This window comes from Juglans microcarpa x Juglans regia, chromosome 6D (genome assembly GCF_004785595.1).
Source record: "Juglans microcarpa x Juglans regia isolate MS1-56 chromosome 6D, Jm3101_v1.0, whole genome shotgun sequence".
Lineage (NCBI taxonomy): Eukaryota > Viridiplantae > Streptophyta > Magnoliopsida > Fagales > Juglandaceae > Juglans > Juglans microcarpa x Juglans regia.
This window is the reverse complement of record NC_054604.1, coordinates 22,843,564-22,915,652: the sequence shown is the minus strand read 5'-3', so window position 1 is coordinate 22,915,652 and position 72,089 is coordinate 22,843,564. Positions and strand designations below refer to the sequence as shown.

The 72,089-nt window shown below is 35.4% G+C and overlaps 5 protein-coding genes, 1 long non-coding RNA gene and 1 pseudogene across 10 annotated transcripts; 3 read left to right on the top strand and 4 right to left on the bottom strand.

The window, feature by feature from the left end:
* Positions 1-21,639: 21,639 nt before the first annotated feature.
* On the bottom strand, positions 21,640-22,231 carry LOC121235677. Its single transcript, XR_005934588.1, has 3 exons — positions 22,143-22,231; positions 21,941-22,036; positions 21,640-21,834 (listed from the first exon to the last, which is right to left on the bottom strand). It is a non-coding gene; the product is annotated as an uncharacterized LOC121235677 (long non-coding RNA).
* An 18,592-nt stretch (positions 22,232-40,823) lies between these two features.
* Positions 40,824-46,199, top strand: LOC121233951 (SNF2 domain-containing protein CLASSY 4-like). The gene is made up of 4 exons (XM_041129728.1): positions 40,824-40,937; positions 41,043-42,813; positions 45,214-45,372; positions 46,031-46,199. Exons 2-4 carry the CDS (start codon positions 41,059-41,061, stop codon positions 46,079-46,081), a joined length of 1,965 nt encoding a protein of 654 aa, XP_040985662.1. The 5' UTR covers positions 40,824-40,937; positions 41,043-41,058; the 3' UTR covers positions 46,082-46,199.
* LOC121236280 lies at positions 43,416-43,548 on the top strand (annotated as a pseudogene).
* Positions 46,200-46,203: 4 nt separating the features above from the next.
* On the top strand, positions 46,204-47,916 carry LOC121235463 (SNF2 domain-containing protein CLASSY 3-like). Its single transcript, XM_041131813.1, has one exon. It carries the CDS (start codon positions 46,204-46,206, stop codon positions 47,914-47,916), a length of 1,713 nt encoding a protein of 570 aa, XP_040987747.1.
* A 1,637-nt stretch (positions 47,917-49,553) lies between these two features.
* On the bottom strand, positions 49,554-52,846 carry LOC121233952. Of its 2 annotated transcripts, none has more exons than XM_041129730.1 (3): positions 51,478-52,846; positions 50,656-50,914; positions 49,554-50,227 (listed from the first exon to the last, which is right to left on the bottom strand). In XM_041129730.1, exons 1-3 carry the CDS (start codon positions 52,608-52,610, stop codon positions 50,048-50,050), a joined length of 1,572 nt encoding a protein of 523 aa, XP_040985664.1. In that variant the 5' UTR covers positions 52,611-52,846; the 3' UTR covers positions 49,554-50,047. The 2 variants fall into 2 exon arrangements, with proteins under 2 accessions (XP_040985664.1, XP_040985665.1); XM_041129731.1 differs by having other exon boundaries at positions 50,656-50,908.
* Positions 52,847-58,761: 5,915 nt separating this feature from the next.
* LOC121233953 (casein kinase II subunit beta-1-like) lies at positions 58,762-64,694 on the bottom strand. Of its 4 annotated transcripts, none has more exons than XM_041129735.1 (5): positions 64,184-64,694; positions 60,270-60,473; positions 59,878-59,987; positions 59,616-59,778; positions 58,762-59,091 (listed from the first exon to the last, which is right to left on the bottom strand). In XM_041129735.1, exons 1-5 carry the CDS (start codon positions 64,401-64,403, stop codon positions 58,961-58,963), a joined length of 828 nt encoding a protein of 275 aa, XP_040985669.1. In that variant the 5' UTR covers positions 64,404-64,694; the 3' UTR covers positions 58,762-58,960. The 4 variants fall into 4 exon arrangements, with proteins under 4 accessions (XP_040985669.1, XP_040985667.1, XP_040985668.1 ...); XM_041129733.1 differs by having other exon boundaries at positions 60,270-60,488; positions 64,184-64,692; XM_041129734.1 differs by having other exon boundaries at positions 59,613-59,778; positions 64,184-64,692.
* A 1,634-nt stretch (positions 64,695-66,328) lies between these two features.
* Positions 66,329-70,356, bottom strand: LOC121235822 (coiled-coil domain-containing protein 97). Its single transcript, XM_041132246.1, has 3 exons — positions 70,035-70,356; positions 68,472-69,028; positions 66,329-66,737 (listed from the first exon to the last, which is right to left on the bottom strand). Exons 1-3 carry the CDS (start codon positions 70,189-70,191, stop codon positions 66,480-66,482), a joined length of 972 nt encoding a protein of 323 aa, XP_040988180.1. The 5' UTR covers positions 70,192-70,356; the 3' UTR covers positions 66,329-66,479.
* Positions 70,357-72,089: the final 1,733 nt, after the last annotated feature.

The window sequence follows — 72,089 nt, the reverse complement described above, 5'->3', positions numbered from 1 at the left end:
ATTTCAGAAGCAATTCCTTTCATTCCAAACAAATATTAACACATACAACCAAAATGGTATGTTTATTGTCTAATAGGTGGCATAGCGAAAACAGTTGGTCGCCTCTTTGACTCTTTCTAGAAAAGCAAGTACAACTTAAATAATGCATGGCTCCTATAATAGAGACAGGCCTTTGTCTTCAGGGTTTGGGCGGGGTTGGCTTTTCCTCCTCGAGCATCACTCCTGGTTCTAATTCAGCATCAATGTCTATGATTCCAAGAGTGAAACCATAGGTAGTTTAGGCAGCCATGGTAAAAACTGCAAATGAGAGCTAATCTACTGAAGATGCAATGAACAGTTCATGTAAACAATGAGGGGACGCATGTATGGATGCTTTGGCAAGGAATCACCTTCTAAGGTATAGACACATGGGTCCTTAAAACATGACAATGGGTTACTCTCTTACACATTGTTCTTTAAAGCATGAGTATTAATTAGGCAAGAAATCACCTGTCGCTCTAGTTGGTCAAATCTATTGGTCATATTGGTTTCACAGATACAACTACTAACACACAGAGGTTCATCAGCTAGATACTCATCACACAGACATATGTCACCTAATGGGCAAACAGGAGATGAGTTGCTCCACAGCTCAAGGTCAAGGAAATCCCTACTACATGATCGACATGGTGCAAGCCAACTCGCCTGTACCCCAACACAGGTCGACTTTCACATAGAGATAACATGTTGCACTATAATGCCCGTCCTTGTGATGAGACTTTTTATAAAATATTTTGATAAAGGACGACGAGAATTACCGTTCGATTTAAAATTTTTTGCTTTCTTCCCAGGGTGCAAGACTCTACGTTTATAAAATAAAAAGTGATTTTACAATAAAAAATATTTACAGCGGAAAACATTAATCTTACAATAAAGGGGTCTCTCGTACGATTAAAACCCATACCTAGACTTCCGTGCTCTTCCCCATGGCCGTGTCTGTCCCGATGCGTACTTCTCATTCCGTCCCTGTGAGGGGGAAGGGACATGCATAAAAACTAAAATGAGTCGAAGACTCGTAAGCATTACTTCATACGGTTAAAATATAACAGCATAGGTTTTCATTCATGCATTCATCATTCATACATACTATACTTACGTGTTTACGTACATACGTGCGTTCTTTTGAAAACGTCACTGGACGGGGTTTTTCCTTTGAAAATGGACTTTCTTTTCGTAAAACGTTTCCCCCGTCAGTGCCTTCATTTCTACAAGAATGCGATGCATTCTTGTATAAGTGCGTTCATTCGAAAACGTCACTGGACGGGATTTTCTTTTAGAAAAACGTTTCCCCCGTCAGTGCCTTCATTTCTTAAAAGTTCGTGCGTTGGTGTGTTATGTGCATACGTGCATACATCCATACATGCATTATTTCTTATCACTTTTATAGGCCAGTACACACTGTTACGCCCCGTGTGTTGGGGTTAGCGGTCTTCCTTTGGACCCGGACTCCACCCGTGGCCACTGGTTGGGAATCTTTTTTCAGTCAGGGGGCAGCACTGGGTGCACTACCAGTACTACTTACCCGGCGTTGCAATCTGCCCATTCATTGGTACCCTTTTCATTCATTCATGTGGCCGTTACGTATCTTCATACATTTCATGCCTTTCTTTGCTTTTCATTCTTTCATTCATATCAACTCTAAAGAGCTGGAGCTTTCATTCATTCATGTCAGCTCTAAAGAGCTGGAGCTTTCATTCAGTTCTTTCTTTCCTTTAACAGTCACTTCATGAGAAAACATTTCGTTTCATGAAAAAGTATTTCTTTTCATGAGAAAACATCGTTTGGGGCGTAAGCCCAAAAATTGTCTTTCATGTTTCGGTTCATTTCAGTCATATCTTTCATTTAACAGTTCGTTCGTGGAAAACGTCATTAAAACATACATGGGCTTAAACGTCAGCTTTCGTGGCATCCATAAGCATCACCTTGAACGTCATCTCTCATGGCATCCACGAGCATCACCTCATGGTGCACATGAAAGCGGCGGTTCGTAGGATCCATAAAAGCATCAGTTTCATACATTTTATGCATTTTCATCAGTTTATGGATTTTCTTAGAAAATACATATAATAGATACAACGTATAATCATCCATTCACATGCGTACAATTAATACTTTCGTTGCGTAAAAGGGGCTGCCAAGGAGGGCCGTACATACGTATACCTTTGAACACTTAGCATTTTCTTCAGTAAAACGTCTTTCATTTCATTTCATCATTCATCATGAGGAAAAGCATTTCGTTTTCTTTTCTTTATATTTTAGAAGACTTTATAAGAGTATGAACGTAACACTTACCTAGACTCCATGCTACTTGCATATCATGCAGTCCATTCGTGCACGTGTCAGCTGGCAACCTACATGCATACATAACCTTAACGTCATTCTCTATCTAGTACATAAGCAACTTAAACTATAAATAGAACTACGCTATACTTGGAACACTCTCCTTCTATCCCATGCACTTACGTGCCCTTTATTATGTTAAAACCTTCGGGGACCACTTACGATCACCACATCTTCTAACTCAACGTCTTGCCTTGAGTGCTCATCTACTAAAGCGAACCCATGATTCACCTTAGGATTAAGACACTAAGACCTTAGTCTTACTCTTCTTACTAACCACATTCAACCCATGATTCCGACCGATATGCATCTCAATCCTAACAATACACCCATCACTACCTCCATACATCCTAGCCCATACTAAATCCTCATTCCCATCCATACAAGCCACACGGCTCTAAGCCAACTCTGAGGCTTAAGCACTGTGTAACTTTGCTCATGACAGATTACCTATTACATATGGTGAATCCGTCCGGCACATGTATCTAACCAGATTACACATGTACTTTACTCCTTCATCACCTAATATTAACATATGACACGTTGTCATACTCCGATACTAACCTTCTCTTAATCCGGCTAGCATGACTCTTCATGCTATCCATCCCTTTTAACAGTTCATCCCAACACTTAACATGACAAGACTACATTCACCCTTACGCCTTATGTCACGTCATATAGCTTGAGACTACCCCCGAGTTATACCGTGACCTTGTCACGTCACCTGACATCCCGCTAAGTCATTCTTACATCGATTCCTTAACTTATCACGAGTACGGTTTCTCACGTACTCCTGCCACATCGTGATATCTCGTCACGATCCTACTACACCATTTCTACAATAACTCTTCATCCATCATAAGCTTGACTGTCAGGAACCACGTCACGAAGTGACGTGGTTGCCCAGTCATGCTTCCACTACGTACTCTTATACTTGTTCTGCTACTTCACGCATACTCCTAGCCATAAGTCTATCATGGTGACACTTGTCACCTCAGACTACAGGCTGCACCATAACTACTTCGGGACATTGTTCCACAATTCCCAACACTATTCACCACATTCTACGCCCATCAACTGCACAACCATCATTTTCTCTGCGACACGCCACACGGAGTGTCACTGCCTCGTGGAGTACATTTCACATTTACTCCCTTTTCACATGCTACAACCTATCATCAATATGGCATACCCGCCATACAATGCATCACTCCACCACATGGAGTACACTTCTCGTGTACTCCCTTCATACACACTACAACCCATCACCATTATGGCATACTTGTCATATGGTGCATCTCTCCACCACATAGAATACACTCCACGTATACTCTCTTCATACACGTTATGCCATACAGAGTACACTCCACATATACTCACTTTTAACACGCTACAACCTGTCATCAATATGGCATACCTGCCATACGATGCACCATTCTACCATATGGAGTACACTCCGCGTATACTCCCTTCACACACTACGCCACATCACCATTATGGCATACCCGCCATATGGTGCATCACTCTACCACATGGAGTACACTTCACGTATACTCCCTTCATACACACTACAACCTATCACCATCATGGCATACTTGCCATATGATGCATCTCTCTACCATAGAGAGTACACTCCACGTATACTCCATTTTCACACGCGACAACCTACCATCAATATGGCATACCTGCCGTACGATGCATCACTCCACCACATGGAGCACACTTCTCGTATACTCCATTTTCATACGCCACATCACCACTATGGCATACTCGCCATATGGTACATTACTCCACCATATAGAGTATACTCCGCGTGTACTCTCTTCACACACCTTATGCCACATAGAGTACACTCCACGTATACTCACTTTTCACACGCGACAACCTACCATCAATATGGCATACCCGCCATACGATGCATCACTCTACCACATGGAATACACTTCTCGTGTATTCCCTTCACACACGTTACGCCACATCACCATGATGACATACCTGCCATATGGTGCATCATTCTATCACATAAAGTACACTCCACGTATACTCCCTTCATACACCACGCCATACAGAGTACACTCTACGTGTACTCTTCCCATTCCACAATACGCCAGAAGAGTATATTTTACATATACTCTCTTTATCTCACACTACGCCACACACAAAGTACACTCAGCGTGTACTGTTCCCACTCCACATGCCACGACACCAAAACAACACATACTCCACAGCCACACTACACCATACAGTCCACAACACTGCACAACACAATTCCCAACTACGCTCCATACTTCACAGCGCACTACACAGATAAGCCCAACACTTCATTACATAGAATGCCCAACACTTCACAACACAACACATCATAAGACGCCCATCACTTCGCTACACAGCACATCTCCATACTACACAATCATTCCCCTAATACTAACAGCACAGTCCACAACCTAATCAACTAATCAATATGTAATATAAATAACGAGAGATAGAGGGTTATACCATCGACAGGATAACTCGTGCGTTGCTCGCTGATCATCACAGCCGATGACGTCGGAAAGGTCGTAAGTGGTGACTAACCCACGTACGTTGACTGTTTGGACATTTGGATAGCTAAGTGTGGTCTTGGAATGGCTCGTGAAGGCCTTGTGATGGTGGCAAGGAGCGTAACACGGCGAATCTAGCCATGTACAGTGGCGGTCAGCCACGCGCAGTGACTATCCATCACGTACAGTGGTTACCCACCACATAAAGTGGTGGTTTGGGACCTCGGGTTCAGCTAAGGGAGGTGCAGTGGAACTCGTGGTGTCGTCGAGGTGGCGCCATGGTGGCTCACAACGGCAGATCTAGCCGCACAATGGAGGAGAAGACGTGGGAGAGTGAGAGAGAGTGTGCGTGCATGGGTGACAGATCGAGGCCGTGGGTGGTTGGCTTGGCTTGGTGGTGGCCTGAGGAGGCTGAAGGTGGGGTTACACACCGTGGGTGGCAGTGCACGATGTAAAACCCGTGCGTGTGAGGGGGAGGAAGCCGTGTGGTGGAGGGAGGCTTCTGGTCGTGGGTCACGTGGAGGAGAAGCTATGGTGGCCAGGGGAGGCACTTGGTGGCCGTGGGTGCCGCGCACGGTGAAGCCGTGCGTAGGTCTCTTGTGCGTGTGTGCTACCAGGAAGGTGGCTGCATGGGAGGGGCTGAGTTTGCTGGAGGGTGATGACCGGTGGCAGAGGAAGCTGTTGTGGGAGTGGTGGCGCCGTTGGGTGGCGCACATCGGTGGAATGGGCATCATGCCCATTCGGGCTTTACACTTCCGAAAGGGAGAAAGGGAGAGTGTGAGAGAGAGGGGTTGGGCTGGTTGAGCTCGCCGGAGTGAGGCGGTGCCAGTGGTGCCGGCAGTGAGGTCTGGCGATGCATGGCGGCGCCGGGCTGAGCAGTGGAGGCTTCGGTGAGAGAGAGTGCGTACTATGTACGCCGAATGAGAGGAAGGAGAGAGAGGGCTGGGGAAAAGTGAAGGAAAGAGAGAGGGGATATGGGTATTTAATCTAGTCCCTTCGTCTGGGGATCCTCAAAACGATCTAACATTGAGATATTAAAACACTGATTTGAAAATGCGTAAACGCTAATTTAATTAAAAGCACTTAAAGGAATTAAGGTAGAATATTATTTAACTAACTTTAGTTTATAAAATAATATTCTTCATCATTACTAAATGATGAAGTCTTATTTAATATATTTAAAATGATGAAACCATTTAATTAATTAAAGCTTTCAACATAATTTAAATCTCATAATATTTTAAATAGTTGAAATCATTTTAATAATATTATTAAAATGATTTCTGACAATTATATTATTTTTGGAGCTTTTCAAGAATATTATAATTGTCGTATTTAAAATCAAGCTTAGTTCAATAACACTGAAAATACTCCTTATAAATATTTCCAGTACATTTAAAACACTGGGCGTGCCTTAGAAGTCACATAGTATCTTTTGAAACACGCCATCGTGGTTCGGCATACATGACGAGGCTCGCAGCGGTTAGATGGAAAGGGCAGACAGTTGACATAATCTCTGCCATCGGGATTTGCTTACGTCATAAAGACGGAACGTACGTCAGAAGAGAGAAACGTACGTAAGAAGGAAGGAGTAGGGTATTACATGCACTGGGGAATGTCTACGTGGCCAACCAACTCAAATATACTAACAAGTGATACGCTAGGGGATTCTACATCCCAACTACTATGTGAGGCCAACAAGATACCACCCCACCTTAATCATTCATAGGGAATCATTCTACCCCTTTGAAACTCATGGCAATGTCTCCCTGTAACATCCCACTCCCCAATAAAGTCATTTTTTTCAAATGAAATCGTTCTTATAATATCATAGATTTCAATTGAAATCGTATATTTTATAAAATATTGTGATACATGTTTCTTCACATAAAATCAAGATTTTTCATAAACCTTTTGATACATAACTCTTCACATAAAATCATGTATTTTAATGCATAACTCTTACATAAAATCATGACTTTGTATAAATATTTTGATGCATAATTATTTACATAAAATCATGGATTTTCATAATTTTATCATGACTTGGGTACATAAAAATGAACTTCCAATAAAAGTCTTATATGCATAATACTTTATAAAAGACATGTCGTTTACCATACATACATGTAAAGGTATGATCATGCTACTTACGTCGCAGCGTTAATCCAATATTTTTGGCATAAAATTAATCACGTGAACAAGAATGAGAGAGAAAATATGATGGATACTAGCGAACTAGAGGTACTCTGCTTGATTTTGGGTAAGTAGAAACTACATTGGGCCTTGAAGAGGAATAACATACATGTAAAGTGCATGGGGTTGAACGTTTATATAAAGAGTCAGTTTAAGAGTTTCAATGTTAAGATGATTTGTAGAATTGTAAGATAGTTCTATTAGGGCATGAATCCTAGTGGAAGTTAGAGACGTGCATGAATTAGAGTTTGAGAAGGCAGTCAATTAAAGAGTTTTAATGTGAATATGACTTGTAGAGTTATATTCCTGTTGGGATAAGATGCTGGCGAGTTCGACTTTAAGTTGGATTCATAATCATTCAATAAGAGAACTTAAATTTAAAAACATGATCAAATAGTTTATTCAATATAGGATTAGAACTGACTGAGGCTGGGTAAGGGACTTCAATCAGTGATGATTTTAAATTGAAATAAATTTAGTCGATCTTTAAATTCTAAAATGAGTCTAACTCGTTCAATAAATAATAAATAAGATTTAACCAAGTTATTGAATCTAATTAAAACTTCTAATCAATCTCAATAATTTTTTGCTCGTAAGTTTATCTAATATGGCCTATTAAATATAATTTAAACCTAATGAAAATTATCAACATTCTGACCTTAGAATTATTGAGCCAAGTTGTTACAAACTCCTCTCCTTGTAAAAATTTCGTTCTCGGAATTTGCTAGACCTCAAATAACATACATACTTATCCGCCACATGCTTTCCATGTCTCTTTATTCCTCAATCATTTAGTCGAACCTAATATTTACAACACTCTGATCATTCATATTTTGGTATGATGCCTTACTAATCCTTTAGGCGTACACATTCGAACGCTACGTGTTAACCATCATACACTATAAATTCAATTCAAGTCTAAACAAATATCAACCTTAACAATGGGATTGATAGATTCACCCAACATTTATTTTAACTCAAAATATAATAGAAAATAACGATCTCCACATAAATAAACTCTTCACATGAAATAATAATAATAAAATTCTGCATCTAAAATAATAGCTTCAATAAATCGTAATTTAAGACTCTCCAAAGTTCGGGTCCTAAATCTTACAACTCGTATGACAATAGAATCGCATTACCTATAGAACATAAAAGTACCACCAAGCATCATGAAATATCATGCATCATACATAAATCTATGTTATAACTTCAAACCCTCTAAATTCATTCTTAATTTCTTCAAATAAAACTCTACAAAATATAAGACTATTTTCTCATAAACAAAATGGAACATCAATCTTACAACCAAAGGTTCTTTTCTTATGCACTAAAACTCTTTCACGTAGTAGGTGCATTTTGACATGCATTTATCTAAAACTTATCATTCTTAATTTTCATTAATAATAGTAAAAGTTAAAAAAATTACCGTAGAGCAGGACATGCCTTGCGGAAACCTTGGCCTATTTTTTTTAAATTCCTTTTACATTGTAAAAAGTGCTTTTTTTTTTTTTTTTTTTTTTTTTTTGCAAAAAGTTGTATTCTCTTTTATTTTGAAAAGTCTACAGAATCTTTCAACTTGGCTCTGATATCAATTGTAACACCCCACTCCCCAATAAAGTCATTTTTAAATTTTTAAAGATTCAATGTGCTACTAAACTTGAACTTTAAAAAAAAAAAAAAAACTTCTAACGAAGTGCCAGGTACAAATGTTCTTTGTAATACTATCTTTATTAAATACTTAAAATTCAAAAGAGAGTCCGTGTAAGTACTTATTTAGATATAATAAAGTCTCATGTGCTTATCAAAATAACTTATTAAACTTTAAATCATAAAATTGAGCATAACATATAAACTATCTAGGCCTCTGCCTTGCCTCCCTGACCAAGTCCTGTCTCGCAGTTCCATCCTCATAAATATCTTCATCTGGGGTGGTTAAAAAAAATAAAAACATTCAAAAAATTGAGTCTAATACTCAATAAGCAACACGTCATACAGTAAACATAATAAACATAAGGTTTCTTAAAAAATATGCATACTCATAAATACATACATAAATAACATGAACTTATTTTTCATTTGTCATAGGTCGGTATCCACTGCTGACCCATATAAGTTAGGGTTAGAGAATCTAACATTCCACTCATGGTTACGAGTTGTGGAATTCATACATAAGGAAGACACATTGGGTGCACTACCAGTATGTACAACCTAGCAATGCAATTTACCCATAACATATGGTACCGTCTTCATATCATAATATAGATCGTTACGTATCTTGTCATATATACCTCATCATAATCATACTTGTCATAAATGAAATCGTGTCTTATCATATAATAGATTTCAAATGAACTGGCATATTTCATTAAATGTCATGATACATGTTTCTTAACATAAAATCATGATTTTTTATAAATCTTTTGATGCATAACTCTTCACATAAAATCATGTATTTTAATGCATAACTCTCACATAAAATCATGACTTTGTATAAATATTTTGATGCATAATTCTTTATGTAAAATCATGGATTTTCATAATTTTATCATGACATGGGTACATAAAATGGAACTTCCAATAGAAGGTGTACATGCATAATACTTTAAAAGACATGACTTTTACCGTATATATGTGTAATGGTATGATCATGTTACTTACTTCGTATTGTTAATCCAATATTTCCGGCATGAAATCGATCATGTGAACTAGAATGGACAGAAAATGCGAGGGATACTAGTGAACTAGAGGTGCTTTGCGTGATTTTGGGTAAGCAGAAACTATACTAGGCTTGAAGAGGAATGAGATACAGGTAAAGTACATGGGGCTGAGCGTTTATATAAGGAGTCGGTTTAAAAGTTTTAATGTTAAGATAATTTGTAGAATTGTAAAAGAGTTCTATTTGGGCATGAATCCTAGTGGAAGGTGGAGACATGAATGGCTTAGAGTTTGTGAAGTCAGTCAGTTAAAGAGTTTTAATGTGAAGATGATTTGTGGAGTTGTATCACTGTTTGAATAGGATGCTAATGAGTTCGAGCTCAAGTTGGACTCGGTCATGATCATTCAAGAAGAGAGTTTGAATTTAAAAACATGATCTAGTAGTTCATTCAATGTAGAATTAGAAGTGACTAAGACTGGGTAGGGGACTTCAATCAGTGATTATTTTAAATTGAAATAAATTTCTAATGGCCGATCTTTAAATTTTAAAATGAGTCTATCTCGTTCAATAAATAATAAATGAGATTTAACCTAGTTGTTAAGCCAAATACAACCTCAATAATTTATTGTTCGTGGGTTTTTGCAATATGGTCCATTAAATATAATTTAAACCCAATGAAAATTATCAATATTCTAGCCTTAGAATTATTGGGCCGGTTCATTACACTTCCATAAATAGTCCGGATAACTCTATCTCGTTCCGTCACTATAGACGCACGGTACACATTACTCACACAAAGATATAGATATTCACAATAGGGTCATGAATCAATGGAAAGAAATCAGCAAACACATTCAAAGCCTCAAAAAATGCGAAATAAACATAAGATAAATATAATGATCCAAAACAGATTTATTCGTGTTCATAAGGGGGAAGGTTACAGAAAATGCAAGTGCCTCTTACTTACAACATTCACCCTACATTTTTCAGTCCTGTCTTAGAAGCTAACCAGCCTCACAACGTCGTTTCCCGCTACTCAGTTGTGTTGCTCCTTCATTTCTCTATCTAAAGATTTCGACTCCATGAGGTCTTAGGAGTCTAAGATGTTAAAATTAAGATTTTTTTCCTATGTCCAAATCCCTTTTATAGCTTGGGACTGTAAGAACTTAGACTTTTTTCTGACATACTTCTGTCCAAGAATGCTTGAATAGGAGTCATTTGGCATCGATTGTTGCACTGCAGGATGATAGAGACAAACAACCAAGGCATGGTTTGCACTTCCCTATGGCCTACCAACTCCTTAGCCCTTCCTTGAGTAATGGTCTTCCACGTGGCATCGGACCATACCTTTGGGTTCAAATAATAAGACTCATCGAATCATAATCCCTCCAGCAGACCCACTCCGAATGTGACGCTTTAGGTGGAATTTGGGCTTTTGTGTGCGACACTACCACTTATTTTAACATCTTTCATGCTATTCCGGAAAGCTCTCATACCTGATTCGGTTTGCTCTGGACCATTGCCAGCCCTAGACCGGTAGCTCTTGTCTAATTAGCGCCATCAGCCTGTTCATCTCTTCGCACTCGCCTGCATGGCGGGTGATTTTTTTAGCTTGCCTACTGTAATACATTGTATTTTAGTGTATTTTTTTAGTGAATGATTATTTTAATTAATTTAAATATTGTTTTCTTGTTTTAAAATTTATCGGATTTCTCGTTGGATTTATTTTATAATTCTTAAGTTGAAAATTTACTTTGATGTGCTTTCTTGAAATTAACTAGTATTTGCATTTAAATTACTCTTTGCTTTAATGTATAATTTTATGGTTGCACTATAATTAGTATTATTTTATTTTCTAATTTTTTTTTCCCCACACACGTCACTACCATGCACGTCTTTCCCTTTTCAATCTTTAGGGTTTACTTATCACCTAGATAAAGATACACTTTCATCTTATAACTTGGAGAGTTGCCCTGTGCCGTCGCTGCAACCAGCCACAAGAACCACCCAGCCCTCCTAGTTCGATGCCAACCTCCTTCTCCATGTAAAAACCGATGCCCATCCTTCTACCGTAAGCGGCCATCACCTAGGCTCAAAACCTCACCGTGTGCCACCTCCTCCTTTCCACAACCCAGCCGTGGAGGGTGCACCCTTGTAGAAACCGTAATTCAAGTCACCGTGTGATAGCCCCACTGCCCAGCCGTTGGCAAACTGTGAACCCCACATTGCCCCGCCGCTGCCGCTGCATTACGACCCCACTTAGCGCCGTCCCTGCACCACCACCGTTGCACCCCTTCTCAGCCACTGTGGTACAACTCCCACTGCCCAGCCACCCTGCCTCATCCACGGTCAAACAAACACTGAAGAAATCTCTGTTTTAGTCCCTGAAAACAGAGTAAATTTCTTTTCTGCTTGCCGCTGTTCGACATAAAGCAGCCGAGCGACGCCGCCGCCAACCTCTTCCACGTCATCGCCACTGCACAGAGAGTATCGTTGGCCCTGCACTCCATCCAAGTTCGTCACTCTCCTCTCGGTAAGCTACCCCCGAACTCAACTCTCATTTCCGTCCCTCTCCGTCTCATCTCTCTCTCTCTCTCTCTCTCTCTCTCTCTCTCTCTCTCACAGTGTTATTTCAAGTCGCCGACCACCCAGTACCTCCCCAATCCGCTGTCGCGAGCTTCCCTCTGGTGAGCAAGGATTTTCCGCACATCTCCCTTCCCTCACGGTAAGCTTTCAAACTAGGATAGTTTTCACCCATAAAGCCTTATGTAGGAAGATGAATAAATTTTTTAGATTTTATTACAGTTTTGCCCCTTAGTATGATGTTTTCTGATATGTGGTTTCGTGGATTTAGTTTAATGGGTTTATGTTTTAATGGGCTTGGTTTAATTGGTTGTGATTTAATGATTGGGATTGGTTTTTATTATACATAAAGGAAAAATGATTATATTGTCAATTTGAACTATTTAGTTTTCAATTGAACTCATTTTTTAAGTTGGCCTTATTTTATAGGATTTTTAAGTAGCCATAGTATTCTATTAATCTATAACACATTTGGGTACTTTAGTATTTTAAAAACACCGGTATTCTTTTATCATAATATTTATTCGATTACTCTCTTCGGTATGGATTCGTTTAAGTGGATGTTGATGAAATTAGAAAGTGATGATATTTAGAGTCAAGAGAATTTTAAGTATTGAGGAATTAAAATAGGTACTTCAGGTGTAATATGAGATTTATTTGTTCACTGGAGATCTATTTAAGTTACATGAATTTTTATAGGTGACGAGTGACAATTGTTCAGTACTGTTGTGGAGAATTTCTGAATAAGCTAAAAAGTCCAGGTAAGCGGGGTTCTTATGCTAGACTTTGTATTAAAATAAAATGAGCTGAGGCTAACTTTTTGAAAAATATATATATTTGGTTATGAAAAGAAATTTGGAAATAACCTCAGATATTTGTTCTGCATTACTCATGACATTCTGTTTAAGAAGAAAGTATTTTCTGTCGTGACTGGTATAGACATGAGTTTATTTTTGACACTCTGTTTCTGAACTTTGAAAAAGAGAGCAAATATGAAATTTTGTGCATAAATTATGTTTTGTGATCTGATTCTGTTCTGTTCTGAATATGTTTTGTACTCTAATATGATGTGATTTCTGAAAACCTTTGGCATAACTTTCTAATTATGTTCTGACTCTTCTGATTCTGATATGGTGATTCTGATTATGTTTTGCTCTGATGTCTGGCCCTGTTACGGGATACAATAGTGACCTCTGGCCCACCACGGGATATAATTATGGTTTTCTGTTCTGAGTGCAATCGTTTTGTTAACATGGTGATTTATGTTCTGCTTGGCTTTCCCTAGGATGCACAACCCTACCACGGGGGGTTAAATATGGTCTCTGTTATGATATGATACTCTGATATGATATGATAAGATGAAGATGTTCAGTCATGTTGTGCCAAAGGAGTCCTTGAATATGAAAAGTTGGTTTTTGAATATAAAATGTTTGAAAAGTCACTCTGATTTTCTGATAATATATATTTTTGAGATTTGCATATTGATACTGAAATATTTTGTTTCTGCATTCTGAATTCTATGAAAATGCTCATGTTTACACACTAGTATATATCCTCTGCTTACTGAGTTGTTGATAACTCACCCCTTATCTCTATATATTTTTCAGATGATTTTGAATAGTTCAGCTAAGTATCAGGATTATGGAACATCGGCGATATGATTATTTAAGTATAATGGATTACTCATAGAAGATTTCTGAGAATCGACGGATTTTATTAACAGATTTTTGTAGTATTCTGATGACTTTATATTTTTGGAGTCTATAAATGTATTAAGAAATTGTGAGTTTTAAGTTACAGGAAGTAATTCTTCGATCCTTGTGGGACCGGGGCGTTACACCTACCATGGGATGAGACACTTATCTCCACCTTATTCTGGGGTATATTTCTGAGTTTGTCCACAAGGTGCTTACTCACCCACATATTGGACCGCTGCACTTTGTAGCACCCGTAACAATTTTCCTCACTAATCAATGGAATGTTTCCCATCTTTCTTACTACTCAACCACATTGGTGGTTTGTCCCCTTGCACTAGAGAGACCTTTACAGATAACATTGCATATTTATAATGCATTGAGCTTTACCACCATGAAAATATACTTTGCAAAATATTGTCATGTAATATATTTTTCATCATTACTAATTTAAAAATACTCTTAGTTTTGACAAAATAATGTTCAAATATAATATATAGATCACTTTAATTTAACGACAAGTGACATCTCATATGATTGATATTCTCAAATGTTTTTAGATATTTTTTTTCATACGTCACTCAAATACATAATATTTTCAATTTCAAATTTTTAACTTTTTTATCTAATCATTACCTAATCATTATAATTTTTCTAAACTTCCAAACAAAACATAAAAAGCAATATAACTTTTTCAAGTTTTAAAATAAAAAATAATGTTAAAAAGTTATATTCAAATAATTTTTTAACTTTATAATATGTTTATTCAACTTTTTCTCTATTCTTTTTCAAAACTCAATAAAATATTTTAACTTAAACTATTTTACTACTATTCATAGATATTATGAAATATTCTAAGTATACAAACGGGCCCTTAATGATATCTATTTAATAAAGATACATATCTCATTGATATAAATTAATGGGTTGGATCATCTTAAACTTGAAATTACATGATTCTTGAGGTGAAGAGTATTATAGATGATTACATGATGAAAATTATAATTTATAATATTTCACAGGATTTATGAGATAATTAGAAATCCGGTTCTGATTATTGAATAGTGATATTTTCTTAGGAAGATTCTGCATAGTGTTTTTTATTTTGATAACACAATAATCTCCAGCAAGAAGCCCATGATCCTAATATCATTATTATGAAATATGAGATGAAATATTTTATTGAAAATTGAATAAAATATTATTATAATATAACTTCTTAATATTATTTTTATTTTAAAATTTAAAAAAGTTAAATTGTTTATTATATTTTGTATAAAAGTTTAGAAAAGTTATAATGATTATATGAGATGAGATAGTTTGTTTATGTATAACCAAACCAGCCCTTAATGATCCCACATTTAAAATCATATAAATATATATATATATATATATATTTACTTTATTATTTCTATTACAAAAAAATGCCATATGTTAATGACACGGCGCGCGTGATAGGGTAAGTGACAATTAATCTCTAATCATTAATTTTCTTTACTAATTTCTCCTTAATTTATCAGTAGTTTTTATGCTTTTCATGGGAGTTTGCATCTTAGATATATGTGGATATGTAGGAGATATAGTAAGTTTCCGTTAATCAACTTGTTTGGTTGATTACAGTTATAACTTATATAATATATATGAAGACAGTTATATATTTTGCAACTTGTTTTTATAATCATTCAATGTACTTAATTTAAACAATGCAGATAACATCAGGCGGACTGAGAATGGAGCCATTGCATTGTATGGATAAGTGCAAATACATTTTTTTATTTTTTATTTTATTTTCCCTTCAACAATTTTTTAAATATCTTTAAATATTTTTAAAAAATAAAAAATATAAATTCACTAATAATCACTTCCTTAACTATTAAATAAAAAAAAATTAAAATTACAATCGATTAATTTTACAATTTAAGTAGCATTTTCTTTTAAAGAATAATGCTATGGTAGAAGGATGACGGTCTTACAATTTATTTTGCAGCCAACGAGCATGATGCTATCAATTCACAAAAATGTCAACTATTTTTTCGTTTTGAATCTCTATAATTTATGAGAAAAGACATTTATAACCGTGAATTATACAATCGCCGCATAATCGCTTTGAAAAAAAGTAAATAAAATATGGGACCCACATGAAAAAATTAATTTTTTAATAGTGAACCCCATTTTTTTTCAAAGCGATTGCGTAACGTTTACCTACTTCACGGTTGTATGTAGAATTACTCATAATTTATATTCTAAATTTTGAGAATATATTCTTCATTTGACAATAATGGCATAAAAAGGTGATGTATAATGTTTATAATAAGATTATACTCAGCTTAAGTTTTAAAATTTACAACCATATTTCAACTTCAACCGATAGTTTTTCATTACAGAGTTAGAAGAGAAGGGAGGAGACCAGAAATTAATAATTAGAATAATGTAAAATTTTTAAATAATAAGAAATAATATTTATAATTTTATGATGTGTAAGTCTTTCACATTATCTTTTAAAAAATTTTGAAAAAAATAGAGAAATCTGAGACTCATATGAATTTTTTTTTCAAATGACGGATCTCACTTTTTTTAAAAGGAGTACACAAGATTTATATATTTTAAAACTGTATCTAACATTACCCTAAAAATAATTTATAAACTATTAAACTGATATTACTGGGATATAATAATAAGTTGGATTATAAAATAAATCTAACTATAATTTTAGAGCATTCGTAGTGGTGTAGGCAAAAGTATTCTGTAGTCAAAATTTGCCTCGAGCTGACCGAAATCAGCATGCATTAGAGTAACCATACTATTTGGTATTTGGCTTTTAGAAATAGTGACTCACATTAGCTTGGATTAGGCAAAGTTAAAAATTTGGTTAAAATCTCATATTTTGCCTTTTGCCTATTTCATTTAAGAGACATTATCACATTAGATTATCCATCTATTAGTCAAAATAATAAAAAAAATATTATTAATTTAATAATGTTATTTTTTTTTTCAAGTTAGGTCCTAATGTTTTCAGTTTTATTCCATAAACAAAAACTATGGGCAAACGCTGGTGATAAATCAAAATCTAGACTACCAAACCATATTTGCAGCAGCCAATTCTATCATATTAAGAGCACTCTCATTAGAATAGCTAAATTCAAATCCAAGTTTTAGCTAATATGACATGATTTATATTTGCCTATTTCATTCATATCTAATTTCCATATTGGATTATCTATATTTTCTTTATATAATAAATTAATAATAAAATAATACTAATTTATTTTTGTAAAATTTTAAAATTATTTAATTTTATTATATTATACCATTTTATTGATTATATGTTAATTAGTAATAATATTATAACTCTAAAAAGATTGCTGCAACCAAATCATGGTAAAAAGTAAGAAAGAAAATATTTTTTATTCTTTTTGGCCATGTTACAGGAACTATCAAATTTGACCCACAATACTAATTTAGTGCAGCAAAAATTCATCTCTTCTTATATTTGCATAATCCAATACAACACATTTTGAGACTCTATTAGCCAAACATCTCATTAAATTTGTATTTACGTAATCCAATAAGAATGCTCTAAGAGCGCTGGCATTGCAAAATTTGACTAGCTATCACTTTAGACGCCTGTCATTGGACTAGCTAGGATAAAGGAGCTAAGGCTTTGAGTTACAGTAAAGCCAAAGATAAAGTCATCTTTGGCATGTAGCACTAGTAGTGGGCTCAACAAACTTTGGCCAAAATTTACAAAGAAATTCACTTTTACAAATTTAACTAGCTACTTTCAACAACATCAAATAACAGCTCAACAAATATTTTACTATTATATTAAAATATTGATTTTGAACTGTTTATTTATTTTAATTCTAATTTTTATTTATTCTTGTAAATTTTTTATTTTAATTCTAGTAGATATTCTTTATTTATTTTACTTATAAATTTTTGTTATTTGAAAAACTAATGGGAATTTTACTTTTGGCGTATATTCTATTGTATTCATTGAGCTAGCAAGTGTTGCAAAACTGGAAATCATACTTAAGATTTTAATATATATATATATGAGAAATTATCTTGAAAGTTCATATTCAAAAAGTCATTATGATAGCCTGGGGTAGAAGCAAACAGTAAAAAATAATACATTTCTACTTGCGCGGGAGAGAAGCAAGCAGTGGAAATCTTATATTTTAGTCTAAAAAAAATATTTGATCAGCCCCTTTAGCTCAACAAATTTTGCTAGTGATATTAATCTAAAGCTAAAGTTACTATTCATTTGTTGAGCCTATTATTATACTTTAATTTGCACTTTAACTATTCTTTGGCTAAAATTTAATTTTATTGGGTCCAGTACTAGTTCACTAACTATTCACATGCCAAAGCATTATTTTAACAAAAAAAATTCGTTGTCTGTTTTCTTCCCTCCATTCTTCTCGACGCCCACCTTCCTCTCCCTCATCCCTTTGCCGAATCCTCTTTCCATTTTTTCTCTTTGTTTTTCTCTTCCCTCTACACCAGACCGAGACTCCCTCTCTGTCATTCTCTCGATTTTTCCTTTTCTTTTTCTCAGTTTCCTTTACGGGTGGTCTTCCTCTCTCTTATTCTCTTCCCTCTACACCAAACCGGTCTTCATCTCTCTCATTCTCTCCTTTTTCACCAGACCGAGACTCGCTCTCTCTCATTCTCTCCGTCCACCGAAAACCTAACACTGCTGAAACTTACACCGTGACTATGCCTTGTGGCTCATCTCGAATCCATGGGTACTCTCTCTCTCTCTCTCTCTCTCTCTCTCTAACTCGAATTAAGTTCCTAGAAATTTGAACTCTTTTATCAGAATCTGTTTTTTAACTTTTTTATTTATGTGTTCTTGTTTACCTAAGCGTTTTGTTTTTGTGGTTTTGTCAATCCTTACTTGGAAGCTTTGTGGTTCTTTTCTTCTCTAACATTTATTTTTCTTTGGCTTTGCGTTTGGTTTCTTTGAAAATGGAGTAATATAGATGAGATTGACGTTATGGGTCATGTGGTTTATGTTGTTTCATTTTTGCTATATGTTAAAAGTAGTTCGTGTTAACTGAGGCATCCAATAGCTGCATATTACTGGGCTTATGAGAGGCTCTTTTAGGTTCCTGGTCTTTGTGCAAAATGGAAAATTTCCTTATCTCAAAATATTGATGTGCATAACTCTGCTAAAGATTTTCCTCCGGATCCATCTAGATTGTTAATCTCAAATACATTTTGTTGGCTGGCCACTACAAGGAATTTGGCTTATTGCGGGAAGCGAGCTCACCGCAATTCCTCTGGTGTCTCGCAACAATCGAGTAGCAGCTGCGATATTCATCCATCGCTAATCGGTCGAGAGTAAAATGTCTGGTCAGACCAATTTTGGTGGTAACTACAAGGGGGCCGCAATTGATGCAGATGTTGCTGCCAATCTATCCCGCAGTAAAATTCAATGAATAGGTAGGGTTTGAAGGGCAATTACGACTGGGATGTCGTCGGGAAGTCATGAAATTTACGGTGAAATATTGGTCACCGCAAATGCAATCTTCAGCGAGGTTGGGTCACTGCAATTGCAAAAATATTTTGCCACCGACATATCCCGCAGCAATATGTTGATGCCCAATTTAGGACTGAATGGCTATTATGGTGAATGTTGGGGTGCCGCCATCATCAACTTACGTCGATACTAGGGGCACCGCAAAAGCCATCCCTTGCTGCGTGTTTGGGGCATGCCAAAAATAAAACCCATACCAACACGGCCATATATTTCTTACATCGGAATTCGTAAGGATTGGTTGCAGGGAGGGGTGAATCGCGTAGGGAATAATTTGTTTACAGCCTTTCAAATTCTGCAAATTAAAATTTGTGGGTATTTGCTCTACAAGAATTCCTAGAATCGGCGAGGAACAAACTTAGCAAATCAATGGGTTTACCAAGTGCCAGAAATATATCCATGGATTTATTTCTAGTTTTTCCAAAAGCCTCACTAATTGTTATTATGGCTGGAACTCATGATGATGAATCCAGGTAAGTGATCCTCAATCTCAACCCATTTCCGCCAATCATAGAATTATTATTGGAAATATTGAAGTACTGCAAATTTCATTATATCTATGTATATCTCAAATATATGTATCAATTGAATAGATTGCTCTGTATATCTCATTTCCTCTGTATATCTCAAATTTCATTATATGTATCAATTGAACAAAAACTCTAACAAATTTCATTATATCTCAAATTGCAATTTAATTATTCATTGATCAGATTCCTCTCCATCTAATTGGTACTCTGCCAAGCCTATATTTGAAGCCTTTTAATTTATTGTAGATTTTAATATAGCAAATAGACATCCATGTATAAATAAAAGATTGAATGTCAAGCTTGAATACAACCTTAAATAAAACGCCATATTTTTTACTTGCATTTTCATGTACATTGCCATCCAGTTTTCATACAACCTTGAATGAACATCACATTTACTTTCACATTTGGGAATTATAGTAGGTAGAAAGACTTAATATCATGCAAAATAAAGCTTAAATTCTTAAATACATACTACCACTAAACACATAAATATGGAGATGAAGCTTAATTTTCCTAAACACATAAAGCTAAATTTTCATCTAGATGAAAATTGGATTTGTTGTTAACATGGCTATACATTTTAACCTAGGAGTAAAGTATAGCTTTTGCATCTTGCATGCAGGCTCATTGGTGCATCAAAAATTGTCATGTCACTTTAATCAACCTCAAACGGCTTATGTCTACCTGCAAGTTAGATAAATTCGAACAATTAGCAATGGTTAACATTTCAGCACCCTGCATCACGTCTTTCAACAAATAACCAAGAATCTGTTAAATCTCCCATATCATAGAAAACTACCAAGCATGACAAGTAAAATTATTCTCAATATATAAAGAAAGAATGTATAAATATTTGGCAGCCTTGTTGATTTGAGCAGATTATTTATTCATCTAGCGATCGAGATATATATATATATATATACACACACACACACACACATACACGCATGTTTTCCTCCTTAATATTAGGAATAATATCTCTCATTGTTTTTTTGGTAAGTAAGGAACACTAGCAATTGCTAACAAGACATCCTCCAAGTTCCAGGTTTTAATATCACCAACCTAATACACCCAAACTCTCTTAACAATTGCTAACAAGACATGCAATTGGAAGGGGCTTTAAAACATACTTACAAAGTTAAAAAATAACCTTTAACAAAATGGAACACCAAGTTGTAGACCAACAAATATATGCCCATAACTCTATTTTTCTGTCATTCCAGCTAGAATAACCAACGTAAAAAACCTGCACTATTTTCTAAGACAACTACTAAACAAAATATGTGCATGCAAGCAAAAGTTAGCCTATGGTTCTTAACAAAATATCAAAAAACTCCCAGTGATGATGCCCATCCAGCTAAAGATTTCCTTGAGTGTCTCTATTAGACACTCCTTCAATTTCGTAATCATTCATTCTCTGGTCATAGAATTGTTGCCAAACCAGTAATTGTCTTACATCCCTTTTCAGTTTATCCAATTTTGTCTGGTACAACATTGCCTTATTTTTATGTTTCTCATTTTCTTGGGCTAGGTGCTCAAGTTGTGCCGACATATATGATGGTCTAGGCTCGGGTATAACTAAACCACCAAGTCCTCTTGCATAACCAGACCTATGCCCTAGCACATCTCTAAATATTTTATTAGCAGCCTCATTTGTGCGCTCCTCAGGCTCGATCTCATCTAACTTCTCAATCATCGTATTCTGAGAGCACGCACATGTCTTATATGAGTTATAATTAGGGGAAATAACTAACTCTTTATCTTATCTATGAATGGAACAATATAGTGATAAGTTAGAGAGCACACACATAGAGTGTTTATGTCATGGGAGTGACAAATGCTCCTTTCTTCTTTTACCATCTAGTTTCTTTATAGAAGTTTACCAAGTTTTTTGAGCTTGAACCCTTCAATCATATACATGAAAAAACAAATTATATTCTTTTGTAAACACACTAGCTATAAACCAATCAGTTTAGATCTTGATAATCAATAGAATATTACTAATATTACTATCTCTTGTATTAACCTCACAAATGACTTTCTGCCTGCTGTTTGGTTCACACGCTGCTTTTTCCTATTGACCTTATTTTGATTGGATATTTTTTGCAATATTAATAATGATAATGTTAACAATTATTAAAACAGAAACTCATTCCAATAACCTTTCATCAAATCAAATGTTATCTTATATTTTCAAACTTCTACCCGTCACTTGTTACCTTGAATTCGTCACTCCCCCATCTCTCACATAACTTTTTCCATACATCTGGTTCCACCAATGATGTTGTCTTTAGTAATTCCCATTGGTGTGTTGCACAGCCCATGTATATTTTATGAAACTGGTAGTGGAAGTCATTGAACTTTTTCCCAAGGTTCTTCTCGACCATCTCCCTATGATTCCTTTTGCTCCAATCTAAGATGAAATCAGCCTGCAACATTACACCAAAAATGCATCAGTCCATATATATAACAGCTTTTAAAATATACCAAAACTGGAATACTTTATAAATTCCCAAATTTTTCAGTATTGCAGCTCAAAACCCTGACACGATTGATCAGCTCCTCTTTCTCTTGTGCATCTACAACATCCCAACTATTTTGAACCATGGTTGCATGATGCTTGATAATCTGTGTTACTCTTGTTGTAAAGAACACCACATTCAAACATGATGCTGCCCTTTCACCATCATTAATCTACAAAGGAATGAGACCATGCTTACAAAGCTTCATAAACTCAGTGCACCCAACTGGTCCACGAGACCTCCGCATTGGTTGGTTCACTACCATTGACATGTTCACATAGATTACTAACAAATTAGAAGTCACTATCTCAGTGTACAATGCATTTAATAAATTGTGAATAGGAAATGTTGCATAAAAATGCTAATTACTCCACAACAACCTCATAATAGAATAAATATTGCAGTTAAATCTAGCAAAAAAAATTTCATTGCTTTGTAATGGATACATATACAATAGTTATTACCATCATTCTCAGTCCTTGTATCTGGAGTACCATTGCTAATAACATTAAATTCAGTACCCAAAACCAGATCTGGTGGCTGTGTTGAGTCATCAGATGATGAGCTTTGCTCAACCCTTCGTGTCCACCTACTAGGTTGCTCCTCAGGAGTTGGACCATTCCATGTGCAACCATTACTTGGGAGTATGCGAGTTTGTGTCATTCGGCCATGTCCACTAACTCCTCTTCTTGGTCCTCTCATGCCAAATCATTGCTTTATGATTAGAGTTGAAAATCAATTCTATATTGAGTAAATGATAAATAACTTATAAAAAAATGATAAATAAAAATGTCATGAGAAAATAAAACATTTGATTCACTAACTACTCTCAAGTAAAAAAAAGGATAAATCTCAACATCTGTAAATGATTCACTAACAAATGAGCAAATGATTCACTAACTACTCTTACTTATATATATATATATATAAATAAAAAAAATAAAAAAAAAGAAGAATTGATTCACAACTACTCTCAAGTTCTGTAATATTACTATACAAGGTCTAATATTACAGGGTCTACCACTATCTGTGATAAATTTGGATTATATGAATATATGCACTATAATTAAAAATTCTGTTTCAGTCATGTTTGTACACCCAACTGGATAAAACCTTGAGCTTGATCTCATAATGGATAGTGGTGGACCCTATTTTTATTGTGGTTGTATACAACAAATTCTGGCTCATTGTTGTTGGTTCCATTCAAAATGATTAAAATGGCTTCATCGAAAGCCACCAACTAAGTTGAAGTCATCCCGGTTTAGCTCTATTATTGGGTTGAAATTAATTGAGAAACTCAGCCATCAATCATAGTCCTGAAATAAGTTGTTCTCAAGCTACTAAAAAACTACTTAACCTCAGCACACATCACCATATTCTAAGTCCTATTTTGCATATTACTAATCCCCCATTTATATATTGTTAAGGAAAATCTAATAGATAAAAATTATTAATAAAATCCATCACTAATGTTTGGCTTCACCCTAATAATATTATGAAATCAATTCAGCAATTTTATTTTCATTAAGCATATATTTGTGGTCATGAAATTCATAAAACATACAACATATCATAGGGAAATACTTACTAGGATCTCTTAAAAGCTTGAAGATATATCTGACTACCTCTCAACTTTGAGAAATGGCATCCACATGTGTTGTTCAGTAGCCACCCATAGTTTCAGAAATTTCTTGGCCTGAGATAGATAAGACAAGTCTCAACTTTCTATGGACTGTGAGTTCTAAGATAAAACAAGTCTCAACTTTCTATGGACTGTGAGTACTTCTAAGATAAAACAAGTATCAACTTTTTATGGCCGACTGTGAGTTATAAGATAAAAAAAGAAGACAACACTCTGACTCTACCAAGTGAGTTATCTCCTTTTTAGACTTTTAAAAAGTTACTGCCATTATTTCCCACCAATTTACCCGCTACCATCTTTCACACTCCCGCGTCATAGCACATTATTTTGCTTTTTGGGTTTGACGGTGGGTTCCAGCTGGAAGTAATCTGGATTTTTTTTTTTTTTTTTACGCATAGCTGGAAGCTACTAACAGTTCCAGACATGTGAGAATTTTTACTCCGAAATAAACTTTGACGCTGAAATTCTACTTTAGAAAAGTATTTGCAACAATCTATCCCCTGGTGTTTAATTCTTATTACATGCAATATATTTATAAATCATCTTGTGGACTCAATTACTGCCATCAATCATCTTTTGTATGTATATATATATATACATATATCATACATGATGTCAACTATTACTGGCCACTAATAGTCTCTTAATATGTTTTCGGTGCAAAGGTGTTGAGGCAAAATAATGTGGTATGCAGATATTGGAATTACAATAATACATAGTTGCAGAGCAAAGAGGATATATTAATGGCTTTTAGATTGATTATTTGCAAAGAGACAATGCCATACGTATGAGTATTTGTAAAAAGACAAAATGACTGCAATACTAATTCTTTCTGGGCTAGTATAGATGAAAAGTCGTGTTCATGGGATTTTCAATATTATTAATTAGTTTGTTTTCTTTTATCCTCCATCTTGCGATAATAATTCTTGGGCTAATATTAAATTTATTAAATACCTTACAAAGGGTAATAATACACTCAAATTCTATCGGATGCATTAAACAATCAAATCAATATAGTTGATCACTACTACATTCTGTCATTCAAGTATTTCATATATGTATGATTAGATTAGATAACTGATAACGATCCAGACTGATAAAGTGGCCAAAATTTACAAATACACACCCATTACAAGCACACCACTGACAATGCCTTGGTCGAATTAATAGCAACCATCAGTTTAAGCTTATGTACAATAAACTTGGTAGCACTATGGACTTCAGTTAGCCAACCCCACCAATTTCAGCTATATAGATCAATACAGTTGAATCACTGTGGAAAAAGACAGATAATTAAGTATGAGTAAATAAATAAAATGGAGTATAAAGGAACATGAACTTCAGCATATGAGTGTATATTTATAGAAAATATGTATAGCACATTCCAGAGTGCCTAAGTCAAAGCAGATGTCATACAGGAAAAACTTTAAAAAAATATCCAACCCACACATCACGAGATGTTGCATAAAGCTATCAACAATAAAAGGGTTAAAATGGCTGCACTACCAAATAATTTTCATTACAACCTGTCAACATAAAGAGTTGTACCTTGAAGCACAACTCAGAAATTTCTTGTCAAATTCGAGGCACCACAAGGCTGAGAATTCCACAAACACCATCACTGCACTACCAAATAATTTCCATTACAACCTGCCAAATTAAAATTAAGAAATATAGGGTTTTACCATCAAATCCACCCAATAATCACATCAGAAAATGCTACCTTTCAATTCACGCAAGCTAGAATAAATAATCAAATGTGTTATGGCTCCAGAGATGCTACCTTAGAAGAGTACTGCTTGTACCTTATGTGGACTTGTGTCTTGCCATGTTGGTGGCCATTTATCTCCAATAACAGTTAGTTAAATTTATAGTTTAGGTACAAATTATGGTGGTTTAATAATGTGAGAGTTTAAGTAAATGCGGTTCACTTTTAGTTCATTGTCTTAATCCAAGAGTACTCTTGCCTTCATGCCAAGCTAAAAGATAAAAATAAAAAGAAATCAACATATGAAATATGTTCAATCATAAATCAGCATCTAACCAATATGAAATATGCTCAAACCCATATTAACCAAAATCAGATAAAATTCCATACATGAACTCTAAGATGTATATCACCCAAAATAACATTTGCCAAACCTCAGAAAATCCAAAATTAATTATAAATCAGCATCTAAAAACTAATCAAAACCAATCATTCAGCATCAAAGAATTCGTAATGTAGATAAAGCATGCACTGTTCTTTTAGATTATTTACTGCAATTGAATAAAAAACCCTAGCTGAACACAAATACCCAAAACAAAGAGAGATAGACAAGGATCGAGGGAGAGAAGTACATACCACACAGATTGAAAGGAGTTGGAGATAGTTTGCTGAAGCAGGGACCGCGTGGAAGAGGTGGCGCGCCACTGTGAGGCAGCCTAAATCGCAGAGGAAGAGATTAGAGGGACTGGGTGAAAGTTGTCGAGAGAGAGGGAGAGATGAGAAATATATGAACGGCGAAAGATAAAGACAGAGACAACAGAGACTTACTGGCCAGGCGAGGAGGCATGGAGTGAAGGCGTGCAGGAGGTGGACGGTGTTCACCTATGGTTTTCGGCGAGACAGAGAGCTCTGTTTGCAGGAAGAAACTCAAGAATTTCATTTGCGGAGAGACCCATTTGGATTTTCGTCAAAATAGAAGTTATCGACTATTGTGGCGATAATAATGTCGCTGCAACAGGACAAACACATGTGATTGTTGTACTGTTCATGCTAATATCTATTGCGACGACTATATGTCGCCGTAATAGGTGATTTGTTATGGTGAATCTTGAAGTTAAAAATGCGGCTATAGTGATTGGGCTCTGTAACGTCCAATAATCACTCGTAGCAATTTTCTTTAGCAACAAAAAAAAGAATTTCTTGTAGTGGGCTGTGATGAAGTTCCTGCAGAGGGTGAGGTGTTAGGAGTACCGCCAGCACCCTCCCATTGTTCGTGTTACCCACCCGACTCGCCCTAACAAGGATCGCCGCTTGGATTATAAGGCAAAGTAGGTAACAATGGCTTTAGATACTATGAACATTCTATGACGATGCTTGAAATATTAATTAGATAACAGTTCGTAGAGGTATTTTCCGTTGAGTTTGATAATGAGGTTTGGATGGAGGTGCCTAATTCAACTTATGTATTTTCTTTTTCTTTTTTGTGTGGGTTTGGATACACAAACTTATCTCATCTCATCTCATATATCTCATCATTACAACTTTCTCAAATTTTCATATAAAAATATAATAAACAACTCAACTTTTTCAAATTACAAAATAAAAATAATACTAAAAATTTATATTTAACAATATTTTATTCAATTTTTAACAAAACATCTTATCTCATCTAAACTCTCTATCCAAACTCACATCCCACCAATCAAAGTGAGTGTTTTCCTTTTTGTAAAAATGTCAAATTTGCCTCTGAAAGTAATAATTGAGAAGACCTTTAAACCAGAAGTTACTTGAAAAATAAGTTTTGTTTATTACAATCAAGGCTTGATGCTAAAATGTTGTGGGATGTTGTAGTTTTAGGGTGCGGCAGAAGGGGTTTTGAGTTTGGGATGTGTAATGTTGAAGAATTAAGAGATTGGAAGGTGGTGCAAGATTCACTGGAATGACAGGCCTGAACAGATTGACAACAACTACAATGATCTATCGCAATTCTGATTCATTTCGATTAAGCTTCCTTCCTATTAATCTGGAAGTTCTTCTCAGATACAATGGTGGAGGCTCTGTTGCATTGTTGTTTGCAGATATGGTTGCGGGTCTCGCAACAATTCCACTTAGTTTACCAAGTTCCTGTGGGTGTTGTCTTAGGATCCATCTTCTGTATTTTGTGGTTATGGTCTTGGGATGCTTTTGTTCTACAAACATTTGATTCCAGTTTATGGGTTCGAATAGTTGTTGTTCTGAGAACTGTTGGGTATTGCCTAGGATTTCTTGTACATGTAGTTTGTAATTGGTTTCAGGATGAGAAAGAATTCTCTAATTAAAATGAAATTATTAATTAATATATAAAGTGTATTTACAAAATATAAAAAGAAAATTGTTAAATATTATTAAAATAATATAATATAATATTATTATTTTAACTTTAAGATAGCTAGTCTAATATGAATTTACTTAATTAAAAGTTGATGCTATAGCCAAAAGTTGAGATTCTAGCCAAACTTTAAACTTGGCAATGGCGCCATTGTCTAATTCATTCATTCATTCAAATATTCAACCCTTTCATTTGCATCTAAGTTGAAAAATCAAAATTTGCCAAGAGTCACAAACTATGACTTCGGAACGATCATTCTGTTCATGGGGCTTTAACAGCCCCCAATAATAGCTGGCCATATCAGCAATATTCCACGGCATATTATGGAACTTCTCACATTCAATAAAATTAACATAAGTGAAGGACCAACAAATCAAAGTAGTCCTCATCCAATTTGTAATTTTGTAGTGAACTTTGGAACCCATTTAGAAGAGGAAAGTTCAAGAAGCTGAAAACGATTAAAAAAAATCACATTTTAGTTTCCTCACCTTTCTCAGCAACCAAACACACAAAAAAAAATTACCACATATGTTCTCAATATTTCAGCCCCTAACGATGAGTGTGCGAAACGGTTAATGGTGACTTCTAATTGTAAGGACGATGGTTGTGGTGTGCTAGTGTGAGATTTACATCTCCCTGGATCTCTTGGGGGAATGAAGAAGATGTTGGTGTTCTACAGAGAAAGGAAGAGCTTATGCCTTGTTCTTCTTCTCCTGTAAGTGTTTGTCCAAATGACCTAATGAGAGAAAAAACACGCCACCGTCAATGACCTCCAAACCCATTTTCTTCTTCACGTTCTTAACCAAAATTATATATATTCCTGAAAACTTTAATGGCTAGAAGCTGCTTGTACCTGCAATTGCTAAACGTTTTGGGAGAAAGCATCTTGGGCGAATTTTTGGAAGAGAGAGTAGTTTTGGAGAGGGTCTTGGGCAATTGGGCAAAGCTGTGAGGTTCTGGAGGGGGAGTGTCATGTGTTATGCAGTTCAATATAAATGTCATAGGATGACGATGTGGCAACCATTCAATGGAGGTTGTTTTTAAGACTTTAACGGAAGCACCGATTAGAAGATATTCTCACTAATAAAAGAAAATGGAAAATAGAATGAAAGACTTCTTAAAAAATTAATTAATTTTCAAAAACAAAAGGGCGAAACTTTCATTTTTGTTGAGGAACTCGTTCAAAGAGAAGCAGCATATATGTATGCAAAATGGATAAAATTTATAGAGAAATCAATACCCTTTTAACCGAACTTGATCGAGAATCTAATTTTATAGCAATTTCTTTTCCTCATTTCTTGGCAACCAAACAGACAATCGGAAAGCAAGAAGAAAGTACATCTTATTACAGCACCTCAGAATTGGATCCCGTGATTCTGGCCAAATCCCACCCGTTTTGCTCTTAGATAGTTACCAAATATTTGTTTTAATTGTATAGCCGTTTATGATCATATTTCCATGTATATCTTCCCTCCTGTACAGCTATATATTTACACAATACATCAATGAGAAGTATGAAAGATTATTCAGTAAAATTGTTTCTTAACATGGTATCGAGCCTGCCTCAATCGTAAGCCCCCTTCCCTCTGACCCCCATGTCTTCTTCCTCTAAAAATTCCATGTCTTCTTCTTCTGAAATTTCCTCTCCATACCTTCTTCACCTATCTGATTCTCCCAGCCTTGCCCTCATCTCTGGTCATCTCACCGGCGATAATTTCTCCAAATGGCAATGTGCTCTTCGTCGAGCCCTCAATGCCAAGAACAAACTATACTTTACTTTATTGATGGCACACTCAACCCCCCCCCCTCCCCCCCCCCCCAAAAAAAAAACCTTCTTTTGATTATGCCCAATGGAGCTGCACCAAGGACATGGTCCTCATTTGGATCCTCAACACCATTACCCATTCTCTTGCCAATTCCCTTGATGACCCCCATGCTGTTTGGCTCAACCTTGAGTCCCGTTTTTGCTATGGCAACAACACTCGCTTATTTCATCTCAAAAGATAAATATCCAACCTTCACCAAAATCACCTCTCCATACCCGATTATTACAATAGCATCAAACAACTATGGGATGAATTAGGCAACCTCCAACCCACCACCGATGCCACCACTTTAGAGAAAAGAGCTAAGGACGAACGAGTGTTCCAATTTCTCTTGGGACTCAACGATTCGTTCGCTAATCTTTGGTCCCAAATTCTTGCCACTGATCCTCTTCCATCTCTGAACAGAGTCTTCTCCATCCTCTTTCAAGAGGAACAACAACGGCCCCTCCAAGTTTCCCATATTCCATCGGAAACCATATCCCTTTATGCTCGGAATTCCATTCACGAACGGCCACCTCTCAAATGCACCGAATGCGGCAAAGATGGACACCTGCGCAACCGTTGCTGGCTCATCATCGGCTACCCACTTGGGCGTGAACCTCACAACCACTGCAAGCTTTCTCTGCTGGGGAAACCACCATCTACCATAGTTCACCTTGCCGACTCCTCCTCGAGTCCCATCCTAGGGCTCTCTCCAGAAGACTATCAACAACTCAAAATCCTATTGAAAACCCTCACTCCGATGGCAAACTTTGTTGGTAACTCCTTCTCAACCCCCTCTGTTTTTTATCCCAACACTGATTGGATAATCGACAGTGGCACTAGTGATCATATGAGCCACTGCCGATCATCTTTCTTAAGTTTTCAACAGCCTCCTTTGAGCCATGAGATTCGGCTACCCACGGGAGAAATGATTCCTGTTGGAGGTGTTGGCACCATTCGGTTATCAGAAACCCTTACCCTCTCCAATGTTCTTTTTGTCCCTCTTTTTCATTATAATCTCCTCTCTATCCCTCAACTCACTCGTAATTTATTTTGTGTTGCCCTTTTCTCATCTTCTGCATGTTTTTTTCAAGACCTTCAGTTGAAGAGACTGATTGGAGTGAGTGAAGCTTGTAATGGACTCTACATTTTTCGGCCACACCAACCCACTGCCTTCTCCGCTCACCATCTTGATAATAAGACCCTATGGCATCAACGTCTAGGTCATTCTTCCAGTTTTGTTATTACTCATATTTTTTATAGTCCATGTACTCTTTCTCATTGCAATGTTTGTGCTCGTTCTAAACATACTCACTTACCTTTTTCAACTCATGCTAATAAAAGTACGATTCCTTTTAATTGACTTTATTGTGATATTTGGGGTGGATATTCTACTGCTTCTATTTGTGGCACACACTATTTCTTGACTATTGTCGATGATTTTTCTCACACTATTTGGATTTATTTAATGCGCTTCAAATCAGAAACATTTAGCCATTTAATGCATTTCTTCGCCCTTGTTAAAAACAAATTTAATTCCACCATTAAAATTATTTGTAACGACAATGGCCAAGAATTTCTCTGTCAAAACCTCCAAACCTATTTTCATGATCACGACATCATTCATGAATGTACTTATGTTGAAACTTCTCAACAAAATGGTGTTGCAGAACGTAAACATAGGCACCTACTGAACGTTGCTCGTAGTCTTCTTTTTCAGGCACCCCTAAAATTTAGGGGCGGATGTGTCCTTACTGTTGCTTACCTCATCAATAGAACTCGTAGTCACTCCCTTCAAAATCAAACTCCTTTTCAACTTCTCTTTAACACTTCACCTACCTACACTCATCTTTGGGTGTTTGGTTGTCTTTGTTATGCCCAAACTCTTATCGCTCATTGTGATAAATTTTCACCTCGTACATCTCGTTGTGTCTTCCTCGGTTACCCAATCAATTGTAAAGCTTATAAGTTATACAATCTTGACACACACGACATTTTCTACTCCCGTGATGTTACCTTTAATGAAAATCAATTTCCTTTCCAAAATTTTGTGTCTCCACATACACCTAATTTCCTCATTCTCCCTTTACCTATTCCAGAAAATCCTTCTTCTTCATCCACCTCAGAACCGACCATACCTCTCGATCCTACCCCCCTCCCCCCCCCCCACTTCTCTCCCCCACCGCACTGTCACTCGACCAACTTATCTTCTTGATTATGTTTGTCCCACCATACCCACGAAGTCCATTGCTACTTCAACTGCTGCACAGTCCTCAGGTACTTCGCACCCCTTATCTGCATTTCTCTCATACTCTTGTTTTTCTCCTACCCATTATTCATTCTTAATTGCCCTTACTGCCACTGTTGATCCTACCTGTTACTCAGAAGCTAATCGCCACTCTTACTGGCGTGAAGCTATGGCCTCTAAACTCCATGCTCTTGAAGAAAACTCAACTTGGACACTTGAACCTCTCCCACCTGGTAAGAAACCTATTGGTTGCAAATGGGTTTTTAAGACCAAACTACGAGTAGATGGTACAGTTGAGCGCCACAAGGCTCGGTTTGTGGCAAAAGGCTACACTCAAGTCATTGACTATCATGAAACTTTTGCTCGAGTTGCCAAAATGACCACAGTTCGTTGTGTTCTAGTCGTTGCTGCCACCAAACATTGGCTTATTCTCCAAATGGATGTCCATCATGCATTCTTACACGACAACCTTGATGAGAAAGTTTATATAACAACACATCCCGGTTATTGTCTTAAGGGGGAGACACGAGTTTGCCGTCTTCGAAAATCTCTCTATAGCCTCAAGTAGGCCTCTCGGAACTGGTTTTTTAAACTAACATTTGTTCTTCTTACTGCAGGTTTTATTCAGTCTCAGGCCGATCATTCTCTCTTTACGTTGATCACTGCTACTAGCCTCACCATTGTACTTGTTTATGTTGATGACATTTTGGTTGTTAGCAATGATTTTTCTTAGGTTACCTACTTCAAATATGTTATTTCCACACACTTCAAAACTAAGGATCTTGGCCCTCTCAAATTTTTCCTTTGCCTTGAAGTTGCTCGAACCCCTTCAAGCATCTTTCTCAACCAACGGAAATATGCCCTGGACATCGTTGCCGATAGTGGTCTCCTTGGTTTGCACCCTACTTCCTTTCCTATGGAACAAAACCTGAAGCTCAGCGACACTAATGGCGATCTTCTTCCTGATCCAGGCTCTTACCAACGGTTAGTTGGACGACTCATTTATCTCACCATCACCAGACCTAATATTGTTTTTGCAGTGAATATTCTCCGCCAACTCATGCATGCCCCCCGGCTTCCGCACATGACAACTGCCACTCGCATTCTTCGCTACATTAAAGGCACTCCACTCCAGGTCAAGGCATCTTCTTCTCTTCCTCCAATGATTTGCATGTTCATGCTTATACTAATTCTGATTGGGCTAGTTGCCTTAGCACTCGCCACTCTACTACTGGTTTCCATCACTCTTGGTTCTAGTCCCATTTCCTGGCGTACTAAGAAACAAACTACAGTTGCTCGCTCCTCTACGGAAGTTGAATATTGCACCATAACCGTCACCACATGTGAACTAGTCTGGCTTCAGCAGCTTCTTCGTGACCTCGACATCTCACACACCGATCCCATGACTATATATTGTAACAATCAGTCTGCTATTCACATTGCTCAAAACCCAGTTTTTCATGAGTATACCAAACGTATTGAAATTGAATGCCACATTGTTTGTGAAAAACTTCGTTCTGGCCTCTTCACCACCGCTCATCTTCCCTCTTCCGAGCAAATTGTCGACATCTTCACCAAAACCTTGGGTTCTGATCTATTTCATCATTTATCTTATAAGTTAGACATTACTGATCTTCATACACGAACTTGAGGGGGAGTATTACAGCACCTCAGAATTTGATCCCATGATTCTCGCCAAATCCCACCAGTTTTGCTCCTAGATAGTTACCAAATATTTGTTTTAATTGTATAGCCGTTTATGATCTTATTTCCATGTATGTCTTCCCTCCTGTACAGCTATATATTTACACAATACATCAATGAGAAGTATGAAAGATTATTCAGTAAAATTGTTTCTTAACACATCTAAAAAGATGAGATTGTTGAGGCTTGTTCGACAGTAGAGGGCGACTAATAAAAAAATTAATATTTTGTCCTCATCCTCTTTTGATGTTATAAGCTGACATGGAGTTTCGTAATTGGAGGGCACAAAGGGCTTTGTTTGTGCCAAGACTTTAGAAGTTATTCTCTTAAATTTTAAGTAGAAAAGACAAAATGTAAAAAGAAAATCCAATGTTAATAACTTAATGCTCACCAATAAAATAAAATTGAATAATTTTGAATTCTCTTATAACATCTTTAATGAATTAGTTAAAAGTTAAATTCATTGAATATTTGATTATTAGATATCAAAATATGCTCATAATGGATAAACTAAATTCCTACAGTGACTTTCAAAAGTTTTTTCAAATTTTAAAGTTACTATACATATATCAAATATATATTTTATCAATTATTTCTCTCTCCCTTTTTTTCTATCACATATTTTATCACAATTGATATATTCATTTGAGTCAATAATATATTAATTTAATTAGAATATGATTATTAATTAATATGTAATAGGTAGAATAGTAAAATACGATAAAATTAAATAAATTAATAATTAAAAAATTAAATATTTTTAAAATTATTAGTTACTCATTACTATATAATGAATAAATTAATAATCTAATGTAGAAATTTGATGTGAATAATCAAAATCAAATTTATCTTATATTATTTTATTGTTACATAATAAAAAATTAATTATTTTAATATAAATATTTATATAAATGAAATAATTAAAAATTAAATTTTTATTATATTGATAAAAAATATCTTTTAATTTTAACTAATCGAATGAATTTTGAATTCAATATATAATTACTGGATCGTAAGGCTGTCTCTGCAGTCTGCACAGAGGCTGGGGTCTGGTGCTGTCCTATAATTTCCAAGGTAGAGCAAGCATGCCATATTTATTAGGAATAATGAAATCTTATACCTCTCTATTACTGTTTTATTATTTAAATTTTATTTTTATTTTTTAAATTTAGATTAAAAATCTCACAATATAATATTTTTGTATAATTTAAAAATAAATAAATTCAATTAATTAATACAATAATGTAAATTAATTAAAAATAAATTTAATTTAATAAAAATTGATCTTCTTTTATTATGTTAATTGATTAAATTAAATTTTATTTAAATTATGTAAAAAAATTATATTTTGAGATTTAAAAAAAAACTAAATAATAAAATTATAGTAAATGAGGTGATTAGCCATTTATTATATTTATTGATATCTTTCAATTCACTTTCAAAAGATCTTTCTGGTCTCTGCGTACGGCAATTCAGAAAACAAAAAGAAAGAGTGGGTCAGAGATTTTCTCCGATTCAATCGAAAAAGATATTTTTGGAGAGTGAAAGGGTCAGCATCAGGAGGATTCTATTCATTTAGTGTGAATCGTCGCCTGCATATTATAATCGTTACAGATCCCTAGTCTTCCATCCTGGCCTAGACCTTCCGTTCCTTAAGCAGAAGGAAAAAAAGTTCTAATTCGTGCTAAATTGTCTCCTTCTGTAAAATGGCAGCTTTTTTCAATCTTTTAACAAATTACTTTTATTTAAGTAATAGTAAGAGGAAAATGATAAATGTCTCCATTTATATATATATATATATATACATTTTTTTTAATAATTAAAGACTTTAACTTAGGTTACTTTTAGATGTTGAAATGAGTTGAGTTGAATTGAGATGATAAAATATTATTAGAATATTATTTTTTTATATTATTAATATTTTAAAATTTGAAAAAATTAAATTATTTATTATATTTTGTATTGAAATTTGAAAAAATTATAATGAAGAGTTGAGATGAGTTGAGTTGTGTTTAGGTTCCAAATATACCATTAGGGTGAGTTTAGATCCCAAACTTATTTCAATTCATCTCAACTCATCATTACAATTTTTTCAAATTTTAATACAAAATATAATAAATAATTTAATTTTTTTAAATTTTAAAATAATAATAATATTAAAAAATAATATTCTAACAATATTTTATCATCTCAACTCAATTCAACTCAACTTAACTTAATTTAACATCCAAACGCACTCTTAGAAACTTCTTTGTGAATTCCCTTTAAATTCTTGCATAATATGTATAATTGGTTGGTTTTTTCTTTTTGCATGTATGCTTTTAATCTAATTTGTTTATTTTGACGTGGAGGTACATATGTCAAGAATATCTTAAGAAAAGAAAATGTATCATACACTCTTGAATTATCTTAACTTTTGTAATATGATGCTCCAATTTATTATCTTTTCTACCATTTGACCACCAAATGAAACTCCAATACAGGTTATGTGTCATACATAGGGGTGTAAATTTAAATCGAAAAATCGATCTAGACCTGACCGAACCGGACCCGTTGGTTTTAAACTGGTCCAGTCTGGAACTAGTTCCTATATTATGAAAACCGGCCGGATCCGGTCCGATTTCAATTCCGTAATTTTCAAGACCGGACCGGTTGAAAAAATATATATAAAAATTAATTTTATGTATTATATAAAATATTTATATATATAAGTTTTATATATAATTATATATTAAATTTTTATATATAATATATATAACTATATATCATATATGAAATAATTTCATATTATAATTTATAAATTATAATAGAAAATGTTAATCTTAAATATGAACATTTGTAATTTATTTGATCATATGTTATTAATATAATTATATATAAGATAATGTTATTATAGTTTATAAAATAAAAGTTTAATCTTAAATATAAAAATTTAATTTATCATATACTTTAAACATAATATATATATTAAATTATTAATAACATTTTATCATAAGAAGTAACACTTTATTATATGTTTTTTACATTTTTTAAAAAATCGAAAAATAGGACCGGACCGGACAGAAAACCGGTAAAATTGGAGGTACCGGTTTAGAAGAATAACTGGAGCGTAATCGGTTTTGAAAAATGCAAAACCGGTGCATATCGGTTTAGTCCTAGATTTTATCCAAAACCGGACCGAACCAGACCGGTTACACCTTTAGTCATACATGAATGCACTATAATATTGATTCCATTGTTTAGTTTATAACGTTAGACATAATAAGAGTTATTCTGATGGCTAGTTAATTAACAAAAGCTTAAGATTGAGACTAGGGAAGGACGCAATATAAAGAGAAAACTTTAAGAATAGAGTTTATTTATAAAAGTCAAAACTTACGAGCTAGGTTCAAATAGGTAAGGAAAATCGAGATTCTAAGAATTTTGCTCGAAAATGAAAAATCTCAATTATTGCTTAAAAAATAACAAAGTAATAAAATAAGAATTTTCACCAAGAATATAAACCAAATCGGAATAAAGATTATCTCTAAAAGTGTAACACCCCGCATTTTAGTGTATTTTTACTAAAGGATTATTTTTATTTATTTAAATTTTATTCTCATATTTTAAAATTGGTTAGATTTTTAATGAGTTTATTTCTATGATTTTAATTTGGTGAAAATTATTTTTATGTGCTTTCTTAATATTTATTTATTGTTATGCATTTAAATTGCTTTTAATATTTATTTAATTACTGTGGGATTTAATTATTTCAATTTGACTTTACCATTACGTTTAAATTATTTTATTTAACTTGAGGTTTTGAAATCGTTTCCGTTGGATCATTTTTGTGACCCAAGTTATGAGGATTGGACCTCATTTCTTTTCCCTCTATTTTTCTTTTCCTTTTCTTTTTCTTTTCTTCTTTTCTTTTCTTTTTTTTCTTTTTTTTTTCTTCCCGGTTTCCTCCCCGGTGCGCGACTCTCTCTCTCTCTCTCTCTCTCGCCGTGCATTGCTCTCTCCCCCAGCCCGCCGCCATGCGCCAGCGGTGGTCAACACCGCCCGGCTCCTCCGCTCCCCCTGCCGCCGGCGATCACCCCCCTCCATTTCCAGCTCCTCCATCGCCGCCGTTAACCACCACGAACCCATTGAAGCCGCGGCGTTCCATGCACCACTGCGCCGCCGTCGCGCCACCTCCGGCCACCATCTTTCTACCACTTCATCCCCGACCTCTTGGCAACCCATTGGACCCAACTCCAGCTCCGATCCGTCACCGGTGAAGCCCCACCAAGCCCATTTCCGATTTGTGCATTTTTGGCCTAAAACCACCCCTTGCGCCGCCACCCACGGCAAACCACCATCACCACTAGCTTCACCGACCTCTCTAGGCCCTACCCTACCATTTTTGGGTCTTCGTTTGTCCTTGTTGAAAAGTGGGTATCTGTGACCCACGGCCACAGTGTATTTTACACTGTGGTGTTGCTCAGACATCACCACTTGCAGCTTCGTGATCCTCCGGAAATTATTATATTGCACTGTAAGTATTTCTCCAAAGAACTTTCGTAATTTAAATATATTTTTGCACTAACCCATTTCACTGTATATTTGGCATGCCGGACTGAGTCCGAGGAGTTCGGGGGTCGGATGGATTTGTGATTGGAGTTGTTTGGTTGGATTTGATTGAATTGGTAATTGTTGGTTTGGATATTGTGTTGGTACATGTGCATTTCATTATTTCATGCATGATCATGTTTGTAAAAGAAAACTGGGTTTTCGTGTATTGCATTCATATTCATGTGATTTGAAAAGCTATGATTTTATGTGATAATATTTTTAGTGCGTGTGTATCATGACCCCAAGCCGAGATGGGGTATTAACTAGGTGGAGCTCCTCTGGTTATTCGGGAGCGGAATATACTGAGTAACGTCCCCTGGATTGTCGCCGGGCGACAATGGGATCGGACGAGATGGTCTCGTGCCGACTCCATGGTCCTTCTGCTGGCGGGGACTAGAGGATGTCTGGCCACGTACGTGCTGGGCGCAGAACTGGGCATCGCTCGTTGCGTAGTGTGGGTGCTTGGCCATGTACGCGCTGGGCGCGGAACTGAGCACTGCTACGAAGCCAGGACGTGCGGATGGTCTATAGGGGAGGCCATGGTGCATATGGAAATAATGCATGGTGCATTGGGAATTAATGCATTATTTTCTGGGAAAATAGTGCGAGTTGAATTTTGGGTAAATTATTTTCTGGGAAAATGTTTTACGGATAATTTGGGCCAAAATGGGATTTTGGTGTGTGTTGGAAAATTATCATTTTCGGAGAAAATGATGTTTTGTGAAAAATGCATATATTTCATGTGCATGCATGTTAGTTGCATTTAATGCATTTTATATTACGTTGTTGTTTGGGTTATACTTACCTGCGATACCATTTTGTGGTAACGCAGATTTTGATGCTGAGGAGGAGGAGGGCGAGCCTGAGGAGACGGCTCTGCCTGAGGAGTGATCTGGGATAACTCGTTTGTATATCTGGAACTATTGTAAATTATTTTATGGATGACTGTATAACTGCTATTTAAATCTTTACTGATGTTTGATTGTAAATAAATTCTGGTACTTAGTTGACTATCCGCTGCGTTATTTTATTTGTACACTGTTGCATGTACACACACTGGCACTTCGTTGGGATGTGTGACCGTGTTGTCACCATCCTGGTGTCTCAATCCCTGTGTATTTATATAAGGGGGATTGTGGGCGCCACAAAAAGTGATAGCAAAACATTACTATAAAATGAAAAAATAACTTAAATTGCAAATTCATAAGGAAAAAGGGCTAATTTCAATATCGAAACGGGAACCACTAAGCATAATATGAAGGCCATGACATGAGTCGATTCGCGGTTATGATACCCCTCAAAGTTATGGTCAAAATATTGACGCATGCGTAATATTACTTAAATTTTCAAAATCTTCATATTTTCTTGCCATATTAATGTTGATTTGCCTTTTCAAGATAGTGTGGCACTATCAACATTGAGTATGTCAATTCAACATCATCAGAACTAGATCCCATCAATAAGTCACATTCTTGTATCGATTACCCGTCATGTGCCATGCAAGCACTTATGGCAAGACGACGAGCAATCGACTGTTGGATCGATTTATTGGAAAAAAAAGGGAAAAATAAGAAAAAAAATTAAAAGGAAAAAAACCCCCTTCAACATTGGACATTTAAATTATTTAGAGAAAAAAGGCATATATATATATATATATACACGTATTATAGAACATCCAATACAAGGTCAGGACAAGTGAAATGAGTATATATTAGGTTTGGCTTGTTATTACAAATTATTTTATTTTATTTTATTTTATCTAATCATTATAAATTTTTTAAATTTTTAAAAAATATAAAAATTAATTTTTAAAATAAAAATAATATTTTATTTAAATTTAAATTTTTATCTTGTCTTACTAAACTAGACCTTGATCAGCCCTTTCGAGTAGTGAGAAAAATTGGGAAAAGATGAAAGGTTCAACACCTTTTCTCGATATTGTTTTCAATAATATTTTTTTTTTTAAATGATATATATTTTTTCTTTTACTTCCATTCTCATTAACAAGATTGCACACACAGTCTCCCAAAACTGAAGTAGAATTTCTCATTATTTGTGTGTGAACGAATAAACTCCCTTCGGCCACTTGCTTGCATGCACGCTTCGCGCCTTTTTCTCTTCTATTTTTCTCTCTCTGTTTCTCCGTCTCTCTCTGTGTTCTCTTTCTCTCTCAAAGAAAAAGGCATTGATTGTTGAAGGCAAGGCTCACCCGGTAACCGACGTACTCCGTACGTTTTCCATGTATTATGCGTGTTGTGTAAATATGCGTGTTTGTTGATTATCCTTTGTTTTGATCTTGTTTTTGGGGTTTTCATAGGAAAGATTGAGGACCGATGATGAACTATAGCTTGCCTATAGCGAAGAGAACCAGGCAAGGGAGAGCCCTAATTTACGAGGAGTACCATGAGGAGAAGAAGAAGGAGAAGAGGAAGGATAATAATGGGGTTGACTCGGTCACTCCAAGCGTACCCAGTAGAGGTAGTAGGAAGAAATTGGCGGAGATGATTAAAGGCATTAGTCGGTTTGAGAGATTAGGGGATAACTGTAAAATGGAGACTCAGAGCGAGACTGTTTCTATGCCTGGTAGAAGTGCGGAGGCCAGTGTGGAAGAGATTCGTGTGAATGATTGCGCTGAAGAAGGCAGTGAATCGATGAATTTGGTGGGCAGGGAGAGTCTGGGGTTGAAGAATAAGAAATGTACTAAAATGGAATTTGAGGGATTGGATAATGTGGATGAGATTATGGTGGATTATAGCGAGGAAGATGTGGTGTTTTTGGCTGAAGGGGTGGATTTGGACTGCGTGAACTCGAATTCTTCGAGACTGACATTGGGGTTGCAGAGAGATGAGGGAGTTATTTGTATTGATGCTGATGATGAGACTGATTTGAGTGCGAAACATGTAAATGAAAGTGGTGTTTTGAAGTACAATGGGGTGAGGGGTAGTGATGAAATGATTTCATTGTTGAAGGGAAAGGTTGAGAGTAGTTGCTTAATTTTTGATGATAGAGAGTGTAAGGGTATGGCGGCCAGGACTCGGTCGCGGTTCAGATTGTTGAAAAGGAATGAGAATGAGGATGGTGGTGATGATGCTACATCGGCTGTTTCGAAGAGGAATAATGATAAGGATGTTGATGGCAATGTTCTCTCTGATTGGCTGAGAAGGAATGTGGATGAAGATGGTGGTGGTGAGGTTATTCTGGAGACATCGTTGGAATCGTCCTCTAGTGAAGATGACAATAATGATGACGATTATGAAGCGAAACAATTGCAAAGCTGCTGGGATTCTAAGAAGATCAGTTCGAATAGCAGTAGTCAAGAGGATGAGGAAGAGGAAGTTGCTGGGGAAAGCAAGAATATGAACAGAGGAAGTAAAAAAAGAGGAAGGCCTAAAAAATTTGACGCTGGGGTCAAGAGGAGGAGATATGGATTGGACTTCGTGGTGGATAGTGACAAAGATATCGACGTTAATAATCACGAAGAGGGTTCTGTTAATGTGCTTCATTATGTAGCAAAACGAACCCGTTCCCATTTTATTTCAAAATGCAGAAAGAAAAAAATGAAGCTTGGAACTTTTAGTCACCCTTTATGTGTTGATGAGGAGGAAGTGGAGTCTTCATCTGGACATGATGACAGTAATGAAGGCGGTGATGATGCTTATGAGAGTGAAGATGATCTTAGTGATGACGAGGCTTATCATGCTGGCAAGAAAACTTTGTCTACTAGAGGCAAATATAAGAGTGACAAAGGTAATCGTGGTGAACGTGTGCAATCCACCAAGAGGATGCCCACCAAATGTAAGGGCATCCGCTGGGAGAAAAGTTGTAATGTCATGAAGATTCTTATAGATTCCATTTTGGAGAAGGAAGAACTTCGTCTAGAAGAGTTGGCTTCTTCCGGAGATGAGGCTTGCAAAGATGAAAGCAATCCATCAGTTTCCGAGACGTATCTACCCCTGAAATTCACTTTTGGAACTGAGGAGTCAAATTCACAAAAGAAATCAGAAGATGATAAAAAGATGGATGAACTTTGGGCTGAGCTTGAGCTTGCACTCAGAGCTAGTGAAATTGGTTCGGTCGATTCTGCTAAGGTATGCTGTCTATGTGAAGATGCAAGCCAAGAGAGAACACATTTTTCAACTCATTTTACTTTTCTCATATATTTCTTAAATCAGTTCATTTGGAGCCACGGTAACTTCTGTTTCCTGTTTGTTCTGCATGACAATTTTATTTAATGGATTATAGTATGATCAATATTAGGAAGCCTGTATATTTCAGCAATCAAAAGTGCTAACTGGGTATGAAATGTAAACGACCTTTGTTTTTAGGTGAAATTGTGAATTAATTTGGTTTTGGTTTTTGGTCATGATATACGTGGTAACTAGAGACCCAAGGGTAATGAGTATACGTTTGCATGGCCTACTGATTGGGGACATTATTTGGTTTTTATGTTTACTGGGGTATTAATTTATAAGAATGGAACTTGCATATCACATTTCGAACAAAATGCTTTTTACTGACAATGGATAATAATCGAGAAATCACTCATGCTGATTCTGCTGGTCCATGGACAGCTTTCATCAATTGGTGAAGTATCCCAGACATTTCTGCCATAAAATAGACAGCCTGGTTTCCTTTATTTTGTCAAGTTTTGACAAAGTGGAATTAAGCTTTAAATAATACGAGTTTACTTATCAAAAGGACAAAAAAAAAAAAAAAAAAAAAATCTTGGTATAATGGCTCGGATGCTACATCTAACGATTGTGGCTATCCTGATTATTGGTTTCTTTCAATGCCATTTGATCCCGGAAACACCACATATGTTATTTGTTACCATCGTTAGAGAACTTATCAAAAAAAAAAAAAAAAAAAAAGGACAAATAATAATAATAATAATAATAATAATAATAATAATAATAATAATAATAATGCAACAAGTTTGAAGTATTATGTTTACAGCATTTAAAATGCCATTCCATGTGATAGCTTACAAATGAAAGAAAAGGAATACATGTAAATTCCTGGATTGATGGACTACATCCATTGATGACTTATAAGCCATGGAGCATAGATGGCCTATATTTTTTTTTATTAATGATATGTAATCAAGCCAAATCTTTAATTTCTTAATGTGTTGTTTTAAATATGAACTTTCTATATTGTTTAACAACCTTTTATTCCCATATTCCTGCATGCATTTGTTCATCTTTGTGTGCTGTAAACTATGGCATCCTCACATTCTCAGGATCTGTCTTTGAGTGTTCTGAAGGCTTTACATGAACTATAAAGTCTAAAATCATATATTTCTTTATTTCATGCTGTTATATTATGATGCCTTTTGGCTAAATTAATTGGGCATTCTATATATATATATATATATTTGTAACTCTTTTAGGTATTGTTAGTACATCTGCTGCTTGGGTCTTTGTGAGAGTGATGTTTTAAGGATACGAAGAGCTTCATCAAAAATATATTTGTACTGAGAGTTAATTGGCCTGGCTGTAATGTGTAATGTTTCATTCACATGTGTTTTATTTTTCTTTCTTTGATAATTAGTTCATTTTTTTTTTTTTTTTTTTTGAATTGGAGTTCATCTAACATTCCATGCTGTAGTTCCAATGTCAATAGGCTGAAAATTGGGACTGGAAACATATTGATTAGAAATTGGTTTCCAAAATTGTTATGATATTTATATATTTACGTGCATGTACATGTATTCTGTGTGTCTTGTGCGAGCATGTGTGCATATTGTGTCTTGTGCATGCAATCCTATGTGTGTGTATTAAGATCATCTTGCGTGTATGTGTGTGGTAACTAGCATGGCATATTTCTGTCCGAGTAGAAGTGTAGAATTAAGTTTAATATGTGACGAAGCAAGGTTTTAAATGTTATTTTATTTTATGCAGAGCTTTTCTGGTTTTATTTAAATTTCTGAAGTACTTAAGCATGAAACTCGCATTCTTGAGTGTACGAGTTAAATATATACGTTGCCATTACGGTATTTTCTACTCTGATTTCATATGTGCCTCATATTTATCGTGCTCTTTTCATTATTGTTAGCTAAAAAGGATTTGAGTACTTTGCTCGTAGCTCAATAGGAGATTGTATTGCTGATATGATTTGAAAATGAAACATAGCACCATTTATAATGACATTTTTAGGCTTCATAAATGCACAATAAGGCTCAATAAGAGGGAGTCCTAGGTACCTGTTGCCCAGAATGTCTAGCATATGCCCATTGATGCTCTTGGCTACCCCCACAGAAGCATTTATGTTAGAAAAAATGGGTCTAACCATGAGCATTTATTGTTATTATTTTCTGGCCTTCATCCCCTAGCACTATATGTACTCATCAAGACAACTACTTTATTCTCTGCAATTTTTTAGTTTAGTTGACCCTCTCTCTCTCTCTCCCTCTCCCCATTTTGCCCCATCTACTCTTGGGTGTATATGTTGGGCTGAAACTTGAAAGGTTAAATGTTGATCAACAGGTTGAAAATGAAGATGCCCTTCCTCCAGAGGATGATGTTGATAGTGCTAGCCTTTGCCACCTAGGGAATCATCAGATTATTCTTGATGAACAAGTTGGATTTAGATGTGCATTTTGCTCTTACGTCAAAATGGAGATCAAGTATATTCTACCATCTTTTGTAAGTCATGCAATTTTGTCTTATTCATGTTCATATTAATCAAGATTTTGTTCTTAATCTTTCTGTATATCTCTCTCCCCTTCTCTCTCCTGCAACATGCCAACATAGAATCATATTGATATTTTTTAGGATCTAATATTTAATGATAATAACATTACAGAATTCAAATTAATGCAAGTACTTTAACGCATTTGGACTTGACATTGCTAGCTGTTTAGTACTTGTGTTGATTTGAAAGCACAGTATATGATGGGCTATTGACTTGATAATGGGAGTTCTTTTTTGAATTGTAGAGCATTATAATCTGTCGAAAAATATTCACCAATGTTACCTTGCAGAACACACATGCATCCAAACACATTTCAATGTACAAAGAAAAGCTTGTCACATGTTAATTTGCATGACTTTAACAAGAATTATGATGCTATTTGAGGTGAATGGCTGGTGTTTTGTGTCAAACCAAGTTTTTTCAGGTTTGCCGAGTTTAGTTGCTAATTTACATCTACTGATTTAAGATCATTAAGTCAAATGCTTTACTCATGTTTTACCTTCAACCTTTTTTCCCCATATAAACCTGTGCTTATCAACTTGATAATAGAGGAGCTTTGTATCATATATCTGCTTTTCTTTTCTTTAAACGTGGTTTTGCGTATTGCAGAGTACACATCCTTGTGGAAAATCAGACTGGAGGGACTCGGGGGAGCAATGAATCACTCCATCTTTGATGAGCTTGGTTCTCAAGATTCTCTTTGCGATTCCTACCATGACAGTGGATCCCGAGAGCATGCTGAAGGCACAGTGTGGGACATCATTCCAGGAATAAAAAGAAGTATGTACTTGCATCAACGTGATGGTTTTGAATTTATTTGGAAGAACATAGCCGGAGGAATTTATCGTGACAAGTTGAAAAACCAAACAACTTTCTCTGGTGGGAATGGGTGCATTATTTCTCATGCTCCTGGGACAGGGAAAACCCGGTTGACCGTTGTTTTTCTCCAGGCATACATGAGCTGGAATCCAGGATGTAGACCACTCGTTATTGCTCCTTGCAGCATGCTCCTTACATGGGAAGAGGAATTTCAAAAGTGGAAATTCGACATCCCCTTTCACAATCTGAACAAGCCAGAGCTGTCTGGCAAGGAAAGTAAGTTCGCTGACTACATTGTGAGGCAAGTTGGACACCTGGAGAAAACAGATATCCGTATCTTGAAGTTGTATTCCTGGAGAAAGGATAGAAGCATTCTAGGGATGAGTTACAAACTGTTTGTAAAACTCACTGGTTTGAGAAAGGGTGAATTGAAGCCAAGTACGCAACATGCTCAGCTCAGAAAAATCCTCCTTGAGCTTCCTGGTATTGTAGTCCTCGATGAAGGGCACATACCTCGAAACTCCGACAGCCATATCCTGCAGGCTTTGTCAAATATCAAAACAGAAAAGAGAATCATCCTTTCAGGAACTCCTTTTCAAAATAATTTTGATGAGCTATATAATACTCTCTGCCTTGCACGGCCAAAGTTTGCAAACATAAGACATCAATGGGGTTCTCTTACAAGTTCCATTACCAAAGCCACTGATGACAGGCTGAAATGTGAGAAACTGAAGAAGGTTAGAGATATGATTGAGCCATTTGTGCATGTACACAAAGGTTCCATACTACAAGAGAAGCTTCCTGGTTTGAGGGACTCTGTGGTTATATTAAAGCCAGCCCAACTGCAGAAGAGCCTCTTTGATGAACTCAGTCATTATGCTAAAGGGAACCATTTTAAATTTGAGCATTACGAGTCTTTGATTTCTGTCCATCCTTCAATCTTGCTTAAGTGTGGGGGAAAGGAGTTTCCTTCTGACCGGGATAAGTTAGAAGGATTGAATCCAGAGGATGGAGTAAAAACAAAATTTTTAATGGAACTCATCCAGCTTAGTGAGGCTATGAGTGAGAAAGTTTTGGTTTTCAGTCAATATCTTCGTCCATTGACCTTTATGATGAATCAGCTCAAGTCTCATTTTAATTGGACTGAAGGAAATGAGGTGCTGTATATAAATGGAAAGAATGATGCAAAGGAGCGCCAATCCTCAATTAATGTTTTCAATGATCCCAGTAGCAACATTAGGGTATTACTGGCGTCGACAAGGGCTTGTTCTGAAGGTATAAATCTGGTTGGGGCCTCAAGGGTTGTTTTACTGGATGTGGTATGGAATCCATCAGTGGAAAGACAAGCTATAAGCCGTGCGCATAGACTAGGGCAGGAAAAAGTAGTGTACGTTTACCATCTCATTGTCTTTGGGACAAAGGAAGAGAGGAAATATTATAGACAAGTTGAGAAGGACTTGTTGTCTGAGTTGGTATTCTCTTCTTCTGACATGAGTGATGACCAGCAGAAACTCTCACCTCCAGACCTGCAGGATAAAATTTTGGAAGAAATGGTTCAACATGAGAAACTTAAACATATGTTTGAGAAGATAGCATACCAACAGAAAGAGTCCAAACTAATTGAGACTTTTACCTTGTTGGAAAAGCGATCTGTTGTATCATCATCTAGTTCTTGAGGCTGAAATCATTCTCTGTTTGGTTCAAAAAGTCTGGTGGCATTAAAAGGGTTCCAGAAAATCTTGAACATTGACAGTACATGATGGAAATGATGCGAATGGCATGCTTCATATCTAGTCTGCACTCCTTTTGTTTTTTCCCAAGCTACCTAGTCTGCACTTGGCGATTCTCTGTTTTTTTTCTAGAATATTATTATCTGGATTTCATTGACAGCTTAGTCAAAGGTTGATGCATTTCAATGTTCCACCTGTGATTCTGGTGTATGCTCTATACACACAACTGTAACTTTTGGGATGGGATTGTGGAGCATTGGTAATGTGGTGAGTTACATATATATATATATATATATATATATAATAGGCAAAGAAGAACGATAGTAAGATGAAGATGAAAAAATAGACACCGAGATTGAAACCTCCAAATATATATCATCCGAGTTTACAATTGTTTCTCTTGTTTTGCCCAACATGCTTGGGATATCATACATTTGACATTATAAGTTTGTTTAGGTCAGTAGTGACTATGAGATGCACTTGCATTGGCTTCCTGGTAGCTTCATCCCTCCCCACTTCCAAAAAGAAAAGAAAAACCCTTCATAAAAGGTTGAAATTTTACTTTTGCAATTTTATTCTGTTATTTTTCTCACAATAAACTAGCTGCCCTTGAAAGGGTTATGGTATTTGGCAAAAGCTCTACCGCCATACTCTGCTGCCCACAGTAGTCTGTAATGGCAAGGGTAGGAAAGGAGGATCATTTTTCTTTTGGAAAGAAAATGAGTTTTTTGTTTTATTCATTTATTTGCTTAAATATAAATTTATAAAATGTAAATAATAATTTATTTTGTGAAAATTAAGTTACTGTCGAAAAACTCGAATACGTTAGATTGAACAAAAAAAAAAAAAAAAAAAAAAAAAAAGAGCTTATTCTGTTACTTGATGATAAGATTGAACTTGGTTTTTGTTCAAATATAAATGAATTGAACAAGGGTTCATTACTACTACCTGCTCAAACTTTGATCCATTTACGCTCCTAAATTAACAATATACATTGTTAACAAACATGACATGATTATATTTGTACAAGCTCGTTTGGATAGTGAAATAAGATGAGATGGTTTTAGTTGATTTGAATAAAATATTGTTAGAATATTATTATTGTTTTGGGATTTGAAAAGTTGAATTGTTTATTATATTTTGTGTAGAAATTTAAAAAAATTGTAATGATGAGATGAGATAAGATGAAACTATTTCTATATCCAAACAAGGAATATAATATCTCACGCTGATAATAAGTCCGGGCAATGTATAGAATATCACATTGCTTGGATGGAGAAGTTTTTGCTCTTTGATTCTTTCTTGAGGACGTTATGCTTAACTTTAAATTTTTATTATAAATCAAATTTTGTTATGTGCTTATGCGAAGAAGAGGAATCCCATTTTCCTCGTCAATGTAATTCGACAATTATGTATCTAGTTTATAAAAAACTGTCATTTGCGTTTTATTAATGTTTTAATATGAAAGCTAATCTTTTCTGTATTGATTAGAATAAGGTTTTTGTTAAGCATTCCCACCCTTCAATGCAAAGTTAGTTGGAAAAATAAAATCATTAGCTCATACGAACAGAGAATAACAATACTAATAATAAAGAATATATTTTCTTTTTTTTTTTTTTTCCTGGAAATGATGGTGTACACAACTTGGCTGGGAAGTTTATCCAAGCGCCAACTCATACGACCACTTGCATGTTTACAGGATGACTCTCAAGTGTTGTGAAAGAAAACCCTATGCTAAACACAGACAGCTCAGTTTCCATCTGCACTCTATGTTTTGTAAATTTCAAACGCCCTATGCACACTTATACTTACTGAAGCCAGCAAAATGGAGGGAACCTGTTTGCTCCTCAATCAGCCATTTGCTCTAATGACCGAATGCGGTTCCAAGCAGGTACCTTTCGTATGCAGCACTGACAATGGAGTATTCACGGCAAAAGAAAGGAGAAAAATGGATTTAGAAAAGGTGACTTGTTTGTGCTTCTGTTGCTTTCTCTGCTGTAAAAGCTAAATATGCTGTAGTGGTAGGCATTCTCTAGTGGATGCATAATGTTGATGAGGTAAGGTCTTAGAGGATCATTCATACGGATGGAATTGGTGTCTCATCAATGCGGCCGCCGAGATGCATTTTGTTTTGGACAGCCTTTACAGCAGCTACTCTTGCTGCATTTGCTGCTTTATTTGCTGCCGCCATGGCTCTGTTCACTTTCTCATCCATCTTCCCCACACCAAATGCTTTCTCAGCAGCTCGCTGCGCTTCCTGCTCATAAGACATCTCCATTAGTAATTGTTGATTGTTCCAATAATTATGGTTGCGTCTATGTTTAGAATAAGATTAAAATGCCATTGTATTACAAGCCTCTTAAGTTTCTTAGCATTGTTGGCTTTGAGCTGGTCTCCGTAATCAACCAGTGATCAGCTATGTGAACTGTGAAACCTCATCATAAGACAAACCAAGCTCAATCTAATAGTTTCAGTGACCAGAAAATAACAAACACCACAGATATGTCCTGTCCTAGGCACAGAAGAGTAAGGACGGAAATGGCATCTTTTTGGTTCTACCATGTTAGTAGTGAAGGTGAATGCATACAGTAACATTTGCTTATTCTACTTTTCATTTTGTTTAGTAGTTTTTCATTGCACAGGAAATCCTATCACCAAAAGGGAAAAAAAAAAAACCACAGTTACCTGGACTGCATTAAGAACTTTGGTATAGTTGACAGCATAGGGAGATCTATGACAGGTGAGTTGCAGGCAAGGAATGTCAAGAACCCCGTTTTGCCAGTGACCAGATTGTGTCTCCCCATTCCTGAAGGTGTATAAACCAAATCCCTGCCTTCTTCCCTCATGCCAGGATCCCTCATACCGATGTCCATTTCCAAACTGATAGACTCCAAAACCATGCATTTTGTCTGCAAAATATTCCCCAGCATATGTGTCCCTGTTCCTGCATTATCATATGAAACACATTAGCAAGAATGCTTTATCATGCAAACTGCAATTTGCGTCTGGTCACATGTGTTTATATTGCACCATGATCAGGAATAATTTAACTTAAAGGTTAGGAATGAAGACATAAGTAAAGAAGAAAACTTTGTGAAATGCCATGGAGAGATGATAGAGACTAAACCACTGATTAATGTCACGAAATGTCAGAGAGCCATTCCTCAAGTTAGGTCAGTGGCCCATTTGGGTTGAAATTCTCCAGTATAAAAATCAAATTATCATGAGATTACAAATTGAAGTGCATTTACACCACTTTTAATCAGGGGCACTAAATCTAGCCCCTGATTGTAAGATTCTACAATTGAACAACCCTAAAACACAAAGATTAAACATAATTTAAAGAAAATTTTACGTGCTTATCAACAAATAAAATTCTTATAAACAATCGGCAGTTTGGATAAGCTAAACTTCAAGCATCAACATTGTGCCAAAGAGGGCATCATACAAAATCTAATACAACCCATTAATGAAAATATCTAAAAACTAAAAGTTACAAGAATTCACCTGAAATGGTAACGACCAAGACCGTGTTTAACACCCCACTTGAATTCCCCCACATACTGGCTCCCGTCCACACAAGTATGGACTCCATACCCATGACACTGCCCATTAGACCACTCCCCAGCATAGACATCTCCAGTGTAGAACCTATACAATCCAATCCCATGCCTCAAGCCCTGCCTATACTGCCCACGGTACCTGCTACCTTTTGCCCACGTCTCAACCCCATACCCATCATACTTCTCATCAATCCAATCCCCCTCATACCTGCCTCTCATGTGATAGTGGTAAACTCCACTTCCAGAACACTTTCCCTTGTGGAATTCACCCTCATAAACATCCCCATTGCTATAAACTTGCACAGAAGACCCTGAATTTGGCCTTTTTACCAATTCGGGCTTCGACCCAATTGACCAAAGAACAGGCGGATATGGTTTAGAGGTGCTGGAAGCTGAGAAATACTTAATTGGGAATGAACGGCCAAAGAATAATCGAATCGAGGGAAGGCGAGGGAGTTCAAGATTGAGAGAAATTAAAAGGGCAGCGGAGAAAACTAGCAGTGAAAGGAAGTCTAGGATAAAAGAGCGGCGAGGATTGGAGACGAAGTAGTAAAGAGAAGGCAAGCAAAGGAGGATAAGAAAGCGAAAACGAGCTCGTAGCAAACGAGCACATCGCAAATGACGGAAAAACTTGAGGGCCAGTGCTTTTTTGGCAAAGGAAATTGAATACGAAGGAGTCGAGTGGGAAAAAGATGGCAATGAAGATTGTACATCCAAAGTTTTGTGGTGGGAATTATTGAGTTGGGTTGGTGGTGAAGAGTATGAAACTGTGGAAGGTGCTTGGGCCATTATAGGCCTCTTATGAGGCGCAGAACGAAGGGTTTGTGAAGCTGAGGGATTGCTGGAAATGGGTTCGCGGTGAAACTGGTTTTGGTGGGGTTGTGTTGGTGGGTTTTGGAGTGTGAGATGAAGGTGGGGTTTGCTTTGGTTGGAAACAAAGTGGATGGTGGTGCTTAGTGAGTTGGATTGGGTATGGATTTGAAGGTGATTTTGGTGGATTGGAGGAAGGTAAAGTGGTGGGGTTGGGTTCAAATCGGAAGCGACTTGTTGTTGAGTTTCAGATTTTTTCTGGTGCATTTACATATAAAAAAATTGATACGCATCGACTGTGTGTACCAGTGTAAAAGGTCTATTGGTTTCTTTTTTCTTGCTGCAGCTAATAAGGTTTCTGCCTGCTGCGAATATCTGTGTATGCTTCTGCTTCTGTTTTTGGAGGTATTGATTTCTGGTTTTCGCGGGGAGAGAGAGAGAGAGAGAGAGAGAAGTCAGGAGGAAGGGAAGAACTCCTCGTGTTTGGCCCTTTGGGAGTGAGTGAGACCTTGAGAACTAGTATATAGGAGGGGTTCTTTAATAAAAGACTGTGGCTTTACTAAATTTACTGATAATGCCACTACCTTTAAGGAAACTGGCAATCTAAGAACTGAACAAGTTTGATTCTTTCACTTGGTGGGTATTTCTTATTTCTTATTTCTTTTTCTTTAATTTCAAGTTTTGGTATAAACCAGAATAAGTTGAGATGTCATCAAAGCCTGCATAAGCTAATTCATACTTTATCCAAGGATGAGGAGATCTTCTGCTGGCAGGCAAATTGGGGTTAAGCCACCAATTAGAGCTCCGTGGTCAATGAACAATGGCGTCAAGGGTCTAATTTGTGGTATAAAAATATTTTACACGATGTGATATGCATCAGTCATTATTTACTCACACACCTGATAATTTTCTTTTTCTTTTTCATAGAGTGTGTGATAGTAAATAATAACTGATAAAAAGAATTATTCTTTTATCAATATTAAAATTTTTATCACTTGAGTCAACTATTAAGAATTATTAGATCTGATATTAATCGACATATGATAACGATATTTTCTCATGGATTTTATCTTTTTTCCTGCTTTTGTCTTGTGTTTTTTGTAACTTATCTTGCTAATAACGTGCTCAATCAATCTTAAAGGTGCAATCTATACTGGTCAAAGTTTTCAGGTCGTTGTTGTTGTTTTTGAAGTAATGGATCGATATATAAGAAGGATCCCCCGACCAATTTGGTCAAGTTGTAACATAATCCTTCGATTATTGTAAAGAAAACTGAACTTTGTTTTACAAGGAATTCCACGTTGAGAGGATTGTTAGCCAATGCGAGCAGGCAATTCTGTAAATAGAGATATATCCAAGGGCAATTTCCTAGATTATTTGTGTTGACCTTCAAAGGATGGTTGCTTATCTTCTCAAATTTCATCTGCCGCTTACCACAAAATACCGTTGCAAAAACCAAAGCTCCCGTTAACGGTTAACCCAATTTTATATTTATGGGATGCATTAAAAAAGAACAAAAGTTTTCTTAGGTTTAATTGTTCTAGTCTATCAATCTTCAAACACAAATATTTTTTTAATTTATTTCATATTTTTTATCTAATCTTTTCTAAACCTTTCTATAAAACATAAGAAATAATTAATATTTCAAATTATAAAATAAAAATTATATTATAACAATATTTTAATTTTATAATATTTTTCCTTAATTTTTTTCTCTCTCTTTCATGATAAAATCCAATAAAATTGTTAACTCAAATACTATATATATTTTTTTAATGAAAAATAAATATATTTTTTATTTTTTGGTGGAGTCTTAATTTCCAAGATTCCACATGTTTGATATTTCATCCTCCCCTCTTTTAGATTAGATTGAAGGGATTTGATAAATGTAGAATGGATATAAGAACCAGAAAAGGGCAGAACTAAAATAAGGGCATGTACAATGATAGAGGGTGAAAATAGGAGTCATTGAATCAGTCAAAAATGTGGACTGCCCCCTATACTAAATTCAAATCCTTATATCTGGTTAATGCATTAAGGTGACATGTCTTATTCCAGTCAAAAATGAACAAAATAGTTGAAATGAAGAGATAAGTTATAAGCTTGTGATGGGCTCTTTTATGGGTTATTATTATTATTTTTGACTCAAACAAATTTCATTTTTAATGGTTATAGATAGGACTTCCAATGGCATTTTTTTTTTCATTCTCTCCATCTCATGATCTGATTGTGCCACTAGAATCATCCACTGGTCTTTCTAAAATTCATTGTTGATTATTAACCTATAATCATTAATTACTCATGTCTCATCAGTTTCTTTTTATAGAATTAATTATATAATTAACTAGGTAAGTGGTCTTAAGTTCAAACTTAATCACATGTTGATGACATTATTATTCTTTACTGGCACAGTTGTTCGAAAATGACTAATTTCAAAAGTGTACAGATACTTCAGAAACGATGATAAGTTATGTTACATATAATTATTTTACGTATTTTTTATACATTCTATTGATGTGATTGATTAAAATAATTATTTTATATTAAAAAAAAAAAAGGTGACTAGCCAATTATATTATCCAGTTATCTCTGCCGTCGTTGGTGTCTTGGACTCTTGAGAGCAACACAAGGACTGAGTTTTGTCGTGGAGTGGCAAATGGCATTTTGTAAACTTTCCATGGGAAGAAATATAAAATATTTAATAATTCATGTATGTATTCAGCAGCCTTTCCAAGATAACTAACTCGCTAGTATTTTATTTTATTTTAATTTAGTTTATTCTCTTTTATTTGGCTGAGCCATTGCAGTTCAAATTAAGCTCCACCCATGCTGTGGACTTCTACTACAAATGTAATTTATTAAAATTATGCCCAGAGAGCCAGGTCTTGGTATACACTAGTTATTGAATTGCATAAAGGAATCGAACCTTTATCCCGCCAGTTGGTACTTGGTAGTCGTCTTTCGTGCAATCATATCGATTCTCAGATTCTCTTACATTCGAAGATGAGATCCGAGGGTAGTATTTTTCTTTTTGAAAAAGAAAAGCAAAAAACAAATAAAGAAACTATGGTTGTGGTTTGGATAGCGAGATGATATAAGATGATTTTAGATGAAAGTTGAATAAAATATTATCAAAATATTATTTTTAATATTATTATTGTTTTGAGATTTAAAAAAATTAAATTGTTTATTATATTTTGTATGAAAATTTAATAAAGTTGTAATGATGAGATGAAACACTTTCACTATCCAAACTAAGTTGCAACAAATAGATTTTACAAAAGTAAATTCATAAATTGATGTGACTTGATGTGGTACGTTAAATTGTAAAATTATTTTTATTACATATCATATGAAATCAGGTTAGTTTGTATGTATTTTTTTTATAAGATCTCTTTATGATTGTAATAGTTCTAAACTTATATATGTAAAAGTCATCTGACCCTCTCTCTCTAACTCATTGTTGCCATGAGAATTTTATTTTTCCCCCTTTTTCATAGGTAAAAAGAAAGGGAATTTTAGGAGCTTCACCAAGAAACCAAGCATAAATGGATGAGTCTAGCCGACTTGGCTTTCTTTATAACAAGGACTATGTTTGGTACTTAGTAGCCGTCAGAAAAGAATGGGGATACCAATATCCATTATTTTTTTAATTAATTGCAAGAAACAATTAATCAAGGGTAAGGCCTCCACGTCTATTAATTTGCAAATTGGGTCGGCTTCCCTTTGTTCTTATCCAACTTTTGCCTCGCCCTTGTCCTTGTCATCTTCCTCTCATCCATGTCCCCTTAGTTTTGCTATCAAGAAATGGAAGATAAAAACAAAAGACCCTCACTCACTCTCTCTGGCAGTGTCTTACTTTTCATATACATTTTGGATTGGGACTGAGGCAAGGAAGAAGAAATAATGTCCAAATGTATGAGAATGCGATAGAAAAAGGGATCTTTCTATTTGACGTTTAAAGAAAAATACCCTTTTTCTTTTGTTGATGAGTTTGTATGGCTAGGAATTATGTATATGATAATCAAAGAGTATTTCCAGTACCCAGTTGGCATATACGACAGAGTCAATTACGTGCAATTTTGTGAGGTTGATGGAAAATGGTTCATGTATGAGAAAAAAAAAATTGAATCGAGTTTTGTGCTAGACGCCAACTTGATAAAATCCATGATATGGTTTCTAAATACTTTATTTTTGATAATCTGGTATATCTATATACCAAGATAATTCAAGTGAGATGTCGACAAATCATTCTTAACGTCGATTTCTAACCACGTGTTTATGCACAAATCACTTAATTTTCATTCTCGAAATTCGAGTATAGAACAAAGAGAAGAAGGGATTGAGTCGAAAATGTTAACAATGATTGATTCTATTATGATATAGTTCATTAGCATGCAATAATATTCATAAATATCTCTTTTTTTTTTATTTATTTATTTAGTTATTCAGCCATTTCACCAACTTTTTTGTCTCAGTGTCCAAGTTAAAACCTTAAATGGTAGGATGAGCACAAAGCATTTTGTGCAATCTATACTACTCTCAGTTAAAGGCATCCATAGACAAGAAGAAAACACAGCATGATCAATACCGATTCAATTGGCCTAGAGGACGGACTATATTTTATATCGATTTGGATGAAAGGATCACAGGTATATGGGGTACGTTATTCAGAGTTGTCATAGAAAGGAACAAAGGGCCAACTTCCATTTTGAATTCATGAGGAAGGAAGGTACCATATGGGCCCAACCCATAAGCACTGACCCCTGATTCCGACCAAAAGTTCAATGGGTCCCAATAGCTGATCAATGATTGCCCATATAAGGCATGGATAGGCCACTTCTCATCTACATCACATTAATAATTCTTCCTTCCTGCAAGAGGGACTCAAAATAATGGAATTGGCCCAGCCCCTTCCCTCGCCATCTGGGTTTCAACTCATTTTAACTTTTTACTATTTTTTTTTTAATTTTCTGCCAATCATTTAATGCCACACTAAGAAATCATAACTAAAAAAATGATTGATAACATTGTACATTGTGAACATATTTGAAGAAGACGGACAAAACTCGACCATTGAAAGAATGCTATACTTCAGTCACTATTTATTTCAACCATGCATCTATAACTTTTTCATAGGATGTGTATGCATTTTTCATAAGGTATGAGAGTGTTTTTCATTGAGTAGAGTGTAAGGTGGTGAATAATGATTGATAAGAAAAAAATTTCTTTTTCCAAAGTGGGAAAAACAAACAGCATCAAGAATATGGTGCAAAGGGCATCATTTCCCTCTTAGAAAAGGTCTACCATACATCGTGTGTCAATTAAGAAAGTGACCAAAAAAATAATATAGAGAGCCCTAGAATTTGACTCACTTGACAACAAAAGGGAAGTGTGTTGGGAAAAGAGAAAGCGAGATTCAAGTTGCAAAGGGGCATATCATATAGAAGGCGGCGTACAATTTGCCTCAAGATTCAAGTTGGAACTTGGGAGGGCATAAAGCAAGAAAGAAAGCTGGATTTAGCATAGTTAACCTTCTGCCACCCAGCACTTGGATTAATATAATAATACAACTAGGGTTTGACATGTTCACAGTTGAAACCGAGTCAAAACGATCAGTCAAAACCGTGAAGAGACACTCATAATCTCCTTCATCACCAATTTCTTACTCTTCCCCACCTGAGGGAGAGAATTATGATTCATGAACCCAATACTCCTAAACCTAGAGGCAAGCAACCAGGCTGGCTCCTAGGATCACAAGTGTAAAGCTAGCAGTCTAACTATGGAGAACAATTTGGTTGGTATGCATCTGCATCCTTGCAACCTGGGATGCATGCAATATGTACATTGACAAGCAGAATTCTAGGTTTTGTATAGTCTTTTATTTCCCTCGCCTCCAGTACATATGTTTGACAAGCACAATGTTTAAAGAGCAATACTATAAACAACGAAAAAAGAGTTCCATTATGCCTACATGAAAAATAACCCCCCTTATTTATAGAGTAAGGCCCCGTTTGGATATAGAAACGGTTTCATATCATCTTATCATTATAACTTTCCCAAATTCCCATACAACGTATAATAAACAATTCAACTTTTTCAAATCTCAAAATAATAATAATGTTTTAACAATATTTTATTCAACTTTCATCTAAAACCATCTCATTTCACTATCCATACGGGGCGTAACAGAAACACAATCATGGTACTAAGGCTAAAGCTTATGACAGGAAATAATAGAATATAACATGACAAATCTGGTCATTTGAGAGGATCATGGAATTAGAGGCTAACCTTTTAACTACCAACAATCACGGTACTAAGCTTATGACAGGAATAGAGAAAGCAAGGAATAATCCAAAAAAAGAATCAACTACAGAACCATTTCAATACCTACACTGCCAAAAGGTACAAAGCATTAGAGAAGATCGCTGATAAGCACAGCTAAATTGAAAACTGAATACTTGCTTCACGTGGTTGCCAATGGCTTTACAGTTATTTTCAAAAACTTACAGAATAGAGGAAGCTGTAAGTGTGAAGTCCATCGATTTCTTAGGGCAATAATCCAAAACAGAAGCTAAGCAATGCTAGCCCAATTGAAGCTTGGAATTCCTGCATCATGGCTTGTGAATCTTGAACCCAAACACTCTTGGAACATAGCTCAGTAACGCCTTTTGAGGCTTCAGGTGCCCATAAGTCATCAAGAAGAGGTGAGGAAATGTGGTTCCGAAATATGCTCCATCAATGTCTAGAAAGAGTTAAAGAAACTTAGGAAATACCAAAAGCCCCGGGTGCTGTGCTGGGCCACTTAAAAATGATTTGGACCTCCACACAATATTGCATTAATGTTGATTTTTAAAAGTAGTCCTACTACTCATATCATCCCAAGTGTAATACCCACATAACACCATTGATGTGACAGTTATTGATATGCATATAAAATCAACTATATAAAAAAAAAAGGCTTAACTGTCTGCCATGTTAGCGGTGTTACACAGGTGTTACAAATAGAAATTTTCCTTGAAAATAAATTATGATAAAAATAGAAATAACAAAAGGGGGCTCATTCTAGTGTGACTAATAGACAGACAGAAGTGCGAAGAGCCGAAAAAAGGAAAGAAAAAGAAAGGGGAAAAGGGGAGAAAATGAAAGGAGGGGGGGGGGGGGGGGGGGGGGGGGGGGGGGCATATCAACAGGAGCACGTGTTGACACCACCTGGATATATGCAGTAAGCAGTTGCAACTACAGGTTCAACTGTATATAGGATACTACCTTGATATTTGGATCGAGGGTAGTAGATATCTTCACATCTGGGGCAGTATATCTTTACCGTGCTTGACCGAGGAATATCTGATTGACCAACTGGGAGGCAGGGTTGTCCACAGCAGTAAACTCTTGGGCATCTCCCAAAGTCATAGTTTTTGTACTTTTCTAACTATAAAAAAGTTCCTAAACTGTCATTCTAGCCAGAGCCAAAAGTTTACAGACATGAATGCATGCAATGCAAATTAGTAAACCAAGAGAAAAATCTCACCATAGCAGTCATTCCTTTACTTGTCAATATATATCTGAAATGAATCAGACCATAAAGCATCTCAGCTGCCGATTCAACTAACTCATTCTGTTCCTCTGTAAACATATCACCTGTATGATTCCAACCAAGGGAAAGTGCCCAGTATTCAAATTGACAATTGAATGAGTGATTATAACTGGACATGTCACCATACAGTTCAAACTATCAGGAAATAAAGAGACAGGAACAAAAGAGAAGAAAAATAAATTATATGAGAAGCGCAATAAAAAAAGGATACAAATACATCATGGAATGCTTCAACAAAATAGAAGCATTAAAGTGATGAACTTTAACAAAATAAAATGATCACCACAAGCAAATGGCTTATTTTAAAAGCAAGAAGATATGCTTACCATGAGACGATTCAACATCCAAAATCAAATCAAGTGCATAATCGTAATAAGGAACTTGACTGCTTAACCCACACAGGTTAAAATCATCTTGTATATAATCATCATCTACTTCACAAAAGAATTCATTTCCTCGCAGATTGCAAAACCATGATATCCAAGATGTGTCATCACCATCAGAACCACTAACGTCTGATCCTTCACTGTCTGTTTCAGATTCCTCTACAAAAGATGCAAATTAGCAAAAATATTGACAAGAATGTTTGCCCACAATCATGAGGTTATGATGGAAAAACTTCAAAACCAAATAATACAAAACAAAGTATACTGTGTCAACCACAGTATGCGAGACTATATACGCAACAAGAAGGTGCTTCTTTCAGGAACAACCAACATGGTAGAAGTGCAGCACAAATTGTGAAAAAACCCAATTGAAGTTACGAAAATCTAATCAAGAATAGTAGTTGTGTGAATTACATAAATCATTTCAATTGAATAGGTTAGACCTTACACAGGCAAGATTAAATAATGCTGAAACAAAACTGATTTGAAAGATCAAAACTCCAAAAAAAAAGTTTCGCTTGGAACAAGGATAGGTTGTTGCAGTGACATAATTCTGTGCAAGCAACACTCTTTCATATCACTGAGGCAGAGTCACAGAGGCTAAGAATTTCACATGATAAAGTAACTGCAACCATCCTATATACAAACATACAATATTAAAAGTTATAGATTACTATTTAAAATATCTGCCAAGCCATTTTGAGAAGTGATATCATCTCAGTCGCAAAATAATCGTGCTCCTTTATACTCTTTTTTACTGGCACTGGGTATCCAAGAACAAAGTCCCAACTAATTCCGGGACTGCACAGTCCCTCGGCTAGAAGTTTCCGATGCACCTCGGGTAATTCAAGGGGAAGTTCTCCCAGTCTGATGGCCCATAGAAATTGTTTGCACCCAAAAGGACTCAGACTTGGAGGGAGCATACCACCAAGACCAAGGCCTTTACCCGTTGAGCCAACCCCTAGGGGTTGCTCCTTTATACTCTATATAGCCACGAACTTTACTAAGGCTCCTTTAGTTTTATATGAGGTTGGCTCCACTCTAGCATCTCTCATTCCATGATATCTTATCTCATGATACCGGCATAAAATAGAGAATGCTCATCTGATATCTTTGTCCCCTTAAAAATACGCATACAAACGACTAGGAGTCACCCTATAAACTTGATCTCTATTGTTCTTTGTGTGTGTGCAGAGAAAGAGAGAGATCTTTAGGTCAATCGTTGAATTGCATGAAGACCGAACCCCAAAAAGACTAAAAGAAAATTGGGAATCTCCTATCTTTACTTTCAATTATTATCTATCAAAATAATGCAAAATAAAGAAATTTCAAATGTAAATATTTCTGGAGAGGTGTAGAGTTTCATTGTAACTTCAATCTAAAACTCTTAACTAATCCTTAATCCCAAATAAACTGGGCTTGAACACATATTATTTAGTCATTTTAGGCATTCAAGATAATATTTACCATTACCTCCTCAAGTATAAAACCTCTATCACTACTTATATGCATGTTCTTCCAACCCATTTTACTCCAACAAAAACTAAAAATGCACATATTCGTTTGAAACCCAGCATATGCAAAAAAAAGAAAATGAAATAACAATGATCATGCTGGCCTTTAGAGCCAAAGCAATATATATATATATATATATATATATATATACACACACACACACATACATACATATATATTATATATATATATGACACCAAAAAACCAAGAAAACCAACCGATCTACAAGAATTATTTCTGAAAAGAAGAGACTACTGATCTTGTCTCTTCTTCAATGAGTCATTTTCTTTCTAAACATTTCTCCCTAAGCAGCAAGGATATGTCCAGAATAAAATTTGGCTTATATCATTAAATACCAGACCAGAAGGTGTATAGATGTGGATCACCGCACAGATGCTAATAAAGACCATGGTTCTCCTTTGCCCTTTTAGAGAGGGATTCTGAAACCGCTTACCACAAATAAAACCAGGCTCTTGATCATTTGTGGACTTCAAACCACTTACTAAATGTATATAGTAATTGGATGGCAGCAAAAGAAGGGTAGTTGGCGAAACCAAAAGACACAGTTATAGTAGCACATTTTAAGAGAGGAACGTTAAAGGAAATCTAGGGATGGAAGACAACATGCATATATTACAGCTGGGAAACTACAAACATGTTTTAATCTAATATATCATACAAGACAGAGTAAGAGTGTCAACAGGATGCAAATGCACAGACTAATATTTTTTTTTTTTTATAAGTAAGAAGAATTTATTAATCTACATAATTACGCAAAGCCCAAGTATACAGGAAGTATATAAGAGAAAAACCTAATTACAAGCTAATTGCTGTGAAAAGCAGCATAAAAGCCATTAAAGCTAGTCACATTCAATACAATAGTAGAAGCCCAAGATAAAAAAGTATGGAAGAAAAAATCTCTAAACCCTCCCATCGAACGTTCCCTATTATCAAAACAGCAACCATTCCTCTCATTCCAAGTAAACCACATTAGGCATAATGGTGCCATCTTCCAAATGCACAGACCAATACTGATATCTTACACGAAAAAATTCGGTCAATTTATCAATGCATCCTCTCCAACCACCGTGTCAGTCTTTAAGAATTTTACAAGAAACAATGCCAATGTCTAAAAATGTTTTCCCTATTTTTGTGCTCATAACAAAAAAATGAAAAACCAAGGACATAAAATGGCCGGAAATGAGTATAATATGGCAAGGACAACTGGCAGGCAGTTGAAGGTGTGTGTGTGCATCTGCATATTTTAGTGTCTAATATCTATTGAGTGTCTGAGAGAGAGAGAGAGCAGGTTGACATTATCAGACTAATAATTAGGTTGGTTTTTCATTGAGAGAGAGAGAGAGAGAGAGAGAGAGAGAGAGAGCAGTTGAAGCGGATATCTATTGTGTGTCTAATATCTATTGTGTGTATGAGTATAATAAAGCATGGAAAAAAAAGTAGGCAGTTGTTCATTTTCATCTTAACTCATTAAGATATTCTGAACTTAATTTACCCAACAAGTGACAGTTGCAGCCCCAATAGGTAATGGATGCCAATAAATCATACTATGGGCAAAGGGACGAGAAAGGTTATTCAAACTTTCCCCCAGAAGGTTTAAATCCATTAAGATGAAAGGAACTTCTATTCTTCATAGGTAGAATGTACCCTGAATATCAAAATACATTTTTCTTAATAAATTCAACATATATCAATTATACTTGCAGTTTCATAGGGATGAAAGAAAAATCACCAAAAAGTAGTGTTGATCTAAACTTGTGCAAATATCTGACAAGCCATTACAATTTAAGAGCTTACATATATTCTTGGAAATTCTAAGCTCTCTGTCATAACAATAGTTGATTCGAGTTATCCAGTATTCTAAGTTCTTAAAGTAAACCAAGCGATGGTTGTGAGAAACGACCACAACTATTTTATGCTGCTATAAAAAATCTCATGACAAATAGGTAACTTTAAAAAATATTCTAAAAAAAAAACCTAAAAACCTTTGAAAAGAAGAAACTTGGAAACCTGAGCCCCGTAAAAGGTGACAAAAAAGGGGAAAAAATCGCAATGAAGATCGAATTCCAAAACTTAAGCCCAACATAGATACCCGCTTTACGCAATTAAACTTGTATTATGTATTATGTATGCACAGAGACGCAAACAGGTTTTTGTCATTCTGCTAACAATTACACAACAATAAATGAAGTATTTTCGATACTAAAGACCCATCCCGCGTACCCAAATTACAATATGCACATACATGTATTATGTATGCACACAGACTCAAACAGGAAAGAAAGAATAAAAAATTGAAAGAGAGAGATATAGGTAGAGACCATCGGAGAAGTTGTTGCTGGCAAGAGAGTCTGTCTGGTCGGGTGGAGGCTTGGCCACGAAGATGGACTTATCCTTGCCGTTAATTAAAGTAGCGGTCCGGGAAGTGGAGGGAGAGGATCGCTCCAGCTGCTTGTCGAGCGCGTCGTTGATCCGCTGCTTCCGATCGGAGACCGGTCCAACCTTGGACCTGGACCCAGCCACCCCTCTCTCTCTATACATCTCCTCCTCCTTGTGCACCCCCGAAAACTTCCTCCTCCTCTCTCTCTCTCTCTCTCTCTCTCTCTCTCAGTATATTATCCTCCCTCAAACAGACATAGCGTCAAATTAATCTTCAAAGAGAAGCCCTAGAGCTTCGAAAAAATTAGGGTTTGTGTAATGCACGGCAAGGCCTGTTTCAGATAATTTCGTTGGATTTTGCTCAACACAGAGAGAGAGAGAGAGAGAGATGGGGCGTTAAGAACTAAAGAGGTATGTACGTATCGTCGGAGGAGTGTGGCTGCCGATATATCGGCTCCGAAAACAAGTTTGCTTTGTTTATGGGTGGGCCTAACGGAGAGATTTGTCCACGTGTCGTTCAGAGGTGCGATCGGAATAGTTGGACAATGATATTTTCCACATTTCCTGATTCATGTTTTTGTATGTTACATAAATAATGATAATTATTAGGAAAACAGAAGGTCATTGACCTTGTTTAGTAGTATTTAAATCAATAATTATTAATATGATAAAAACTCATGAATTATTAAAAATCGTCCCATTAACAAATAATCAATACTAAAATTTTATATTTTTAAAATATATATAATAAAAATAAAATAATTAATTAGATAAGTGTTACATCAACAAAAAAATTTAATAAAAATAAATTTATAAAATGACGTAATTTAATATAATACGTTAAACATATTTTACAATAAAAATAAAATTATATTTTAATATATTATATCAAGATACGTTATTTTATGAATTTATAAAATATTTTTATGATTAAAGTATTTTTCAAGTAATTAATGACGTGAATGATATTAATGACGTGAATATCATTCTTACTACCTAATAATATTAAAGTGATGACGTACATTAGAGGCAACGTTGAAATGGGTCGAGAGAATTGCATTGACAGTGACAATTGTCTGTCCAATTCTTTCCGAGAATTTTGGCAGCACCAAATCTTCAAATGGAATATATGTGATGTGTTGAGAATGCTTCCAAATGCAACAAAAATCCAGCCCCAATTGGTGGTGGGACAGCTTTTAATTGCAGCTAGCTCATGTCAACCTCATATTAATGCCACTTTTGCACAATATTTTATTAATTAAAGAAGTGTTTAAATAATAATTTGAGATAAAAATTAAAAATTAAATAAAATATTTTAAGAATATTATTTTTTAATATTTAAAAATATTAATTATTTATTATATTTTATATAAAAATTTAAAAAAATTATAATAATAAGATAAAATTAAATGAATTGAGATTACTTATCAATCCTATTGGCGTAAAACAAACAATTTGTCCGAATCTGGAGTTTTCAAACAGGAGACAAAGTCACAGCGAAGAGCAGTGTGTGGCAACTCTTAATAGTTGAACCAGCAGGCATGTGGGTGGGCCATCGTCAGACAAATACCTCTCAAACGAGGTAGGTGATTTTAGAAAAATCCATTGGGAAATTGAGAACAAAAGAGATGCCATTTCCAATGTAGGTGTAGAAGCAACATGAATGCTTATCCCTCTACGCGGATAGCTTGTGCACTCCTACAACTCTCACCGTCAATACGCAGCTACAGAAACAAAACGATAGAAAATGGGTGTCTCTTACGTGATCACGAGACCCAAGGTTGCAAGAATCACGCAGATATGCGTTCTAATCAGTGCGTCATCCTACAACAGACTACCACTCTCATCAATCTGTGGGTGTGTATAGAAGCAAGCATATACCACAAAAGCATAACTTTTGAAGCCAACTGTCTAAGATCCTTTTAAAAATTAGATTTCCTCTGCATATAGGGTCCCTTCAAATTGTTAGCTTTTTACCAACTTGTTATGCTTGAATTAATATTGAGTGCAGAAAATGTATCAGTGAATGAGGGATTTCTAATAGATTTGTGCGCTTGATGCACGTCTAATAGCAGAACACAGCAAGCAACAAAAACAAGCTGCTGGTCGCATATAATTTATACAAGAAAGAAAAAAATTTAATTACATTTGCAAGTATTAGCTGGTAAACACTCCTAGTCAGGGGGAAGATAAGATTATGACAGACAAGTAAAAGCAAAAAAAAAACATACATTCACCTCAATCGTCGGCAAAATATTTTTCCTCGGCATCATGGTTGGCTTCCCTCTGCCAGTGATCATCCAAGGTCTCATCGTTGTCTATTTTCGAATAATCTAAATGCTCATAATCTTCCCCTAATAGAAATTTCTGCTGCATGATATGGGTGAATTGGTCCATCTGATCTTGTATCTCTGCCGCAGACAAAGTCACTTCCTCACTCTGTCTTTCTGTTATTGACTGGGCACTATCGTTTGCATCAGGATGATCCAAGACCATCTACAAATGACAAGGCAAAATTTCAGAATGTCAGTTAGAAACTGACTGACTAATGTTATAGCAAAGGAAACTAGCTAGAAATATTATATTGATCTTTTACTGCTGTGTTACTCATGAATCCAGTGAGTTCTTGAGCTCATAATCTCATTCTCAATCTGATTTTCATAGGGGAAGTGTATCGTCACTTTCTGCTGTGTTATAGAATATTAGACTATTAAAATATCCAAAACATAAAAAGATAAAATAAAAATAAAAATTCAGCTTAGCCAAAATGAGAATGTAGACATGGATACGTGGGATTACTAGGAAAAGATGAGACACACAAGCCACCCACTTAAAAGGTAGAGGTGGGCTTCAATTGAGAAAAAGACGAGAGATACACGTAAGATGGAGTGAAACGAGGGCATGTGCAACTAATGCAGTAAACGGGATCTAATTGAAGTTAATGGAGTGAAAAGAGGTGTAGAGACAGACTTAAAACAGTAGTAGTAGAAATAGTGGAAAAGAAATAAAACAACATAGACGATAGAATGGCAGAAAAAATGTGGTAGACATACCAATAGTTGATGGAACCTGTAGCCCAATCGAAATGGATCAAGGCTAAACTAAATTGAGTTGAGCTGAAAGACTCCAGAACACAAAACATTTCATTGAATGCTAGCAGGTCAAAGATTGAGAAGTTCCATGAGATACGTTGATACAATTTGAATCAGATAAAATGGTTCATATAAAGATTGTAACAGAATCATAATTAAGTGATAACTAATCTGAACCCAATTGAATCAGTAAATAGTATGAAATCCAATAATACAATGGTGGAACCATCAATTGTTTTGAGGGGGGACAACTTTTCTATTGTGTGACACATTTATGTAAAATAAAAAAGAGAATAAAAAAACATGACTATACATAAAATTAGATCTCGATAATTTGCTATATAAATGTAAAAATAAATTCTAAAAACACAACTATAATGTTTCATAGAATAATATTTATCCATTATTATTTTTGCAATTATATATTTAGAATTTATTTATTTTCATAGAAACTATCAAGTGATCTTTTAGAAGGCCATCTTTTATTCTAGTGCGTAAGCTAGTTTATTAAGTTTCATGTAAAATCGAGATATTTTTGTGTCACAATAAACATATAATGATATAATTGAGACCTTAAATAAATTTTTTCTTGCTCAATGAAGTTTAGAGAATAAAACCTCTCAACTTTTTTTCATATAGATCATAAAACTTAAATAATTTTTCTTGAACTTTCACTTTGGATTCCATATTAAGAAGCATAATATTGCTTTGGGATCCATATTAATAAATTTATTATATCTCCTAAACTTAGTTTAAATTAATTTTAGTTAGGCCACATCCTTGAAAATAGATAATATATAGAAATTATACAAAATTTTGGGACTATAGGAAAAAAATTGGAGAGAGGCATTTCTAGGTATATTGAGATTTTAGAGAATTTTAGAATGGAGATTATATATATATATATATATATATTTTTTGGGGGGGGGGGGGGGATTCTCTACATTTATAGAATTATAAATAAAATTTAGGGGGCATTTTGAAATTTCAAAAACTTTTGGCCAACATGGGTCCACCACTGCAATAATAAAGCTTCCAGTACTGCAAACAGCTAGATACTGGGCTGAGCAAATTGTTTAGGTAAGCCAAATAAAATCATTCATTTACTAAGTCACATTAATATAAACCCAGAAATTACCTCTGCAGATTGTGTAGCCACATTAGCCTTCTCATGTTCTTCTAGATCCTTCCCTTCTGCATCTTCTTCTTCCTCCTCCTCCTCTTCTTCCTCCTCTTCCTCCTGCTCTTCTTGTTCTTGCAATTCTCTTTCTTCTCCTTGGTTTCTATCATTACCAATCCAGTCCCTCTCATCCACACCTAACCTCTGTTGCTCCATTCTTATCTTTGCAACCAAAAATGCTTCCTCTGATCTTCTCATCAGAGTCTCTGACCACCGTTCCCCTGGTCTTGCCATGCTTCTTCCACTTGGATCTTGATACTTACCTACGTACTCATGATGCAAATAGGGTTCTCTTTCCCTCATTGCATCCTCCGAAAAATACTGCCCATCATGTATCAGTCTATTCAAGTAGGCCCGTCTCCGGTTCTTCACTGTCACTGATCTTGACTTCAACTCATCCAACGTTGGACTCATTATGCTTCTGAGGTGCTTTAAGTGCCAATTGATTTCATAATCGTCTTTAAGTGCATCAAATTCCCGAAGCTCAATGCTCGTAAGCAGTGACCCATATCTTTCTGAATAAATGAGCAAAGGAAATTACTAATTAATATGATACGTAATAAAAATATTCACTGGAAGGAGGATAAGATCCATGTACATAGTCAGCGTAAGGAAATTTTTACAAAAAATTAAAGAGACTAACAGTTAAGCCAATGAAGAAGGTCTAGAAGAGAAAGAGATAGGAAAAGCAACCACTAAAATTGAGGATAATAAAAGCTTCAGCTTCCTTAGGTGAGATCTATGATGGTATGAATTTAAATTTATGTAAAACATATCCTTCCCAATTAATATTCTGCTCTTATCTAAGCATAAATAAATTACTATCAATGTAAATGTTCCTTTACCCTTCTTTTCTTTTTTCCTTGTAAGTTGTAGGCGAACTGAGACATCGAAGAAAAATAACTTCACTCTATTAACTTAAATTCACTAATTAGCTTAGTCAATCCAAGTTTTTTACGCTTTCAAGAAACCACGACAACGCAAAAGGCAAGTTCCTATTCTTCTCGGTAATTGAGATCAAAGTGGTTAGTCTAGTTTAGATTTTTATCTATTTTTTTAGGAAGGACTTGTAAATAAATCTATACATTTTTCTCAGCAACCGAACAGAATAAAACGGTATTAACATGGCAGCGAAGCTTTTGCTGCCATTAGCTGCCGAGTAAAATGAACGAAGAAAATTTAACCAAGAATGCGAAAATATTTCAGACCCAAGATGACCAAAGCAAACACACACACAAAACTGTCCCAGCTAATCAGCTTAGTTTCACCATAAACTAAGTAATAATCACAAATGACTTGGTTTCTCCACTCTTCCTTTTCTCGCCTTTCCTCCATAATCTGTCCAAGCAGATAACTAGGGCTTATGAATAACGCAATTCTCAAACTTTATAACCTCAATTTAAAAATAAAAATAAAAAAGAAAACATATCGTATACTTAATTCCACAAAATTCCCCATAGACTTTGCGGCAACCAAACAGAACAGTATCGAGAGAGAAGATCGAATATACGCAAGACGTACCCAAGAAGAGGGCGATGTCTCGGGAGAGAAGGTCAAGGAGGACTGCCTTGCGCTGAGATGGTTCTTTGGTGTCGGATTGGATAGCCTGAGGAAAGTAGAGGTTATCCTGCGCCGACAGCCTCTGTGCTATGCTCTCCATTCCCTCCCTGCTCACCATTTCTCCCTCTCTATTCTCTAGTTTTTTGCTGCTAAAATCTCCAATGTGCGAGTCGGTGCGTTTTGGGATGTTGGTGAAAGTGTGCCCCTCGCGTGCCCCGGAAGGCTTCCTTGTGTCTTAAGCATCCAAAATTGCATTGCTCAAAATATTTATTAATTAATTTATGTGTTTAGTTTTGATGTGTTCTGAAACTATTTTTCAATAAGAATTGGTGGCAATTTATTTTTTTCCCTATTGTATATTATATAATTTATCAATTGTAAAAGTTTATTATTTTAATTTAATTTAATAATTGATAAACATATATCATTATAGAAGACGAGGGTCGTCGATAAAAATATATATATACACAATTTTAATATACAGGATAACTCATTTAGAAAAGAAAAATTAACTTTGTTACTTAACTTTTCATTCTTCGTAAAGTATTGTTAGAATATTATTAAAGTTCTTGTTAATTTGTTAAAATGATCAAAGTCCTATAGAATTTTTATCCAAATATAACACTTAAAAAAAATGAATACAATAAAATTGACTATACAATATTCATTTTAAAACTGTATACTAACAATGAGACAAGAGATGTATAGTTAGTTTATATAGTTTCTTTTGAATTAGAGTAACATTAGATACGATTCTAAAGTAAATAAATTTCACGCAATCTACTTGAAAAAATAAAATGGAGTCTTTCAGAAAGTACGTTTTTTTATACAAGTCTAAGGTGTGGCTTGATATTGTACAAATCATATTTTTAATTTATAATAAAAATCCACTTTTATGCCGACACTACTATTTTTTAAGTAAGTTGTGCAAATTTGTATACTTTAAAATTATATCTATTATTATTATTATTATTATTATTATTATTATTATTATAGCGATATACATAGAATATCTTAATCATAAAGGTAAGCAAAATCCAAAAATACGAAAACAAAAACTATTACGGCGACATACAAAGTATATCTAAGAGAAGCACAAAGTTGTGCAAAATCCAAAAATAAGAAAATATATATATATATATATATGTGTGTGCGTTATAAATTCATAGAATGTATTTGATGGATGACTATTAGAATTCTTCATGTTTATGTATCCCTATTTCCTACGTTCATGTATCCCTTTGACTCATGTGTTATCATTCTCTAAGTTCATGTACTCATTTAATATCATGTATCCTCCATGCCTATAAAATGATGTCTTGAGGAGCATTTATAGTAGACTTACAATAAGGAAGTTGAGAGAAATAATATTTAATTCCTGAAGAACTAATTCTAAATATTGTGGTCTTTCAATTCTATTGCTACTTTTATTTAGTTTTATATCACGTTATCAGCACGAGACTCTAGCCAATTATCGTGTTATTTGGCTTTGAAAGCTATCTGTGAGATTGTTCTGATCACTATAAGTCATTCCATAATTTTATAATATCATTTTATAATCATTATGGTATGTTTATATTTTTAAATGATGCTATAATATCTATTTTATGTAATACTCTTTGAAACAAAATATTATATTGTCACTGCAATTCATATGATTTCATAAAGTTTATAATTCTTGCATATTCTAAATCTTATAATATTTATTTATTCAATTTTTAATATATTTGTTATAGATAATGTCAAATCTTACGAAATTAGAATTTGTTGCTCTCGACGTTTCTGACAACAATTACTTATCTTGGATTTTGGATGCTGAAATCCATCTTGATGCAATGAATCTTGAAAATACTATCCAAGAAAAGAAGGAAATGTCCCTGCAGGATCATGCTAAAGCAATGATTTTTCTTCGCCATCATTTGTATGAAGAATTGAAAAGTGAGTACCTCACTATAAAAGATCCATTGATTTTATAGAATAGTCTAAGGGAGAGATACGAGCACCAGAAGACTATTA

Coding starts and splice junctions, on each gene's coding strand:
- LOC121235463 (XM_041131813.1), top strand. CDS start 46,204: ATGTACTTGCATCAACGTGATGGTTTTGAATTTATTTGGAAGAACATA.
- LOC121233952 (XM_041129730.1), bottom strand. CDS start 52,610: ATGCACCAGAAAAAATCTGAAACTCAACAACAAGTCGCTTCCGATTTG. Junction 50,915..51,477: donor CTTGGTCGTTACCATTTCAG/GTGAATTCTTGT, acceptor ATGATAATGCAG/GAACAGGGACACATATGCTG. Junction 50,228..50,655: donor AAGTTCTTAATGCAGTCCAG/GTAACTGTGGTT, acceptor TCTTATGAGCAG/GAAGCGCAGCGAGCTGCTGA.
- LOC121235822 (XM_041132246.1), bottom strand. CDS start 70,191: ATGGTGAGCAGGGAGGGAATGGAGAGCATAGCACAGAGGCTGTCGGCG. Junction 69,029..70,034: donor AGACATCGCCCTCTTCTTGG/GTACGTCTTGCG, acceptor TCATTTATTCAG/AAAGATATGGGTCACTGCTT. Junction 66,738..68,471: donor TGGCTACACAATCTGCAGAG/GTAATTTCTGGG, acceptor TGTCATTTGTAG/ATGGTCTTGGATCATCCTGA.
- LOC121233953 (XM_041129732.1), bottom strand. CDS start 64,403: ATGTATAGAGAGAGAGGGGTGGCTGGGTCCAGGTCCAAGGTTGGACCG. Junction 60,489..64,183: donor CAGCAACAACTTCTCCGATG/GTCTCTACCTAT, acceptor CATCTTTTGTAG/AGGAATCTGAAACAGACAGT. Junction 59,779..59,877: donor GTAAAGGAATGACTGCTATG/GTGAGATTTTTC, acceptor ACTTTTTTATAG/TTAGAAAAGTACAAAAACTA.
- LOC121233951 (XM_041129728.1), top strand. CDS start 41,059: ATGATGAACTATAGCTTGCCTATAGCGAAGAGAACCAGGCAAGGGAGA. Junction 42,814..45,213: donor GTTCGGTCGATTCTGCTAAG/GTATGCTGTCTA, acceptor GTTGATCAACAG/GTTGAAAATGAAGATGCCCT. Junction 45,373..46,030: donor AGTATATTCTACCATCTTTT/GTAAGTCATGCA, acceptor TGCGTATTGCAG/AGTACACATCCTTGTGGAAA.